General features: G+C 34.7%; 2 protein-coding genes and 3 pseudogenes across 2 annotated transcripts; 3 read left to right on the forward strand and 2 right to left on the reverse strand.

Moving 5' to 3' along the window:
• Positions 1 to 14,525: 14,525 nt before the first annotated feature.
• Positions 14,526 to 18,661, forward strand: LOC123819371 (annotated as a pseudogene).
• Positions 18,662 to 18,924: 263 nt separating this feature from the next.
• LOC123819372 (NKG2-A/NKG2-B type II integral membrane protein-like) lies at positions 18,925 to 24,045 on the reverse strand. Its single transcript, XM_045839695.1, has 4 exons — positions 23,859 to 24,045; positions 23,391 to 23,486; positions 21,430 to 21,581; positions 18,925 to 18,930 (listed from the first exon to the last, which is right to left on the reverse strand). The coding sequence occupies exons 1-4, from the start codon at positions 24,043 to 24,045 to the stop codon at positions 18,925 to 18,927; spliced, it is 441 nt and encodes a 146-aa protein (XP_045695651.1).
• A 4,916-nt stretch (positions 24,046 to 28,961) lies between these two features.
• On the forward strand, positions 28,962 to 50,824 carry LOC123819373 (annotated as a pseudogene).
• Positions 50,825 to 52,310: 1,486 nt separating this feature from the next.
• LOC123819374 lies at positions 52,311 to 53,008 on the forward strand (annotated as a pseudogene).
• Positions 53,009 to 54,930: 1,922 nt separating this feature from the next.
• Positions 54,931 to 59,860, reverse strand: LOC123819375 (NKG2-A/NKG2-B type II integral membrane protein-like). The gene is made up of 4 exons (XM_045839696.1): positions 59,674 to 59,860; positions 59,208 to 59,300; positions 57,249 to 57,400; positions 54,931 to 54,984 (listed from the first exon to the last, which is right to left on the reverse strand). The coding sequence occupies exons 1-4, from the start codon at positions 59,858 to 59,860 to the stop codon at positions 54,931 to 54,933; spliced, it is 486 nt and encodes a 161-aa protein (XP_045695652.1).
• Between the last annotated feature and the right edge of the window lie 12,229 nt (positions 59,861 to 72,089).

Raw genomic sequence — 72,089 nt, forward strand, 5'->3', positions numbered from 1 at the left:
CCACCAATAAAGAAAAGTGATAAATCATAAGGAGTAATGCAGTAGATTATCTCCATGAACACTGACTAACTTGTGAAATATGTCCAAAATAATCACCAACACCCAAATCAAGTTATTGGACCATGGTAACTTTGATAAGTTCTGGTCACTACAAGACTCCAATATGAGAAGAAAATGCAATTAAAGTCATGAAAGCCATTTGTATCTTACACATTGAAAAGAGAGTTATATCAAGACTATAACTACTTCTAAGAAGGAAAATTACAGGTAACATACAGGAGAAGTGGTCAAGAGACATGAGTGGGCACTTCTCATTCTCACAGTACAGACATTCATAATGAATGGTGCTCTGAGAGATGTGTTCCATCTGTCAGCATGAGGAAAATACCTATCAATATCATAGCGATGCTTTTATATAATGATCAGAGCTGATGGAATTAAAATTCCTGGCAGTACTAAGTTTTCGATCATGAAACTATTGGATATAATGTGTATTTATACAACAAAATAGAAAGTGCAGGGATAATTTACATACACATATATTTTTGACCCGACAATTTCAATCTGATGCACAAAGGCAATACATTTTTTTTAAAGATTTTATTTATTTATTTATAGAGAGGGAAGGGAGGGAGGAGGGGAGAAAGAGAGAGAGAGAGAGAGAGAGAGAGAGAGAGAGAAACATCAATGTGCGGTTGCTGGGGGTTATGGCCTGCAACCCAGAAATGTACCCTGGCTGGGAATCGAACCTGGGACACTTTGGTTCCCAGCCCGCACTCAATCCACTAAGCTATGCCAGCCAGGGCTACAAAGGCAATACATTTTAATTATACACATATACCACAAGAACAACTACATTTATAAATTATTATATTATTATAAACATAATATGTATAATATATAAATTTATATATTTATTATTGTATATAAATTATTTTAAATGTGATACATTATTTGGGAAAAAAGACATACACAAGGATTTTTATTAAATAATTATTCTTAACAACCACATTTTTAAAATATCTCTATTTTGAATAGACTAGATTAAAGAATGCCAGATATGTACAATAGAGCAGTGAGAATAAACAAACTCCTGGTACACTCAATAATATGGTTTAATTGAAAACTATCATGTGGGAGTCAATGGAGACACATAAAATGCATAATGAATGATTCCCAGTACATAAAATTCAAAATCAAGAAAGATAATTTCTGATCTAAAATCTCAGAACAGTGGTTGAGTGAGGGGAGAGGTCAGGAGAGAGTGCACAGGAGTGGGCTGGCAACACCTACTTCATGACCAATTTCAGTCTGTGACACTCACAATCACATCTATATTCTCCATGATGCATGGCACAATGAAGTAGCAAAGTTTACTTTAGAAAAAAAGCATTTACAGAAGCATATTATCTATGAAAATCAAGAACTGAAAATTGTCAAATGAACATTAATGGCATAAAATATAAATCAAATGTTATAGAGTCAAACATTAAAATATTAACAATAGTTACAATTAATTACAGATACATACAAAATATAAGTGGATTCTATAGAAATATAAAATAAAATGCTCTTTTAAATAAAATATTGGAATCATTAAAAATCTTACCCTTTCTTCTTCATTATCTATATAGAGCAGGTTAGAGCTCTTAGAAGCACAGGCCATCAGACTCTCCTTCCATGTTTTTCCTTCAGTGCTGATGTAATAGCAGTTGTTGGAATACATTAACCACTCTGGTGGGCATCGTCCACAATGATATGCTGAGGTAAGATTATGTATTGTTATCCAAGAACAATACGAATTGTAAAATGAAAATTAATTTCAGTATTTGCAGAGGTAGAAACAAATTAGTGCACAGAATATGCATATACCCTCACAGACTGGCATATATAAAGCATAATGCACTCATACACACTCACACACACTCACAGAGAAGAGTCAGCCCCTCATTCCCTAATTTACGTGCCCATATTAAGCAAACACACAAAATGAAAATATCCACTATCTATGTATCCGGAATGTCAATGAAAGAAACCGTATTTTTAGAAACCAAAATTATCTTTCAGTCAATTAACAACAATGACTATAATGAATTAAATGGATATTTCTTCATTGTTTTGCATAAGAAATACACTCTTCTATACTCATTATATGCACGTTTATGCCCAGTATTTTAATTTATGTTTTCCCACAACAACAACAACAACAAAAAAAAACAAAAAAAACTTTTCACTGTGTTAGAGACAAGGTAGGAACTATATTGATATCAGAACATATAAAATAATTAGGTACCTTTTTGGTTTCCTGTTGTCTGATTCCCTGTCTTGTTCCCTGTCTGGCTCCCTGTTAAAATAATATATAACTTATATTATTTATAAGAAAGAAGATTTATTCTGCACTGGTATTACATTAGCCAGAAAAAGAATTAATTATTATAAAAAATTAACACTGATCTATGTAAATCATAATACTTTTATTTCTACATTGAAATGTGGTATATTACTAGGATTAAAATGACCTGGAATAAAACTGATTTTTTCAAGAAAAATGAATGAAGCTATGATAATCTGGGGGAAATATTTCAAAAGTCTTGAGAAGAAAACTTCACCATCTCTTACAGTTTTGGTGTAACCCATAAGAAGAAATTATTTGTATTTTTCAATGAAGTGTCCTAAAGAATGTCTTGAAACAAAATGTGTGTGTGTGTGTGTGTGTGTGTGTGTGTAGATATAGGTATATGGGATACATATGTATAGATATATATTTATGAATTACTCTCTAAAATTGATCTGATATTTATACCTTGGACAAATTTTGCAGAGTAAAAATTTTGCTCCTAGTCTATAGGCAAACTTTAAAATGACACTTTATTCTATAATATTTGAAGTGTTTAGAGGATCTGATAAACATAAAAATAATGAATTTTTTACGAACACAATTTGAATTAAAAAACAGAAATTATCCTACCTGTACTCATAGGTATATACGTATATCAGCACAATAACTGATACAGCACAATTACAGCACAATTACAGACTGATACATATAAAACAAAAACCATTCATATAGCCATCATGCAGAAAGGTCATCTCTCATCCCCTATTATTTGTGCCCACATTAAAAAATATATAAATAAATATATCCATTGTCTAATGTGTAGGACATCAATGAATGCGACCACTTCTTATGTAGCACAGCAGTATTATTTGTTCATCTTTTAGAGCCATAGGACATATAAGCCAATTGGTCTCAATGGGTAAGTGATTTTATTTCATTCATTTATTTTTTATTCTCACATGAGGATATGTTTATTGATTGTAAGGAGAGAGGAAGGCAGAGAAAGGGAGAGAGAAACAGTGATGTGAGAGAGAAGCTTTGATGAGTTGCCTTCCTCTGCTTGCCCTAACAGGGATTGAACACACAACCTGGTTATGAGCCTTGACCATGGGTCAAACCTACAATCTTCTGGTGTATGTGATGACATTCAAATCAGCTGAGCCACTGAGGCAGACATGGATATGGTGATTTTAAATATCCTACTTTATATTCCATGAGAAAAAATCACTCTCCTATAATCATCATTTATGAACATTTATTGCCACATTTTATAATTTATATTCTCCCTCACAAAGTATATTATATTTGTGCCTTCCCCAAAGCAGAGAAAATATAACCTGTACTAAAAACAGAACTTTCAAAATCATAATGTATCTTTTTCCATCTTTGCTGCTGTGGTCAAATTTCTCTTCTCCAGTTTTATGGTACCTAAAAAACATTACAGTGATTCTCAAAATAAAAATTATTACTGTTAATATTAAAATATCACAATTTTAGTTTCTTAGTATGAAATGTGGTGTGTTGTTTAGGAGCAGCAAAATCTGAAATAAAATTGATTTCACCAAGAAAAATTAATAACATAATAAACATCTAGGCAAAGAATATTTCAAGAACTGTAGGATCACACTTTACCATTTCTAAAAATATTGGTTTAACCAATCTCAAGCATTAATTTGACTTTATCAATCAGGTCTTTTAGATTTCTAATGCATATATTTGAATAATGAAATCAAAACATATAAATGGATGTGAAACTCTCTCTACAATCATTCCCTTATTTATGCACTTGACAAATTCAGATAAACATTCCACATTTATCTAAGTGCTTACTTTGAAATGAGAGCTCTATTGCATATTATATTAAAATGTTTAGAGGCACTAAGATTCATTAAAATGAGAAATTCTGTTAAAATATTTCAAAAACTTACAGAGAATCATTCTTACTAAAATGTACAAGATAAGGAAAATGACTCCCAGGATCCCAGCAATGAGCTTCTCTGGTGGTGATGGTGAATCTGCAGCGAGAGAAAAACAAATGGAGACATTGGTTGGGCAGATTTCAGAGAGAACCCAAATGAACAGGGAATCACAGAAATAAACTTGAACCACCCCCAAACCAAGTCTTCCACTGCAATCTTCCCCCCAGATTATAACATTGCATTGTCAGGAAATATAATCCTCCCTGAGTTGCTGATCAAAGACTAAACCTTACAACAATGTCTGAATAAATCAGTCCTTAGATTTCAAATTAAGACACTGTTTTACAGCTTTAAGCTCTTATCTTCACAAATGAAAAAATATCTCAGCTAATTCCCTACTCTTTACCCCACACTTCTTCGCCCCAACTGCACATCCCAGAACAGTTCTACTGTGTGTCTGTTAAATGTGTCACCTGTGTGATGGTCCTTGTCATTCCCTTGAAGATCTTGGAAAGCATTTTGAAACTGTATTTTCACAGAGGACATTTGCTGTTCGGTTTGCAAAATGGAATTTTTCATGCCCTTGCCTTTCCTTTGCTGTCTCCTGGAGTCCTCAGCCAGATGGAGTTCTGAGTCATTTTCTCTCTGGAGATCCATCTCTGCAGCTGAGTAACGTCAGGGATGGTGCTTGTGATAACAGTCCTTCAGTGTCAATACCTTGATGTGAATACCGACAAGATCCCCAGGAGAGTCAGTGTGGGTGGAGTGTGAGAGAAGAAACAGTGCTCACTTTGCTTTTGACAAACGAAAGCCTTGTTTTCATTTACTTAGGAATTTAAATAGGTGAATCTGAGAGAATAATGGTTTTTAAAATGATATTGTATGTTTGACATTATATTATTGGTTGAAGCAATGAAAAGTAACAAGTTAGCAAAGAATAAAGTAGTTCAGAATAATATATTTATAAAGTCAGATTCTACTAAAATATTTAACACTATTAGAATAACTACAAAAACTAAAATGCTGTATGAAAATAAAAATGCACCAATTTTAATGACAATTTCTAAATCCAATAATGTTTAAAGATTGAGTGTTCTAAAGTTGGAGGAATAGTACTGTTAGCATATATGGTAATTCAGTCACTTATAATTATTAAGTCAAAGGACAGAAGAGGTGCTATCAAATATCCTATTTTGAATAATTGTAGAGTTCTGAGATCATTTAAATTTTAATTAAATTTTTTATATGTTGAAAATGTTACATGACATACTAAAGTTACCCAAAACTCAATGAATAATAAATGAAATAAAATATTAAAGGACTATTTAACATGCTTCCCACCAGTAACTTGTAATTTTTTTAATGGTTAAGACATGAAAACACAATAAACGATAAATAAATGTGTTGTAGATCATTTATGGAGGAACACTGTTGCTGCAAATGTCCAGAAAAATCTCTCATCTGTCATGGTCTGTGAAGGTAGCTTTAGTGTGTAGTAAAATGTAGTAAATCAGAAAATGTAATTTAATAATTCAGTCATTGGACGCTGTAGTCAGTGACATTTGGAATACAGTCTGCCTTTGAAATTTATAATGTATGGCCTTTAGTAATTAGTAATTAGTGTCTAGCAATCTAGTCTGCTAGTTAAAGTGGGAATAAAAAATATGTGAGATGCAATGCATGTAAAACACTTAATGCTCAATCTGACATTTACAAGCTTTCTAAAGTTACTTAATTTAATTATTGTAACACAATTGCCATGTTACCCTTTTTACTTACTATATCAGACAGTGTAACAATTCCTGCCACAGGACCATCTTACTAATGTGGCATTTCTTGTTGCAATGTTTTGTTCCATTTCTAAAAATCTTTTGATTGTTTATAATTAAGGTTAAATAACCATTTTACAGAGAACACTAAATCTTGATTTTTACTGCAAGTCAAACAGCTTTTATTTAACTAAAATGCATTTTTGAAGAATTATGTTTGACCTTCATGATTTGATGAATTCATTTTAAGAATCTACTTTTATGGTCTGGATTAAATATGAAGTAATACAAATATATTATTATATCTATTAATTACAAAATCCAAAGTTAACTGCTCCTTATCAGGATGCTTACAGCTTTCCATTTAAGTTATGCTGATTTTCAAACTGAATTGTGCATGTGGTTGCTTCTTAGTAATTTTGCACAGGCAAAAATTAAATTTTTTTTTCATATTTTACTCTTTCCCCTAAAGTATACAGAAATGAATACCAGTGTTTTCTTTGATTTGATTGTGTATTAATTGTACTTTACTGTAATACATCTAGCATTTGCTATTTCTCCTTAAATGAATCCGGGCAGTAGAAAGACAAAAGAGTAGAGACACATACCTCTGGGAACCAGAAAGTCCTGCGTCCTTCACAGGAGACCTGCTGACTCCCGTCTACAAGCAGTGTCTGTGGTCCTCACAGACAGCCCCCTGAACACTGAGAGTGAGGCAAAATTAGAAAAAAGTAGATTTCTCATCACAGTGTCACTTAAAGTTTGAACAGGAAATTCTTACACTTGGGCAATTTTAAGATGGCTTATCTCATCACACACCTCCAGAATATAGGAGACTGTGAGCTTGTAGAGTGTCATTTAGTTTGTGCACTCGTAAGTGCCCCTGAGAAATCACTTGTTTATTCTCAAAGATTTTTGGGACAAAACATTTGCCCACGCTACTCTTAACTCACTTATATCTTAAAGCTTACACACACTGAAAATTTAGTCCTTGTTAAGAGTATCTTAGATGTTGCAATCCTACTCTTGGACAATGTTACTAAATACTGGCCTTACTTAAATTTATTTATATGCTCACTGTCTCTTAGTTATAATGGAAAAATAATATCATAAATCTATTAACAATAGGTACTCAATGATATTTTTCACTAATATTCTGAGGAATGACTGCAATATCCATGTAGGGTAACTGTCAAATATTAATGCCCAAACTTACCTCCTCAATTTCTCTGCCCTCGTTTTTTTTTTTAATGGCTGCATTGATTTTGTTATTTTTATACAAAGAATTTATATTTCCTTATGAAAATAAGTGTCTCTGAAGGAGAAAACGTTAAATAACATTGTACTATACTATAATGTAAGAGATTGAAATATGAAATTGCTACTCAGTATATTATTCATTAACTCATCCTCCAATCATAAATAGCTGTCTGTATTTTAATAGAAATATTTGTTGTAAATGACAAAAGCCAAAATATAACTGTGTAGGATGAAAAAAATTAATTTTTTAACATTTAAGCTAACCAAAATGTGGGAGGGCAGAGAAAGTACCTTTGAAAACACAAGTTAAATGACACATGAGTCTCAGAAGAAACAAAACACTAAATCTGAGTCAGCTAGTGTGTATTAAAATGAATTATTTTCATCCATCTCATATTGTATCAGGAAAAGAGAAAATATTTATCTCATCAATAGTGAATTATAATGGAAAGTACCATGTGGTCCAGCAATCCACTTCTGGGTATATATCCAAAAGGACACAATTATTATGAAGAAGCATTTGTATTCCCAGGTTCCTGGAAGCATTATTCACCTTAATTAAGGTATGAAAGCAACCTAAATGTGTTTACTGGATGAATGGATTTTAAAACGTTATATATACACACACACAATGAATTATTATTCATCCATGAGAAAAAGAAATTTTTCTCATTTATGACCAGGATGCACCTGAAGGCATTTTGCTGAGTGAAATAAGTGAGACAAAGAAAGACTAATGCTGCATGGTATCACTTACATGTGAAATTTAAAAATAACAAATTCATAGAACAGTGGATGTCAGGGGCTGGGAGTAAGAATTTAAGGAGAAGTTGGTAAAAGGGTTCAAACTTTCACTTTTAAGATGAAGAATCCTAAGGATCTAATGTATCACATGGTGGCTACAGTCAATAACACTGTATTGTATAATTGAAGTTCACTCAGACATGGATCTGAAATGTTCTTACCAAAGGGGAAAAAGGTAACAAATAAGCAAAGATTATAAACTTTCAAATGAATATGAGAAATTCTAAAAGGTAATTCTACAAATTGGTAGTTACAAAATTGTCATGAGGATGTAAAGATTAGGAAATATGGTCAATAATATTCAAATAATCACATAAAGGGCATGGTGGGGAGTAGACTTATTTGGGGATCACTTCACAAGTTATATTTCACTTCTGACCACTACGCTGTGCACCTGAAACTACTATACAATGATATTGGGTGTCAACTGTAATTGAAAAATAAAAAATAAAGTAAAATTGCATTTGCAAAATTAAAAAGACATTCTGTAATGTTTTTTGACCTCATTGTATAGGTGCAATTTTTTGAAAGCCCTGTGAACAGCATCCTTACTTATTTCCTGTTATATTCTGAAAATAATTGAGGTCTGAAAATCATAAGATGAGAAGTATGGTCTTTAAACCATGCAATTCATTAACACAAAAGAACAGAAAAGCCAACACACTTTTCCTAAGGCTGTGATATGCTTGTGCATTTGGTTTAAAAAAGGGGCAGCAGAAGTTTTTCTAGTTGGGGAGGACAAGGCAAAATTATTTAAACTTTTAAGCTTAATTTTTGAGAAATCTGTTTTTTAATTTGCTTAACAAAAATGAAGCAATCTGTTTATAGCATCAAAGTTTATTTACATTATAGCATTGGAGAGAGAAACCATCATCTGACTGATGGTTTTACTCTGTGAGCAATTGCCTTAGCATGTGAGTTAGTCCAAACTGAGTTATCTGGGAAATACCCACCCAAAAGGAAATTATGCAGTCTCAGTTATGACATATGTTGCTGTTCATTTTGTAATTATTTTTTCTCTGCTTTTCACTCTCTTCCTAAATTGTCAAAATTAATAAATGTTATAGGATAGTGAGAACATGGCCTTATACTCAGAAACATAAACAGGCAAAGAATCACCATTTGGTCTAGTCTCTCTAGTTCTTTTTTAAGATTTTATTTAATTATTTTTAGAGGAGGAGTAGGGAGGAAAAAAGATAGGGAAAGAAACATAATGTCTGGTTGCCTCCCACATGCCCCCTATTGGGAACCTGGCTATAACCCAGGCATACACCCTGATTGGGAATCAAACCGTCCACCATTTGGTTCACAGTCTGCCACTCAATCCACTGAACCAGACCAGCCAGGGAATTATCTCTCCACGTCTTATGTGGTTAGTACAAAAGTATGTTGTAAACAAATCCTATCATTGCCAGGTGCTGAATGTTAGGAAGGAACTATGGGAAGTATACCTGGTCATTGTAAGCACGTAATAAAACAGACACATTATAAACTATATGAATTGTCCATCTAAATCTTTGAAAATGAGGTATAGTAAACATATGATTTGCCTTCAAATCAAAATAAAATTTTGAAAATTTCTATTTTTATTGTCTGTAAGGGACTGGTTTGTTTCAGTTTGGCAAATGAGACTCAGCTCTGTATGGAAAATCTGCAGAATCCAGAAGCTGGGCAGGAGCCAGACCTTCAAACCGAGTTTTCCCGTGGGGATCAGGACTAGAAAATGCATACAGACTGTTATGGCTTGCTCTTGCTAAAACTCCATCACCTGGTCTCAAACAGTAAATGTGCATTGTCTGTCTTCAAAGTAATTTCCAATGCCTGTGTAAATTTTCCCAAAGATGGAGCTAATCATCTTACCACCTTTTTCTTCTGCATGTGTTATTTTCATTTCCTTGATTGTACCTAAAGTGTAGGCAATAATATTCTATGTAATAGATAATAAATCCTTCTTTAATGCAAGACCTGAGAAAAAAAATAAAAGCTTGTCTAGGCAAGGGTTGGGATGCTGTCTTCTTGAGAGAGTGGCTGTGTCGTCCACTTTCTTTCCACAGGATTGCTGTAGCCTGTGCATCTATTCTTGTTTTCAGTTACAACAGGCAGACTTTGTTGGCCACAGTATGCAACATTTGTCCAATTACAGTTGTCCCAGTCCCTGCCCCCCCGACCCGCACACACTTCTTCTCTCCTGAACCACTTACTCCTGTTTTCACAGTCAATTCCCACCCTGTTGTCCTTGCCCATGGGTCCTTCATACTTGTTTCTCCTCTAGACCCTTTCGCTTTTTCCCCCATTATCTTCTCCTCTCATCCCCTCTGATCACTGTCAGTTTTTTTCATTATTTCCATGTCCCTGGTTCTGTTTTGTTTGTTTTGTTGTTAAGGTTCCACTTATAGGTGAGATCATATGGTATTTGCCTTTCCCCATCTGGCTTATTTCATGTAGTATAATATTCTCCAGTTCCATCCTAGCTGTCATGAAGGGTAGGAGTTCCTTCCTTCTTTCTGCTGTGTAGTACTCCATTGTGTAAATGTACCACAATTTTTTGATCCACTCATGCACTGATGGGCACTTCCTCTGTTTCCACCTCTTGTCTATTGTAAATAGTGTCGTTACGAACATAGGGGTGCATTAGGTTTTTTTGAATAATTGACTTAGTATTCTTAAGGTATATTCCCAGCAGTGAAATTGCTGGGTGAAAGGAAGTTCCATTTTTAGTTTGTAACAGCCATTAATATTTCAAAAGGGGGCAACAGCATACAATGGAGTAGACAGCCTCATCAATAAATGGTGCTGGGAGAAAAAGACTGGTACACATAAGAAAATGAAACTAAACCACAAACTTAGACCATATACAAGAATAAACTCAAAATGGATAAAAGACAAATATAAGTAGTGACACCATAAAAGTCCTAGAGGAAATCAGATGCAGGAAAATTTCAAATATCCCATGTAGCAATACTTTTGCCAATGTACCTCCTAGTGCAAGGGAAATTAAGTAAAAATAAGCACATCAGACTGCATCAAACTAAAAAGCTTCTGCTAAAGCTATGGCTAAAGAAACCATAATCAAAATGGAAAGGGAACTGACTTTGTAGGAGAACACATTTTCCAATGACACATCAGAGAAGGGTTTGATCTCCAAAGTATATAAATAACTCATATGAATCAAAACCAGGAAAACAAACTACTCAGTTAAAAAACAGACAAAATAGCTGAATAAAGACTTCTCCAAGGAGGATACAGATGGCCCATAGACACATGAAAAAAAAATGCTCAATATCACTAGCCTTGAGACAGACACAAATTTAAACCACATTGAAATGGCACCTCACAACGGTCATATGGCCATCGGCAATAAATCAGCAAACAACAAGTCCTGGTGAAGATATGGAGAAAAAGGAGCCTTGTGCACTATTGGTGGGAATGCAGATTGGTGCACTCACTGTGGAAATCAGTGCAAAATTTTCTTAAAAACACTAAACATGTTTGTTGTATTTTAAAGTGTCAAGAATGTTGAAAGACTTGAAATGTCATGGAGACATGGATTCTCAGTGGACTGTTGCTTCTGATTTTATGACAGGACAGTTTCCCCCTCTCTTCTGAGAGCCTTCACATCAGACCCCCAACGTTTAACAAGCAAATTATTGGAACTGAGTTTTTAGAGACACCAAACCAGATACTGTTACCAGTTACAATGATACACAAACAAAATATTTAGACATCAGCCCTGGCTAGTGTTGCTAGTGTCACTCAGTAGAGTGACAAACTAGTGAACCAGAGGGTTTCTGGTTCAATTCCCAGTAAGGGTACATGCCTGGGTTGCAAGGCCAGACCCTAGTAGGGGGTTTATGAGAGGCAGCCACACATGGATGTTTCTCTTCCTCTCCTTTTCTCCCTTCCCCCTCTCTCTAAATATAAATACATAAAATAAAAAAGATTTAGACATTAACCTGCTTATTTTAGTTATTTTTACTGTCTCCACCCCACACTCACCCAAACCCTGAATTAGTGTCTGCAACAGGCCTTTGCAAATGTAAATAAATTAAGATAAGGTGGTACAGGTATAGGATGGCCTTAATTAATGCATATGATATCCTATAAGAAGAAGGACATTTGGACACAGAGACTGACACACAGGATGAGAACAATGAGATGACAGAGGCAGAGACGGGAGTAAGATGTCTGGAAGCCAAGGGATGCCAAGGACTGAGGGCTCCACCCAATAGTAACAGAAATGCATGGTCCAGAGTCTCCCCTGGATCTTCACAGAGAAGACAGTCCTGCTGATCCCTTGATCTCAGAGGTTAACCCTCCAACTGTGACAGATGAAATATTGTTGGTGCAAGCCAGAAAACATTAAAATTCATGAGTATAAGACTCATGGGTAAGGACAATGGGGTGGGGAATAGACTTCAGATGGGTGGGCAGGGCAGGGGAGTGCAATGGGGAAAATGGTGGGACAACTGCAATTGAACAATGATAAAAAATAAAAATAATAAAAAATGAAATGAAAATAAAATGTATCATGTTTAGAGGTATAAGGGTTGCATGAAAACAATTTGAAGAAAGCTAGAATAACTGGGAATGCCACCTAGGAGAAAACTGCAATATCATCCACTGGGGACATAATATTCAGATGAAGACATGAAGTTGGTGTCAAAACCAGCAACTGTGATGAATTTGATGCTAATCATTACAGTATGTAAGTGATAAGGGCAAGTACATTCTCCAATCTCATAACTGGGCATTTACACTGAACATCTGTCAGGACAGAGCATTTCAGACAGACTCTGCAATCTCTATGATGCTGCTGTCAGAGTCACTTTATGTCAGAGAAGCAGCTGTTGAGATCAATGGGGCTTTACCCATATACATAAAGTCACCATATTCCCAAGATCATCCAAAGAAGTCTGACCACTTTTGTTTTTAATATTGGTTTTGATCAACTAATTTCCTATTGAGAGTTATTCTCCTGATGATTTCATTTGGTGATTTCTCCTCAAAAGTTTAATGATTTCTATTTGTTTCCCTATATTGACTCAAGGTAGTTTGAGTTTCAGAAATTATTTCTATCATTAAATGATGACTCTAGTGATGTGTAAATTAATTACGTTAACACAAAGACACATACCTGGCAGTATTGAAGTGATGTGAGGACCAATGTGGCTCTGCAATGCGTGTGGATTTGTCATACTCTGCCCTCTGGGATTTCCATAACCCCCAAAGGGGTCATCACTGCTGAGACACTAGTCCCTTCTGCAACTTCTTCTATGGCTGTTATTATAGATTACATTATTTTTCATTATTTTTCATTTTTCATTTTACATTTCTTTCTCTGACCATATGAGAAGGGAATACTGTGCAGGAAATTAACAAGGTTGACCACGTGACTGGTTTGGTTAATATAATGATTGTGAAAGTAACCATTGGTGAGTTCAGAGCACAGGTATTGAGAGCACATTTCTGCTAGTTCTGTCCAGAGTGGCTAATCCCTGCTCTGAGAAGGTCACATGTCAGGTAGCCCACTGGTCAGAGAATAAAAGATATAAAGATCTTTTTTATAAAGATCTGAACTGAATCTGTGGTCTGGAGCTAAGCCCATACATGCTCAGCCTATATCACCTGAAAGCCAGCCAAACCACATATGGGAAACAAAAAAATTGAGTAAAATTAATGTTGTGTGTAAATGCCAGTACAACTGGGTTGTTTGTAACACAACTTCAGCTATTAGATACAACTCAATACACATATCACATGAAATTAATTGTGAATAGTCACATATATATATGAACATAATGAATAAATACAGAGAACATAAACAAGATATATTTAAACAGATGAATGTATAGGAATTACTAATTCATTTTGCACATGATAAACAAATATAGGACATCTCCCATTCGTAATTGAATTATAGTGAAACTACTACTTAATGATGTCAAATTAATATATTTTTTCCCACATTCTGTCAATGACTAATGTTTAATTCACATGGACATGTTATGTTTTTAGTTTTCATATTCTTATTTTTAACATTGTATCTTTTCTATCAATGTAGGTTTCTAAGCGTAGTAATTAATAATGTCAAAAGGGAAAGACAAGGAATTTAATACAACAAGGTGCCTTCAAAAATAACTAAAATCCAGTACAGAAAAAAAACAGATATATAAGAGATATCAAAGGTCACTAATTATTACCCAATGAAACTACTAGTCTCCACCAAAAAAAAAAAAAAAACCTACAATAATTGATAATGACACACTAAATAGATGCAGAAGATATTTGTGTTGGTTCTGTTGTCCTAGCAAGTAGAATATAGTCACATGGCTTTTGTTATAGAAACCGGAGGGTTATTACATAGTAACAGTGATTGCCAAATAGAAATTTAGTTCTATCTGCTCCAAACCAATACATATTGCCCTTTCTGCAGTAATGCCAGCAGGTTCTACATCCTCTTCTCCAGTAAGTTCATTTGACATTTTGTTAGTGAAGGGCACTGAGAGAAAGGACTCCTCTCCCTGGTTTCATGCTGTTTTCTCTCCTGTGGCCCCAGTGCTGTGGCTGACATCTGCATGCATGCAGGAAGTTCTGGTGGTATTCACCCTCCAACAAGTTTCTGGGACTAGTCACAGCCATAGCTCCCCTTCTCCAGCCTAGATGTTAACACTTTGGCAGAGAGGCCTTCCTAGTTGCCAGTCACACTGTGACTCACTCATATCAGCCTGCAGACTGAGAACTGCTCTCTCCTAGAGCCATCCAGTGAACGTGTCTGCCATAGAGTTTTCTGTAGTGGCATGAGTCTGAAACCCATTGCTGAAAAGATTGCCTTGGGTCCTATATGATTCTCCCTCTTGGTAATCTTTTTTAATTAACCCTTTGGTCCATTTTGTAATTTTCTTCTACCCCTCTCTGTAGGGTATCCCCCTAAAATACTTAATAATTCTTTAAATCATTCCCAGTTTCTCTCTCCTGACTCCACTTCCTTACACACCTTTGATATCCTGATATGTTCAGTCCTCATTTTCAACATTCAAAGGCTGGGGAAAATTATATTCAAGATGTGTCTACAATTATTCATGTTAATTTAGACTTAGAAGTAACAATATTTGATATTACAATTCATAATTTATACTTGATTTATTTTAATAACAATATTTTAAAATGTTTAATATGCACTTGGATATACATTTTTAAAAGTTAACATAAATGTAGATATCAAAACAATTCTATAATACCAAGGATGAAGTGTCACATAAAGTATGAACTTTAAGTGACCATGATGTGTCAGTACAGACTCACTCTCAGTAACAAACATCGCACTCTCCTGAGTGATGCTGATAATGGGAATGCTCTGCATGCAAGGGAACATGGGAAATGTCAGTAAGTTCCTTTTATTTTTGTGGTGAAACTAAAGCTGGTCTCAAAATAATTCTTAGAGCTTAATTTCCCAAAAATAATTGCAGCATTCTTCAAGAAACTAGAAATGTGTTCTTTAGGGATGGTGAGAGGAACATTATACCAAACTTAGGAGAGCTAATGTGACTGGTGCTTACAAATATATATTCTGTTTTCTACACAGGACTCCGAATAGAAGTTGTGTGATTGAAAATTCCAATATACACAATTCTTGTCCAACTCTGAAGTTTTTGCAAATCTGAAATGCATAGAAAATCAATAATTTAATCTGATGATATATAACTTAATATTTAAACAAACAAATATGTACAGTAATATTTACACAGTAAATCTGAATATTTCTTAAAATGTTTCTAAAAAAACTTAAATATTTCCTCACATACTTGTTTACCCATTGCCTTTTGTTTCTAAGATTAATTCCTGATTTGAAAGCATGAAGGAATAAATATGTGAGTTCTAAAGAAACTTACAGATCAGAAGAGAGAGTTGTGCCAATTGTCCACACCCAAGAATTAGTATTATTTCTCTGGGACAGTCCAGTCCATGGATGTATTTTGAAAATGTTCAAAAAATTCTATGAGGAAACAAATATTATGAGAAATTAAATAAAATTAATTTGTATTTGTAAAAACAAAAAAAGTTGGCTCCCAGTTAGAGGGGGAGGTGACAGCTAAATAAACTACACAGCCCACCAACATCTGATGACATTAGTGAATAAGCAATAAACCACATTCTGCCACCCAGGAATTCTTGGTCACCCCACCTAGCTGGCTGAGCACATCCAACACCCAAAGATCACACGACCTTGTGTGAAAAAATTAAGGACCCTGTCTCGACATGGAACACCTCAAGATTCACCTGATTTGAGGCAACAGCTCCAGCAGAACCAACAATATTCTAAACAACTGGCCAAAGAAACAGGTAAGTCCATGAAACTGTCCATATCTCCTCCTACCACCCTCAGTGAACAGCATGGAAGGAAAATACATGTTATTTCTTAAAGGCTGAATTCACAACATCACTGACCAGCTCTCCAAAGGCCAGCAGCTGAGAAAGGCAAAGAGTGTTTTGCATGAGTTGAGGGCCTGTGCCAAAGCATCTGGTGGAATTCCTGAGGAGAGCTCAAAGAAAGGAATCTTGTGTTCTAGAAAAGCCAAACTCACCCGCAAGGTCAGGTGCAGGATGAAGGAATTACAGAAGGTGACCCCCAACTTATTCATGAAAGAGTCTTCTCTTAGACAACTGTAAGCTGATATTATGGATATTATATACTTTTCAAATATTTGGGAATGATAATTCATGACCAAAGAGGTGTGATGGCATTGAGCCAAAGCTGGAAATGCAGGGGTGCATGTGCAACAAGCCAACCAGCAACCATCAAGGGCCGCAGAATATCAGAAAGAGAACCCTTCATGTTGCTATAAGATATGCAAGACTTTTAAGAAAACTACAAATCTACAACTGCGCTACAATGGGAGAATAAAACAAAAGTGTACACCTTTATTTTTTATTTTATTTATATATTAATGATTCAATTTATTTATTTTCAGAGAGAGAGGAAGAGAGGGAGAAAGACAGGGAAACATCAATTGGTTGCCTCTCCTATTCTGGATCCCGGACTCATTCAGCAACACAGGCACCTGCCCTGACTGGGAATTGAACCAGTGACATTTCCCTTTATGGAATGATGTCCAACCTATGGATCAACCTACCCACACCAGTCAGGGCAGCCTTTACATTTTAAATGACTCTATTATAATTCTTTTACCTCTGGTTTTATTCCTATGTTGAGAATTTGAATGCAGGTTTTGTTAATATTAAACAATGAGAATGATTTTGTACACTAATAAATTGGCCATATAAAAGTGGGACAATGATATTTTCAGAGAACTTATTTTGAAAAGCAACTTTAAAAATGTTTTTTCTTTACTGTTCACATTCAATATTTTTGGACCTGTGTATGCCTTGAAAGGTGATCACCCCAATGGATCTGGGGCCCATCTGACACCATGAATAATTTTTAGAATATTCTTGACTATATTCTCCATGTTGTGCTTTGCAATGTTTTAACTGGTTTTATAAGAGGAAATTTACAAAAGAACTTTTTGATAAAAGCTTCAAAATGTATAAGCTATTAAGCTACTCTTAATTTTCATACATAAGTAACCATTTTTCACCATTCTTTATTTAAAATAATAGATGTATGTCAATTAACTCACTTTTCTTTTTAAATCAATGTTATTTTTTTATTCATTACTTTATTTCTATTGATATGAGAGAGAGAGAGAGAAAGAGAGAGAGAGAGAGAGAGAGAGAGAGAACAATCATTTAGTCCACTTAGTGTGGCATTCCTTGGGAGCTTCTTGTGTTTGCATGATGGGGCATCAACCAGCAATTGGCCTGTAGTCTGATGATGCTCTAAACAGTGGACCTACTGTAACTGAGCCTATACCAATGTAGTTTTAACATTCCAATCAGAATAGAGAAAGAGAATTATATAGGTTATAGTTTGTATTTTATAGTGTTCTTATATACCAGTTTGAAAAAGGCAATGTTGTATATGGCAATCTATGAGACTTCACATGGAATTAAATAAAATATTAAGTAACTAAATTGTATATTTGCAACATAAATAAAGATGTTTTTAAAAATGAAAAGCCAAATACAGTTATTTTTCTAGGTTAGAGTGATTCAATTTATAATATACTTTTATATGTTGGACACATCAAGAAAATGCACTAGCATAATTAGGTGAAGGGACAGATATAACAATTTCATACCTCTGAAATTTGAGCAAAGAGTAAAAATAACATGAGCATTTATTATTGGAAAAAGCAGCTAGAAATTCCAGTAAAAATAGAGTAAATTTGTAGTCTTCATGTCTAAGACTGCTCCCGAGTCTCCATCTCAGTTCCTGAGTAAGAAGTGTAATTCTTACTGTTTGGGGAATGCTGAAACATCACTGGTATTGCCACAGGGGATGTCTGATTACCTTGGAACTAGTGGTTAAACTGCCCACTCTTTTTTCAGGTCAAAGTGCTGAATTCACTAAGTTAAAAGTGAGGAAGACCATCCTTTTTCTGGTCTGTGTCAGCACAGTGCCAGCTACAAACAGGAAGGTACTCAATGTGAGAGCACAGTACAAGAGGTGATATTAACTCTCTATACCTACTTGGTTGGTGGGGAAAAAATATTTGCACTGTGTAAAAGAAACAAAGATAATCTGGTAAAAAATAGGTCAAAGTATATTCAAGAACTGATTTTAAAATTGTGAGTACTCCCTTACAAACACACACACAGGCAAGTACATGAAGTAGCAGAGGGTGGAGCCATAGTGGCTTGAGGTGTTTGAATAAATTTTAAAAAATCTTTGGTTGTCAAGTAAGCTATGCAGGCCCAAGAGGAATTACAGTAATTAAGCCTAAAAATAAAATAATGACAAGAATTTTACTTTTTTATTTTATAAGGTTTTATTTTTTAACATTTTTCTATTTTAATTGTTGCTCAAGTACAGTGTTGTTTTTTAAGATTTTATTTATTTATTTTTAGAAAGGGAAGCGGGCGAGATAGAGAGAGAGAGAAACATCAATGTGTGGTTGCTGGGAGTCATGGCCTGCAACCCAGGCAAGTACCCTGACTGGGAATTGAACCTGTGACACTTTGGTTCTCAGCCCATGCTCAGTCCACTGAGCTAAGCCAGCCAGGACCACAGTGTTTTTTAAAAACTGAGTAAGCACACTTCAAAAGAGATGATTCTACAGTAAAAGTTTACTGAAGTTACAAAAGTATAAATCAAATAAGCATGTAGGAGGATCCATGTTTATTATAATATATTATTAAAAATGTAGACTTAGCTAAATTTTAACCATGCAAAGAAACTAAAAAATATCTTCCATACTCAGGGGTATAAATCAGTCATACAAAATAACTTTCACTGGGATAAGATGCTGGATTTTTTATACAAATATTTAATGCTAGTTATTACAAATATATATATACATAAAATATATTTTTAAAACTATGGTCAAGTAACTCTATGGAAATATGATGGCAGTGACAGAACAATTAATAAAATAAAAACTCTATGAATGAATTAAATAAAATTATCAGTTGAAAAATCATTATCTACAATACAAAATTCAATACATTTACATAAATGTTGAGATATAGAAGAAAGAATTCATGAAATAAAGATGGAGTGACAGAAATAATTAATTCCTGAAGGTAGAGAGAAAGAGATAGAAAAACTAGTGGAGCCTCAGAGACCTTCACAGAACTTTATCAGTAACACGGACTTAGGTGTAATTATTGCCCATGAACAAAAAGAAAGAGAAAAGAAGAGAGAAAAACAATTTTTGAGACACAATGAATGATCATCTTCTTAAATTTTATGTTAAAATATATAGACTCGTGTATAAAGTTCTTTATGTAGAAAAAAATCATTTGCTATAAATTATGCTGTATCAACTAGGTAATGATGTAGAAAAGTGTGAACTTGACCTCTACACACAGCATCATAAATACAGTATCAAAAAAATATAAATTCTCAAAATATTTAAACCTAAAACTAAAAGTTCATCAATAAAGAAAAAAGATAAACCATAAAGAGTAATTCAGTAGATTATCTTCATGAACTTTGACCAACTTGTGAAATATGTCCAAAATAACCACCAATACCCAAAATGAGATATTGGACTATGGTAAGTTTGATATCCTGGCCATTAAAAAACTCCAATATGAGAAGAAAAATGTAATTAACAGTCAAGAAAGACATTTTCATCTCACAAATTCAAAAAGGAGTCATATCCAAAATATAACTACTTCTAAGAATGAAAATTACAGGTAACATACAGGAGAAATGGTCAAGAGTCATGAGTGGGCACATCTCATTCTCACAGTACAGAAATTCATAATGAATGGTGCTCTGAGAGATGTGTTCAGTTGATCAGTATGAGGAAAATACCCATCAGTGTCATAATGATGCTTTTATATAATGATCAGAACTGATGGCAGTAAAATTTCTGGCAGTACTAAGCTTTGGATTATGAAACTATTGGATATAATGTGTATTATTACAACACACTAAAAATAGAAATAATTTACATACACATATATTTTTGATCCTGCAATTTCAATCCGATGCAAAACAGCAATACATTTCAATTATACACAAATACCATTATAACTATACTTACAAATTATGCAGCTAATCATTTTATATGTTATATGTATTATTGTGTATCAATTATTTTAAATATATATTATTTGGAAAAAAGAAATACACAAGAATTTTTATGAAATAATTATTCTTAACAACCACATGTTAAAACCATCTCTATTCTGAGTACAATAGATAAAGAATGCCTGGGATATACAATACAGCAGTGAAAATTAACAAACTTCAGGTACATTCAATAATGTGGATTAATTGAAAACTATCATGAGTGAATTAACGGAGACATGTAAAATACATAATGAATAATTCTCATTACATAAAATTCAAAATTAAGAAAGATAATTTGTGATACAAAATCTCAGAATAGTGCTTAAGTGAGAAGAGAGGAGAAGTTGTGAAAGAGTGCACAGGAGCGGGCTGTCAGCACATATTTCCTGGCCAATTTCAGTCTATAACACGCACAATCATGTCTATAGTCTCCATGACACATGGTACAATGAAGTAGCAAAGTTTAGAGAAGAAGCACTTATAGAAACCTTATTGTCTATGAAAATCAAGAACAGCAAATTATCAAATGTACATTAGTGGTATAAAATATAAATCAAATATTATAGAGTCAAATAATAAAATACTAACAATCTTTAAAATAAATTACAGATATATACAAAAGTATGAATGAATTCTATAAAAATATAAAAGAAAATACTCTTTTAAATAAAATGTTGGAAACATTAAACATCTTACCATTTCTTCTTCATTATCTATGTAGAGCAGGCTAGAATTCCTAGAAGCACAGGCCTTTAAACTCTCATTCCATGTTTTTTTTTCAATGCTGATGTAATAGCAGTTGTTGGAGTACATTAACCACTCTGGTGGACATCGACCACAATGATATGCTGAGGAAAGATTATGTATTGTTATCCAAGAACAATATGAATTTTAAAATGAAAATTAATTTCAGTATTTGCATAGGTAGAGACAAATTAGTGCACAGTATATGTATATACCCTCACAGACTGGCATATATAAAGCATAATACACTCATACACACTCACACACACACACAGAAGTGAGTTCTCTGTGATTCCCTCATTCCCTAATTTATATGCCCATATTAAGCAAACACACAGACAAAAATATCCACTTTCTAATGTCCTGAATGTCAATGAATGAAACCACATTTTTAGAAACCAAAATTATCTTTTAAACAATTGGCAACAATGAGTATGATAAATTAAATGAATATTTCTTCATATTTTTGCATTAAGAACTATACTCTTCTATACTCATTATTTATATATATTTATGTCTGGTATCATAATTTATGTTCCTCCCCACCAAAAGAAACTATAAATTTTGACTGCATTAGAGACAAGGTAGGAACTGTATTGATATGGGAACATAGAAAATAATTAGGTACCTTTCTGGTTCCCTGTTGTACGGTTCCCTGTCCAGTTCTCTGCTGTAACTGTCTGGCTCCCTGTGAAAATAATATATAATTTATATTATGTACATGAAAGAAGAATTATTCTGCACCAGTATTACATTAGCTAGAAAAAGATGTAATTATAAAAAAGTAATGCTGATCTACATAAATCACAATACTTTTGTTTTTTACTTCCAAATGTGGTATATTGTCCAGGATTAAAATGACTTGGAATAAAATTGATTTATCAAGAAAAATTAATGAAGCCATAATAATTTGGGAAAAAACATTTCAAAACCTTTGAGAAACAAACTTCACCAATTCTTACACTATTTGGACTAATCAATATGATTTGTATTTGTCAATAAGGTGTCCTAAAGCATGTTTTGAATTATAACACAAGAACATCTATGGATATATGGGATATATAAGTATATATATATAAACTACTTTTTTAAAATTTCTATTTATTATTTATTTATTGACTGTTGTTTAAGTACCATTCTCTCCATTTTCACCCCACCTAGGCCACCCATCTCACCCATTCTCACCTCCCACCTTCAAACTTACCCCTTTGGCTTTGTCCATGTGCCCTTTATACCTGTTCCTTGATGGCCTTCCCCTATTCTCCACCATTATCCCTCTCCCCTCCAGTTACTGTCAGTTTCTTCTTCAGTTCAATGTTTCTGGTTATATTTTACTTGCTTGTTTGTTTTATCCATTAGGTCTACTTGTAGATGAGATCATATGGTATTTGTCTTTCACATCCTGGCTTTTTTCACTTAGCATAATGCTCTCCAGTTCCATCCATGCTGTCACAAATGGTAAGAGTTCCTTCTTTCTTTCTGCTGCATAGTATTCCATTGTGTAAATATACTACATTTTCTTTATCACCTCATTTGCTGGTGGCCTTAAGTTAGTTCCAGAACTTGGCTATTGTAAATTGTGTTGCTATGAACATTTGGGAAACTATCTTTGCCAAAGTTATCTTGGACAAAGGTTTGACCTCCAAAGTATATAGAGAATTCACACAACACCACTCCAGTACAACACACAACCCAATTGAAAAATAGGCAAAGGACTTAAATATGCTACTTTTCTAAATAATGCAGTTACTTATAACTTGGACAAATCAGAATAACATTTTTTCACTTACTCTAAAGGCGTACTTTAAAATGAGAGTTGGATTTTCTAATACTATGAAATGTTTGGAGGCACTGATGGAGGCAGTGATGTTAACAGTGAAGCATTTCGTATAATCTTACAATAATTTACTTACATTGATTAACAGCTCTTGTTACCACAGTGGTCATCAGGACAAGGCAGATGACCCCTAGGATCCCAGCAATGAGCTTCTCTGGAAGTGAAGGGGATGCTGCAGGGAGGGAAATGGAAACACTGAGAAAGGAGGGATGGGGACAATTGTTTGGACAGTTTACACACAGGGAATCATGTACATAAACTTGGACCCCAAACCCATATCTACCACTATAATCTTCCTCTCAGAATATACCACTGCATTTTCTCTAAACATAATGCTCTTCAGTTACTTGTCAAAGACTACAACTTACAACAAGGTCGGAATAAAATTATTTCTCAGCTTTTATCTGAGAATACCATATTCCAACTTCAAGTCCTGATCCTTCAGATGAAAAAAATGTGTAAACTTATCCCCTTCTATTACACACACCTCTGCACCCAGCTGCACATCCAAGAATAGTTATACTGTGTCTACTGAATGCTTTACCTCTGCAGTGGCCATTCTTGTCACTCCCTTGAAGATCCTGAGAAACATTTTGAAGATTTAAATCAGCATAGGTTAGTTCCTGCTCAGTTCCTGGAATGGAGCCTTTAGTGCCCTTAGGTTTTATGTGCTGTCTCTTCGGGTTGTTAGCCAGATTCAGTTCTGCATAGGTTACTCTCTGGTCACTCATCTCTGCAGCTGAGTGGTGGCCGAGACTGTGCTCTGCAACATGTGTGCTTACGTACAAGTGACACATACACTGAAGAGATCCCTCACAGTGACACTGGGTGGGGTACAGGGTGAGTTTCAGACTCATTTCCCAGTTAAGAACCTGATGTTGTGCTTATAATTTTTTACATCTTTAACCAATGCCTCATAGTAGATACAATATTTAAGATATTCTATATTTGACAATATATTGTTTGTTTGAGCAATAAAAAGTTATTTGGAAGTGATGAATAAAATCATTTAATAAATAACATCCTGTTTATTTAGTGTCCAATTCCACACAAATATTTTAACACCATTAGAATGCTAATATGAAAAATAAAATGCAATATTAGAAAAAAGAGATACAATATTTATGACAAATTGGAAGTTGAATAATCATTATAGACTGAGTGCCCTGAAAATGAGGCACTAATCATGTTGGCATATCTAGTAATTTTCTGAACTAAATTTTTATTTAGTGACATACATTTATTCATTAAAGAGGATGAGCTGTTATCAAATGATCTATTATGAATAAAAATGTTTCATATGTTAAAAAATCTTTGTCATGTTAAACTTACTCAAGACCTAAACATATTGACAACAAAGTGAAAAATTTTAAACACTTACATTACACAAGAAATTGGTCATTGAGTTAAGGGCAAAGATATAAAAGCATAAAATGTGAAATAAATGTGTAGATCATTTATATTACAATACTGTCATTTCCAACTTCCAGACAGTTCCCATGCATGTTAAACTCAGGGCACCTTTAATTGTGTGAGCCACAGTAATGAATCAGATGGTGTAATTTATTAATTGAGTCAATGTGCTCTGTAGCCAGTGAGTTCCAGAATATATTCTGGCTTTGAAATTGGCAATGTATGACCTTTACAAAGCTACTTAGTGTCTACCAACATAGTTTACTAATATAAAGTGGGAATAAAAACATGTAGACATAATTCATGTAAAATATTTAGTATTTCATCTTTTTTAAGCTCTCCAAAATATTTTAGTTATACAACTATAATTTGAACACATTTTTAATCTTATTTCTGATTCATACCACTTGAATGCTGTAGCTCAATTCTTTAGGCAAAGTGTCTATCAGTGTGGTACCCCCTCTAGCAATGGTGGTTCAATTTTTAAATAGTCTTTTGATTGTTTATAAATAAGATTCAATTAGAATTTTATGAGTGTACTTCATCCTGATTTTTATTGAAAGTCAAATGTATTTATTTAATCTAATTAAGTGCATAAAATGTTATGCTTGACCTCCATAACTAATATAATTTATTTTAAAAATCTCTTTTCAGAAATGGGATAAGTATAAAATAATAAATAATTATACCTATATTGATTATAATAAAAAATAGCTGTTCCTTTTCATATTCTTATACGATTTTTACTTTAAATTATTTTGATTGACACACTCAATTATTCTTGTGTATATACACTTGAGTAATTCTCCACAGGCAAGAATTTGAATAGTTCAAGATATCCTTCAACATATTTCATATTTTATTCTTGACTTTTTACTCTAAATTATTTAAATAAAATACCAACACTCTCTTTGATTTGATTGTATATTAATCATAACTCACTGATATCACATCTTATGTTGTAATCTCCCCCTGCAGGAGATGTGCTAAGACAGAGACAGAAGAGGAGAAACACACACATACCTTCTGAAGGCCAGAAAGTCCTGCATCCTTTAGTGGGAGACCAGCTACCTCTTGTAAACAAACAATCTCTGTGGTCTTCACAGACTGACCTGTGGAGGCTCAGAGTGAGGCATGAGTGGAACAAGCAGATTTGTCAATAATGTGTCACCTAACGTTTGAAGAGGAAATTCTTACACTGGGGCTATTTTGAACAGTGTGTATCTCATCACACACCTCCAGAATCTTGGGCTGTTAGTGTGCATTCAGTTTGTTTTTTTGCCAAATGTATCTGAAATTGTTTTCTGAATCTGAAAGTTATTAGGGGATAAACACTGGACCAATTATGCTATGAACTTACTTCCATCTTCATCACAAACTCTGAAATCTTAGGCCTTGTTAAGAATATCTTGTATGTGTAAATTGTACTCCTAGACAGGGTTATTTAATTTTGGCTTTACATATTTCTCTTCCTTCCTCTTCTGTCTCATTATGGCTTTTCTATTACAATGGAAACAATTTTAAAATCATAATTCCAAAAACAATAGATATTTGATGATACTTGTCAACAATATTCTGAAAAATCACTACATTTTCATTGTTATGGTAACTGTCACAATCACTAATCCCATACTTTTTCTCAATTTCTTGCCTCAGTTCTTAAGATTCCTTCATTCATTTTATTGTTATTAAATGTTATTTAGATTTCCCCTGGTAAAGATAATATCCCTGTGAAAGATAAAACATTAAACAATATTGAACTATATCACCATGGCAGAGATTAAATTGTTTCTTAACTACAAATTATATTTTTGTTGATTCATTTTCAAATCACTACTGATTGTCTATAATTTAATAGGAATATTTGTTTTAAGTGACAAAAGCACAAATCTAACTATGTATGGGGGAAATAAGCTAATTTAATGTTTTTCCTTATTAAAAATGGGAAGAACAGAAAAAGTAGACTTCTGAAAGACAATTTAAATGACACATGAACATCAAAAGAAGCAAAATTTAGCATATTTTTTGATTTGCATATATTGCAAAATGATTATTAGAATAGGTTCAGCCAATATCCACTTTCTCATAGAGTAAGAATTAAAAGAAATAAAGAATACACAGGATATTCAAAGTGTTTGTGTTACCCAACTATTAATTACATAACAGCTGTCTGTGTCAATGGACCAGTGATTTTCAACCTTTCACCTGTCATGGCACAATTAACTAATTACTAAAATTCTGTGGCACACCAAAAAATATTTTTTGCTGATGTGAAAAAATACAGATATAATTCTAATTGACTTATGAAAAATAATAATACTATTACCTACTCTTTTTACTTTAACATGACTTTTTAAAATATCAGGTGCCCATACTTGCATATGATGAGATCTGTTTGAAAAAAGTCCAGCCATTGTTAATGTAATGAGAACGGTGTGCATGACATTGTTGTAACATGGCAGCCAAGCACAGTGGACTGGAATGCACATGTGTGAACAATGACAACTTCACTGTACTATTAAGTGGGGGCAGCAGACTCCACTGATTGAGCATGTATATTATGTGGCTGTCACATTCAAAATGACTGAGGAAGTATAGAGCAATTAACCTACACTAAATTTTGTGATAAGCTTAAATATTCCTCCATGTAAACTACTTGGATGATTCAGAAAGCTTTCAAAGATGATGTAATGTGTACAGTGCAAGCAATCAAGTGTGGCAGAAATGCTTAAATGGAGGTTGAGAGTCTGGTAAAAGTAACCCATGCCCTAGAAAGTCTACAACCAATAAAACACCTGAGAATGTTGAGCATGTAAGGTCTGCAATCAACGAAGATGGGGGACTGACAATGTATGAACAAGCAGCTGATCTGGGGATTCCAAAAACTACTGTGTTTTAGGGTTTTTTTAATTTTAATTGTTGTTCAAGTACAGTTTTCTGTTTTTTACTCCCATCTGAGCCCACCCCCTCATCCCTCCCCACCTCCCTCCCATTTGTACGCCACCCCTAGTTTTTGTCCCTCTGTCCTTTATACTTGTTTCTGTAAACCCTTCCCCTGTTCCTCTGAAATTCCCTCCCCTCTCCCCTCTGGTCTCTGTCAGCCTGTTCTCTATTTCAGTGTGTTTGGTGATATTTTGCTTGTTTGTTTTGTTGTTTAGGTTTCTGTTAAAGGTGAGATCATATGGTATTTGTCTTTCTCCCTTCCTGATCAGCACTCAGTCAGCCTCAGGTATACTCTCCCCAGGGCTAGCCTGGGGCCTCTCCCTGGGCCCTTGGTGTGGGATCCAGGTCTTCCTCAGAGCACACTCTCCCAGGGTTACAAATGTGGGCTCCTGGACCTCTACAGAGCCCACTCTCCCTGGTTTGTGGGCACTTGCACTTGGAAAGGTGGCCTCTGGTCCCACAGGTTCTGGTGCACACTCCTCCCAGTGCTACCGGAATGCATGCATCAGCTTCGGAACTGCCTGACTGGGTGTGGAGGAGGTCTAGCAACTGCTGCAAGAGAATTCCTCAAAGTGTGTCTCTTTTTCACTTTTGTTTTTTGAGAAAATCCTCCTACTCAAGCCTGCCATGCCATACAGTGGTCTGGCCTCTTGGACAGCCAAATTCTCCAGCCAGACTGGGGACTATCTAGTCATGGTCACTTAAGGTCTAACTCTCAACTCTCCCCAGTGGGCATCCACAGTCTCCATGGGTGCTCACAGACCCTGTGTGTTTCCCACTTAGTCCATATTCCCCTCTCTGCAACTTCAAGCAACCAGGTCTCTCCAGGTGTTGCTCAAACCTTGTTTGGCTGGGGAGGGAGTCCTTGACCTAGCTCTGTCCCAAGAACCCTGTGGCAGACCCTGGGGGTGCTGGGCCTGGGGATGCAGCCACCATTGTCACCGCACTGGTCCCTGGGACATTGTTTTCCTGAAGTACTCTCCTTACCATCTGGTTTTTCAACATCCTCTACAATTTTTGGTCTCCTATTTTCATATATGCTGGGGTACTGCTGGCAGTTTGCTCTCTTCCTCTGTAGATCAGCTAGGATTTTCTCCCATATGTACGGAGAAGTGGAATCTGCTCCCTCTTACCTCACTGCCATCTTCCTCCTCTGTGTCTTAGATTTTGATGCAGGATCTTAGCATGGGAAAATCCCTTCAGGGGTCTCTGCTACCTGAGCAGGAAGAATATTGTGCTGTACTTGCTAATGATTGATTCAAACTGCTACCAATGAACCAGATTTCTCAAGATGGTCAAAACTGGAGATGAAATCTCGGTCTGTGGCTATGATCCAGAAATGCAGGCCCAGTTGTCACTATGGAAGTCACCTGTTTCTCCAAGCCTGAAGAAGGCACAGCAAAGCTGCAAGAAGGTCAAGACCACATTAACTGTGTTTTTTCATTGGGAAGTTGCTGTCCATCATGAGTATACCCTCGAGGCTAAGCAATTAATAAGGAGTACTGCCTCAATGTCCTTTGTCACTTGAGGGATGCAATAGGACAAAAACAGCAACAGCTATGGACTTCTGGTGGTTGGCAGCTTCATCACAACAACATGCCTGCTCATGCATCACATCTCGTGCAGAGTTTTTTTGGTGAAACAAATCACCCTGGTGACGCAGTACCCTTACAGCCCAGATTTGGCACCCTGTGACTTCTGAATATTCCAAAAATTAAAATCACCTTTGAAAGGGAAGAGATTTCAGACCATTGATTAGATTCAGGAAAACAGAACAGCACATTTGATGAAAAATCAAAGAAAGGATTTTGCAGAGTATTTGGAACAGTGGAAGAGATGCTGGAAGAACTGTGTGAGGTCCCAATGGGCCTGCTTTGAAGGAGACTGAGACGTCATTGTCCTTTGTACAAGATTTCTTATATCTAGTATCTTCCTTAATAAGTGTCTCTATTTTTCATATTACATGGCTGGATACTTTCTGGATTTCTGTACCTAGAGTTAACCAATGAGACACAAGCTCATTATGTGGCATGATCAAGAAGATAAAACTCTATTAATGACCTGTATATTTATTGTTGAAGGAGGTGCATTCACACAGGATGGATATTGTTGTGTTGGTTGTTGTCATTTTTTACTTTGACAATCTAAGGGAAAAGAGGTCAGTGTCCCTGACTAAACAGTCAGGTATTGCATGTTTTATAGATTCTTGCAGCATTTCTGTTCAAAATCCCTAATAAAGGCTGTTGTGGTATCACAGGGCTTGTTTTCAACTCTCCTTTATTCATGAACCTCCTGGAATTAAACCATTGGGTGGAATGCAGCATTAAAGTTACCCATATGATCACCTAAGGATTACACCCTTTGCAGCATTGTGTTCATGAAATGAAAAGAAAGACACAGCAACCTCCAATTATAGTGTCCTACCAAAACTATTCAACAAAAACCCCTTTAACTCTCTACCTCTAACCACTGACATGGTCTGTTCCTGACACCCTACAATCAACATTGTCATGACTCGATAGTCTAACATCATCAAAAACTAATAACCCTCTATCTGTGGTATTCAGACAAGGTCACCACCAAGCTAATTCTATGTCCCAATCCCTTTGTTATGCAACTCAAATCATATCATCAGGTAGGCATTTTATCATCTCACATCATCACATGGAAAAGGAGGGCAAGTACAGCCCAGTAAGATATTTTGAGAGAGAGAGAGAGAAAGAGAGCACATTAACAAAACTTGTGTTACTTTATATTGCTACAATTGTTCTATTATTGATTATTATTGTTAATCTCTTCATGTGCCTAATTTATAAATTACACTTTATCGTAGGTGTGTAAGTGTAGAAAAAATATAGTACACAACTGGGTTCAGTACTTTTCATGGATTCAGGCATCTCCTGGGAGTCTTGTAATGTACACCCTGCAGACACTGGGGAAACTACTGCATATCTCACAGCAGGGTTAGCCATAGTTGTGTTGTACTTACATCATTATACTTATTTAATTTAGAGCTGAACTTTGACTTTTTGTCCACCTTCTTTTAATCCATTGTCTGCCCAAATTCCCAGCTTTGGAACCACTAGTCTGATCTCTTTTCATATGACCTGTTTTTGTTGTCAGTTTTGATTTTACATATGAGATCATACAGGATTTTGAGACTATAGCTTTATAGTATAGCTTGAAATCAGGAAGTGTGATACCCCTGCTTTGTTCTTTTTTCCTCAGATGTATTTGTCTATTCATAGCCTTTTGTAGTTTCATATATGTAGGAGTGGTTTTTTCCCACTTCTCTTAAATATGTCTGTGGATCTTGATAGGGATTGCATTGAACCTATAGATGAATTTTGGGAGTATTGGCAATTTAACACTATTAATTCTTCCAATACATGAACATGGAATACCTTTGATTTATCTGTGTCTTCAATTTCTTTCATCAATATCTTATCATTTTCTGCATAGAGATCTGTCATCTCCTTACTTAAATGCATTCCCAGTATATTACTGTTCCTGAGTCTATTGTAAATGGAATTGATTGCATTACCTCTCTGTCAGAAATTTTGGCATTAATTTATACAATACTGCTGTTTTTGTTGCAATATGTACCTTCTAGGCCCAATATTTTGAGTTTTTATCATGGTAAATGTTGAATTTTGTCAAATGCTTTTCTGCATTTATGGTGATAAGCATATAATTCTTTTCTTTCATTCTGTTAATGTGATGTATCACATTAATTAATTTGTGTTAAACCATCTTTGCAATCCAGGCATAATTCCCATTAGATCATGGTGAATGATCTATTAATGTGCTGCTAACTTTGTTAGCATTTGAATGAGAATTTTTGCTTTTAAATTTATCAGGGATATTATCTTGTAGTTTTCTATTCAAGTAATGCCCTTCTGTGGTTTTGGTCACTGGGAGAAAGGACTCCTCTTCCTGGCTTCATGCTGTTTTCTCTCCTTTGGTTCCTCTGGTTTGGCTGACATCTGCATGCATGCAGGAAGTTCTTGCGGCATTCACCCTTCAGCAAGTTTCTGGGACTAGTCACAGCCAGAGCTCCCCTTCTCCAGCCTGGGCCTGCTGACACATTGTCAGAGTGGTTATCCTACTTGACAGTCACACTGTGAGATCCATCCTCACCCACACCAGCCTGCAGACTGGGAACTGCTCTCTCCTGGAGCCATCCAGTGAACGTGTCTGCCATAGAGTTTTCTGTAGCGACATGAGTCTGCAACCCATTGCTGAGGAGATAGCCTTGGGTCATATATGATTCTTCCTTTTGGTAATCTTCTTTAATTAACCCTTTGGTACATTTTGTAATTTTCTTCTACCCATCTCTGTAGGCTATCCCCCTAAAACACTTAATAATTCCTTAAATCATCCCTGATTTCTCTGTCCTGACTCAACTGTCTTACTCGCCTGTTATCCTGATATGTTCAGTCCAAATTTTCAACATTGAAAGGCTGGGGAAAATTATATTCAAGATGTGTCTACAATTATTCATGTTTTTTTAGACTTAGAAATAACAGTGCTTGATATTACAATCCATAATTTATACTTGATGCATTTTAATTAATAAAAGATTTAAAAATGTTTAATATGCTGGATATACATTTTTTAAGTCAAACATATAGATATTAAAACAATTGTATAATAACAAGGATGAAGCATCAGATAAAGTATGGACTTGAAATGACTACCATGTGTCAGTACAGACTCACTCTCAGTAACAAACGTCCCACTCTGCTGAATGATGCTGAGAATGGGGATGCTCTGCATGCAGGGGAACATGGGAAATCTCAGTACCTCCTCTTATTTTTGTGGTGAAACTAAAACTGGTCTCAAAATAATTCTTAAAACTTAGTTTTACAAAAATAATTGCAGTATTCTTGAAGAAACTAGAAATGTGTTCTTTAAGGATGGTGAGAGGAACATGATACCAAATTTATGTGAGCTAATGTGACTGGTGCTTACAAATATATGCTCTCTTTTCTGGACAGGATTCAGAATAGAAGTTGTGTGTGTCATAATTCCAATATACACAATTCTTTTCCAACTCTGAAGTTTTTGCAAATCTGAAATGCAGAGATAATAAATCATTAATCTGATGATTATAACTTAATATTTAAATAAATATTTACAGGAATATTTACACAGTAAATCTGAATATTTCTTAAAAAATTTATAAAAAATCCACTTAAATATTTCTTCACATACTTTTTTACCCATTGCCCTCTGTTTCTAATATTAATTCCTGATTTAAGAGCATGAGGGAATGACATATATGAGTTCAAAAGAAACTTACAGTTCGGAAGAGTTGTGCCAATTGTCCACCCCCAAGAATTAGTATTATTTCTCTGGGACAGTCCAACCCATGGATATATTTTGAAAATGTTCAAAAAATTCTATGAGAAAACAAATTTTATGAGAAATTAAGTAAAACTAATTTGCATTTGTAAATAAAATTAAAGTGGCTCCCAGTCAGAGGGGGTGGTGACAGCTAAGTAAACTGCACAGCCCACCAACATCTGATGACATTAGTGAATAAGCAAACAACCAGTTTTTGAGATCCAGGAATTGCTGGTCACCCCATCCAGCTGGCTGAGTATATCCAACATCCAAAGATCACACAACCTTGTGTGAAAAAATAAGGGACTGTGAATCAATGTGGAACACCTCAAGAATCACCTCATTTGAGGCAACAGGTGCAGCAGAACCAACAATATTCTAAATAACTGGATGAAGAAACAGGCAAGTCCATGAAACAGTCCATATCTCCTCTGCTTACCTTCAGTGAACAGTGTGAAAGGAAAATACAGGTTATTTCTTAGTTGCTGAATTCACAACATCACTGATCAACTCTCCAAAGTCCAGCAGGTGAGTAAGAGAACGAGTGTTTTGCACGAGTGGGGAGCCTGTGCCAGAGCATCTGGTGGAACTCCTGAGGAGAGCTCAAGAGAAAGAAATCTTGTGTTCTGGAAAAGCCAAACTTACCCTAAAGGTCAGGTGCAGGATGAGGGTATTACAGAGAATGACCTCCACCTTTTTCATGAAAGAGTCTTCTTTTAGGCAACTGGAAGCTGATATTATTGATATTAATAAGCTTTTCAAAGGTAAGGGAATGATAATTCATGAGCAAAGAGGTGTGATGGCATCAGAGCCACAGTTGAAAATCAGGGGTGCATGTGCAACAAGCCAACCATCAACCATGAAGGGCGGCAGAATATCAGAAAGAGAACCCGGCATGTTTCTGTAAGATGCACAAGACTTTTAAGAAAACTACAAATCTACAACTGCACTACAATGGGAGAATAAAACAAAAGTGTACACCTTTATATTTTATTTTATTTATATATTAATGATTCAATTTATTTATTTTCAGAGAGAGAGGAAGAGAGGGAGAAAGAGAGGATAACATCAATTCGTTACCTCTCCTATGCTGGATCCCAGACCAATACTGCAAAAACACAGGTGTGTGCCCTGACTGGGAATGGAATCAGTGACTTTTCCATTTACTCAACAGTGTCTAACCAACTGAGCCACACCAGTCAGGGAAAACTTTGTATTTTCAATGACTGTGTTATAATTCTCTTGCTTCTGGCTTTTATTTCTATGTTGAGAATTTTAATGCACATTTTGTTAATATTAAACACTGAGAAAGAATGATTTTGGACACTAATAAATTGGCCTTAGAAAAAATGTAACATTGATATTTGCAGAGAACTTATTTTGAAAAGCAACTACTAAAAATTGTTTTTTCATTACCATTCACAGTCAATATTGTTTTGGACCTGTGTATACCTTGAGAGGTGACTACACCCATGGATCTGGGGGCCATCTGACACCACAAATATTTATTAGAACATTGTTGACTGTATTCTACATGTTTGCTTTGCACTGTTGTAAATGTTTTTAAAACTGTCAATTAAAAAAACAACTTTTTGATAAAAGTTTCAAAATTCACAAGCTTTTAAGCTACTCTTAATTTTCATAAATAATCATTTTTATCATTCTTCATTTTAAAAAGAAATAGGTGTATGCAATTAACTCACTTCCATTTTTAAATTGATATTATTGTTTCTTTTGTATGTTAGTTTATTTGAATTGATTTGAGAGACAGAGAGAGGAAGGGAGAGAGAGAGAGAGCAATCACTTGGTCCACTCAGTTTGCCATTCCTTGGGAGCTTCTTGTATGTGTATGATGAGGCATCAATCAGCAACCTGCCTGTATTCTGATGATACTCTAACCACCTAACCTATCAGGACCTGACCTATATCATTGTTTGTTTCAATGTCCTAATCAGAATGCAGACAGAGAATTATATAGGTCATAGCTTGTATTTTATGGTGTTCTTATATAGCAGTTTGAAAAAGGCAATTTTTATATGGCAAGCTATGAAACTTCAAAAGGGATAAAAATATATTTAGTAACAAAATTGTATTTTTGCCACCTAAATAAAGATAATTTCAAAAATTAAAACCAAATACAGTTAATTTTTTGTAGGTCAGAGTGACTCAACTTATATCTTTAAATATTGAACGCATTAAGAAAATATATTAGCATGATTATGTTAACAGACAAACATTGCAATTTTACACCTCTGAAATTTGATCAAAGAGTAAAAATAATGTGAGTATTTATTACTGGAGAAAGCAGCTAGAGATTACAGTAAAAACAGAGAAAAACTGTAGTCTTCATGTTTAAGACTGCTCCCATATCTCCCCTGATCCCCATCTCAGTTCCTGAGTAAGAAATGCAGTTTTTACTATTTCAGGAATCCTAAAGAATCATTGGTGTCACCACAGGGGAAGTCTGATTTCTCTGGAAGTGGTGGTTAAACTGCGCACTCCTTTTTCAGGTCAAAGTGCTGAATTCACTAGGTTAAAAGTGAGGAAGACCAATCCTTTTCCTAGTCTGTGTCAGCACAGTGCCAGCTACAAATATAACAGGAAGGTACTCAATGTGATAGCACAGTACAAGAGGTGATATTAACTCTCTACACCTTCTTGGCTGGTGGGGAAAAATTTGCACTATGCAGAAGAAACAAAGATTATCCTGTAAAAAAATAAGCCAAAGATAATTGGAGAACTGATTTTAAAATTATGAGCACTCCCTTACAAACTCTCTCTCTCTCTCTCTCTCTTACACACACACACACACACACACACACATTCACACACACACATTCACACACACACACACACACACACACACAAATACATCAAGTAGCAGAAGGTGAAGCTATGCTGACTTGAGGTATTTGAATACAGTTTTAAATATCATTGGTTTTAAAGTAAGCTATGCATGTCCAAGGGGAATCCCAGTAATTGAGCCTAAAAGTAAAATACTAACAAGAATTTTCAAAAGGGAGTGAGGACACTTCCAATGAGATGATTCTACAGTAAAAGTTTGTATCTGAAGCTACAAAAATATAAATCTAATAAGCATGTAGGAGGATCCATGTTTATTATACTATGTTATTGAACATGTGGACTTACCCAAATTTTAAAGCCATGCAAAGAAACTAAAAAATATCATTCATACTCAAGGGGATCAGTCAGCCATACAATATAATTTTCAACTAGGAGAAGATTTTGGATTTTTTATAAAAATACTTAATATTAGTTATTACAAATATATATTTACCTAAAATGTATTTTAAAAACTATGTTCAAATAACCCTATGGAAATATGATGGCAGTGACAGAACGATTAGGGAAATAAAACTGTATGAATGAATCAAACAAAATTATCAGTTGAAAAATCATTATCTGCATTACAAGATTCAATACATTTACATAAATGTTGAGATGTAGAAGAAAGAATTGATGAAATAAAGATGGAGTGATAGAAGTGATTAATTCTTGAAAGTAGAAGAGAGAGAAAAATTGTGGGAGCCTCAGAGACCTTTAGAACTTTATTAGTAAAACCAATATCAGACTAATTATTGCCTTAGAATAAAGAGAGAAAGAAAAAGATCAAAATATAATTTTTGAGACACAATGAATAATCATCTTCTTAAATTTTATGTTAAAATATATAGACCCATGTATATAAAGTTGTTTATGTAGAAAAGATCATTTGCTATAAATTATGCCACATCAATATGAAGCATAAATGCAATAAGAGTTAATTGAAAAAAATATTAGGTGGGAGATACGTAAAATGCATAATGAATAATTCTCATTATATAAAATTCAAAATTAAGCAAAGATAATTCGCGATATAAAATATCAGAACAGTGGTTAAGTGAGGAGAGTGGAGAAGTCATGAGAGAGTGCACAGGAGTGGGACGGCAACACCTATTTCATGACTAATTTCAGTCTGTAACATGCACAGTAACATCTATAGTCTCCATGATGCATGCATGGTAAAATTCAGTAGCAAAGTTTACTTTAGTAAAAAAAGCATTTATAGAAGCCTCATTGTCTATGAAAATCAAGAGCTGAAAATTATCAAATGCACATTAATGGCATAAAATATAAATCAAATATTATAGAGTCAAATAATAAAATATTAACAATCTTTACAATAAATTACAGATATATACAAAAATATGAATGAATTCTATAGAAATATAAAACAAAATACTCTTTTAAATAAAATGTTGGAAACATTAAAAATCTTACCATTTCTTCCTCATTATCTATATAGAGCAGGTTAGAGCTCTTAGAAGCACAGGCCATCAAACTCTCATTCCATGTTTTTGATTCAGTGCTGATGTAATAGCAGTTGTTGGAATATGTAAACCACTCTGGTGGACATCGACCACAATGATATGCTGAGGAAAGATTATGTATTGTTATCCAAGAACAATATGAATTATAAAATTAAAATTAATTTCAGTATCCGCATAGGTAGAGACAAATTTATGAACAGTATATTAGATACCCTCACAGACTGGCATATTTAAAGCATAATACACTCATGCACACTCACAGAGAAGGGTCAGCCCCTCACTTCCTAATTTATATGCCCATATTAAGCAAATACACAAAACAAAAATATCCACTTTCTGTATGTCCTGATTGTCCATGAAAGAAACAACATTTATAAAGTACCAAAATTATCTTTTAACCAATTGGCAACAGTGAGTATGATGAATTCAAATGAATATTTCTTCATATTTTTGCATTAAAATATACTTTTTTATACTCATTTTATGTACATTTATTGCCCATCATTGTAATTTATTTTCCCTTTACCCTCTCCCCCGCGAAAGAAGCCCTATAAATTCTGACTGTGTTAGAGACAAGGCAGGAACTGTATTGAAATCAGAACATAGAAAATAATTAGGTACCTTTCTGATTCCCTGTTGTCTGGTTCCATGTCCAGTTCTCTGCTATAACTGTCTGTTTCGCTGTTAAAATAACATATAATTTACATTATGTACAAGAAAGAAGAATTATTCTGCACTGGTATTACATTAGCTAGAAAAATAAGTAATTATTATAAAAAAAGTAATGTTTATCCACATCAATCATAATACTTCTGTTTCTTACTTTGAAATGTGGTATATTGTCTAAGATTAAAATAACTTGAAATAAAATTGATTTTTTTCAGGAAAAATTAATGAAGCTATGATAATTTGGGGAAAAATATTTCAAAAGTCTTGAGAATGAAACTTCACCATCTCTTACAGTTTTGGTCTAATCAGTAAGAAGAGTTTATTTGTATTTCTCAGTAAAGTACCCTAAAGAATGACTTGAATTACAATATAAATATAAATATATATATATATATATATATATATATATATATACTGATATATGGGATATATACATATATATTTATAAATAACTTTATAAAATTGTTCTGATATTTATAGCTTGGACAAATCTTGTGCAGAATAACAATTTTGCTCTTACTCTACAGGCACACTTTAAAACAAGACTTTATTCTATAATATGAGGAGTTTAGAGTCTCTGATGAACATAAAAATAATGAATTTTTCACTGAACACAATTTAAATTAAAAAAAACAAAAATTAACCTACATATATGTATAGGTATATGCATATATCAGCACAATATCTATGTATACTTACAGGGTAAAAAATATAAAACAAAAAGCATTCATATACACATCATGCAGAAAGGTCATCTCTCATCCCCTATTGTTTGTGCCCACATTAGAAAACATATAAACAAATATATCCATTGTCTAATGCCTAGGACATCAATGAATGCAGCCACTTCTTATGTAGCATACTAATGTTATTTTTTCATCTTTTAGAGCAGTAGGATATATGAACCAATTCATCCCAGTGGGTAAGTGATTTTATTTTATTCATTTATTTTTTATCCTCACATGAGGATAAGCTTATTGATTTTAAGAAGAGAGAAAGAGCGAGAGAAACAGCGATGTGAGAGAGAAGCATTGATGAGTTGCCTCCTGTACATGCCCTGAGCAGGGATCAAACACGCAACCTGGGTGTGAGCCTTGACCAGGAACCAAACCTGCAATATTTGGTGTATGGGACGACATTCAAATCAGCTGAGCCACTGAGGCAGACAGGGATATAGAAATTTTAAATATACACTACTTTATATTCCATGAGAAAAAATCACTCTCCTATAATGGTTGTTTATAAACATTTATTGCCATATTTTATTGTTTATATTCTCCCTCACAAAGTATATTAATTTGTGCCTTCCCTTAAACAGAGAAAATGTAAACTGTGCTAAAAACAGAACTTTAAAAATCATAATGTATCTTTTTCAATCCTTGCTGCTGTGGACACATTGCTCCTCTCCAGTTTTAGAGTACCTAGAAAATGTTATAGTGACTCCCCCCAAAAAAACTAATACTGATAGAATTAAAACATCATAACTTTAGTTTCTTAGTTTGAAATTTGGTGTATTGTTTAGGAGCAGCCAAATCTGAAATAAAATTGATTTCATCAAGAAAAATTAATAACATAATAAAGATTTAGGTGAGGAATATTTCAAAAACTGTAGGATCACACTTTACCATTTCTAAAAATATTGGTTTATCTAATCTCAAGATTTAATTTGTATTTATCAATAAGGTTTTTTTTTATTATTTTATTGTTGTTCAATTAAGGTTGTCTATTTTCTCCCCATCCCTCCCTCCAACCACCTCCAAACCCACCTTCTTCCTTTGCTTCCACCCTCCCCCTTGCTTTTGTCCATGCAACCCTTATAGTAGCTCCTGAAAACCCTTCTTTGCTCTCGCCCCTCCCCGATACACTCTGGCTATTGTTAGATTGTTAGTATTTTCAATAACTCTGGTTATATTTTGCTTGCTTTTTTCTTTTGTTGATTATGTTCCACTTAAAGGTGAGATCATATGGTATCTGTCCCTCGCTGCCTGACTTAATTCACTTAACAGAATGCTCTCCAGTTCCATCCATGCTGTCTGGAAGTGTAGGCACTCCTTCTTTCTTTCTGCTGCATAGTATTTCATTGTGTAAATGTACCATAGTTTTTTGATCCACTCATTTGTTGATGGGCACTTGGGTTGCTTCCAGCACTTGGCTATTGTAAATTATGCTGCTGTGAACATTGGGGTACATAGGTTCTTTGGAACTGCTGTTTCAGAGCATAGTATAATCCCAACAGTGGGTTTTCCAGGTCAAAAGGCAGTTCTATTTTGAGTTTTCTGAGGAAATTCCATACTGTTCTCTACAGTGGCTACACTGGACTGCAATCCCACCAACAGTGTACTAGAGTTCCCTTTTCTCCACATCTTCAACACTAGTTTGTTGATTTGTTTATGGTTGCCATTCTGACCTGTGTGAGGTGGTATCTCATTGTAGTATTAATTTGCATCCCTGTGATGGCTGCAGAAGCTCAATGTCTTTTAATGTGCCTCTGGGCCTTCTGTACGGCCTACTTGGAGAAGTATCTTTTCAAGTCTTTTGCCCATTTTTAAATGTTTTTTTTTTGTCTTCCTGGAGTGGAGTCATGTGAGTTCTTTACATATTTTGGAGATCAGACCCTTGTCCGAGGTGTCATTGGCAAATATGTTTTCCCATATGGTAGGCTACTCATTATTTAAGAAATGAAATCAAAATATATAAATAGATGTAAAATCTCTCTACAATCATTATCTTTATGCACTTGACAAATTCAGAATGACATCCCACATTTATCTAAATGTTCACTTTAAAGTGAAAGCTCTATTCCATAATATATTAAAATGTTTAGAGGCACTGAGATTCATTAAAGTGAAAATTTCTCTTAAAATATTTCAAAAACTTACTTACAGAGAGCCATTCTTACTAAAATGTACAAGATAAGGCAGATGACTCCCAAAATCCTGGCACTGATCTTCTCTGGTGGTGATGGTGAATCTGCAGCAAGAGAAAAACAAATGGAGACCTTGGTTGGACAGTTTTTAGAGAGAACCCAAATGATCAGGGAAACACATAAATAAACTTGAACTATCCTTAAACCAAGTTTTCCACTGCAATCTCCCCCCTCAGATTATAGCATTGCATTGCCAAGCAATATAATCCTCCCTGAGTTGCTGGTCAAAGACTGCACCTTACGACAATGTTTGAATAAATCAGTCTTCAGATTTCATATTAAGACACTATTCTGCAACTTTAAGTTTTCATCTTCACAGATGAAAAAGTATGTCAGCTACTTCCCTACTCTTTCCCCCACACTTCTTCACACCAACTGTGCATCCCAAAACAGTTATACTGTGTGTCTGTTAAATGTGTTACCTGTAAAATATTCCTTGTCATTCCCTTGAAGATCTTGAGAAGCATTTTGATACTCTATTTCCACAGAGCACATTTGCTGTTCAATGTGCAAAATGGAACTTTTCATGCCTTTGCCTTTCCTTTGCTGTCTCCTGGAGTCCTTAGCCAGACTGAGTTCTGAGTCATATTCTCGCTGGAGATCCATCTCTGCAGCTGAGTAACATCAGGGATGGTGCTTGTAATGATAGTACTTCAGTGTTAATACGTGATGTGAACACTGACAAGAATCCTAGGACAGTCAGTGTGGGTGGAGTGTGAGAGAAGAAACAGTACTCACTTTTCACTTGATCAATGTGAAGTCTTCTTCTAATTGACTTAGAGATTTAAATACGTGTTTCTGAGAAAATAATGGTTTTAAAATGATGTTCTATGTTTGACATGCTATTATTCATTGAAGCAATGAAAAGTAATGTTAGCAAAGAATAAAGTAGTTTAGAATAATATCTTTATAAAGTCAGATTCCACTGAAACATTTTAACACTGTTAGAATAACTGTGGAAACTAAAATGCTGTATGAAAAAAAAATGGACCAATTTTAATTACAATTTCTAAATCCACTGATGTTTAAAGATTGAGTTTTCTAAAGTTGGAGGAATAGTACTGTTAATGCTTATGGTAATTAATTGAAATAAATTAGTGTAATTTAGTCACTTACAAATATTGGGCCAAAGGACAGAAGAGGTGCTGTCAAATATTTTATTTTGAATAATTTTAGAGTTCTGAGAGATAAGTTAAATTTTAGAGAAATTTTTTATATATTAAAAACATTACAGGACACACTAAAGTTACCCAAAGCTCAATAAATAATAAAAGCAATAAAGCATCAAAGGATTATTTAACACACTTTACACCAGTAACTTATAGTTTATTTAATTGTTAAGATATGAAAACACACGAAATAATAAATAAATGTGTTGTAGATCATTTGTGGAGGAACACTGTAACTGCAAATGTCCAGAAAAAGCCCTTGGCTATCAAATTCTGTGAAGGTAGCTTTAGTGTGTGGTAAAATGTAATAAATCACACAATGTAATTTAATAATTCATCATTGGACACTGCAGTCAGTGAGATTTTGAATACATTCTGGCTTTGAAATTCACAATGTTTGACCTTTAGTAATTAGTATCTAACAACCTAGTTTGCTAATTAAAATGGGAATGAAAATATGTGACATACAATGCATGTAAAACATTTAATACTCAATGTGACATTTACAAGCTTTCCAAAGTTACTTAATTTAATTACTGTAACACCATTGCCCTGTTACTCTTCACTTATATCAGGCAGTGTAACAATTCCTGCCACAGGAGCATCTTACCAATGTGGCATTTCTTGTTGCAATGTTCTGTTGCATTTCTAAAAATCTTTTGATTGTTTATAATTAAGGTTAAATTAACATTTTACACAGAACAATAAACCCTGATTTTTACTTCAAGTCAAACAGCTTTTATTTAACAGAAATGCATTTTTGAAGGATTATGTTTGCACTTCATGATTTGATGAATTTATTTTAACAAGCTACTTTTGTGGTCTGGATTAAATATGAAGTAATACACATATTATTATATCTGTTTATTATAAAATCCAAAGTTAACTGCTCCTTGTCATGATGCTTATAGTTTTTCATTTAAGATATCATGATTTTCAAACTGAAATATCCATGTGGTATGTTTGCTAGTAATTTTGAACAAAGATTTGAATTTTTCTCAAATTTTTCTCTTTACCCTAAAATATACAGAAATGAATACCAATGTTTTCTTTCATTTTATTCTGTATTAAGTGTACTTCATTTGTAAGACATCTAGCATTTGTAATTTCCCATTAAATGACTACAGTCAGTAGAGACACAGGAGAGGAGAGACACATACCTCTGGGAGCCAGAAAGCCGTGCATCCTTCACAGGAGACCTGCTGACTCCCGTCTACAAGCAGTGTCTGTGGTCCTCACAGACTGCCCCCTGAAGACAGAGAGTGAGGCAAAATTACAAAGAAAGTAGATTTCTCATCACTGTGTCACTTAAAGTTTGAACAGGAAATTCTTACACTTGGGCAAATTTAAGATAGCTTATCTCATCACACACCTCCAGAATATAGGAGACTGTGAGCTTGCAGAGTGTCATTTAGTTTGTGCATTCATAAGTGCCCCTGAGAAATCACTTGCGAATTCCCAAAGATTTCTGGAACAAAAACTTGTCCACCCTACTCTTAATTTAACTCCATCTTGAGCTTTAAAAACACTGAAAATTTAGGCCTTCTTAAGAGTATCTTAGATGTGGCAATCCTACTCTTGGACAACATCGCTAAATACTGTCATTACTTAATTATTTTAAATGCTCATTGTCTCTTAGTTATAATGGAAAAAAGATAAAAACATAATCCCATTAGCAATAGGTACTCAATAATATTTCTCACTACTATTCTGAGGAATGACTGCAGTTTCAATTAAGGATAAATGTCACATATATTAATGCTCCAACTTACCTCCTCAATTTCTCTGCCTTCCTTTTTTTAAAATGGCTGCATTAATTTTGCTATTTTTATATCAGGAATTTATACTTCCCTGATGAAAATAAGTATCTATTAAGGAGAAAGCATTAAACAACATTGTAGTATACTATAATGTAATATCAAAATATTAATAGCTACTCATTATAGTATTCATTAATTCATCCTCCAATCATAAAGAGCTATCTGTATTTTAATAGATATATTTGTTGTAAATGACAAAAGCCACAATATAACTATATAGGAAGAAAACAAATGCAATTTTTTAAAATTTAACCTAATCAAAATGGGGGAGGGCAGAAAAAGTAGTTTTGAAAACACAAGTTAAATGACACATGAGTTTTGGAAGAAATGAAACACTAAACCTGAATCATCTAGTGTGTATCAAATGGAATTATTTTCATCCATGTTATATTGTATCAAGGAAAGAGAAAATATTTATCTCTTATCAGTAGTGAGTTTTCATGGAAAATACCATGTGGTCCAGCAATCCCACTTCTGGGAATATATCCAAAGGGACACAATTATTATGAAGAAGTATCTGTATTCCCAGGTTCCTTGAAGCATTATTCACCTTAATGTATGAAAGCAACCTAAGTGTGTTTAATGGATGAATGGATGAATTATTATTCAGCCATGAGAAAAATAAATTTCTCTCATTGATGATCAGGATGAACCTGAAGTCATTTTCCTAAGTTAAATAAATGAGACAAAGAAAGACTAATGCTGCATGGTGTCATTTACAGGTGAAATTTAAAAATAACAAATTCAGAGAACAGTGGTTGTCAGGGGCTGGGAATAAGAATATAAGAAGTTGGTAAAAGGTTCAGACTTTCACTTGTAAGATGAAGAATTCTAAGGCTCTAATGTATCATGTGGTGGCTACAGTCGATAACACTCTATTGTGTAATTGAAGTTCATTCAGACATGGATCTGAAATGTTTTTACCAAAGGGGGAAAAGGTAAAAAATAAAGCAAAGATTGTAAAACTTTCAATTGATATGCAACCCAGCTGCATATGAGAAATTCTAAAAGGTAATTCTACAAATTGGTAGTTACAAAATTGTCATGAGGATGTAAAGATTGGGAAATATGGTCAATAATAATTAAATAATCACATAAAGTGCACGGTGGGGAGTAAACTTATTTGGGGATCACTTCACAAGTTATATAAGGGTCTGACCACTATGCTGTACACCTGAAACTATTCTACAATGATATTAGGGGTCAACTGTAATTGAAAACTAAACATTAAAGTAAAATTGCATTTTTAAAAATAAAAAGACATTCTGTAGTATGGTTTGATCTCATGGTAAAGGTGCAATTTTTTGAAAGCCCTGTGAACATCATTACTTACTACCTGTTATGTTCTGAAAATAATTGAGTTCAGAATATCATGGGATGAAAAGTATGATCTTTAAACCATGCAATTCATTAACAGAAAAGAACAGGAAGGCCAACACACTTTTCCTAAGGTATGATATACTTGTGCATTTGGGTAAAAAAAAATGAGGTCCCAGAAGTTTTTCTATTTTGAAAAACTTCAAAATAGAAAAATGAGGTCCCAGAAGTTTTTGGGAGGAGAAGGTAAAATTATTTAAACTTACTTAATAAATAAAATGAAGAAATGTGTTAATAGCATCAAAAAGTTTATTTACATTACAGCATTGTAGAGAGAAACCATCATCTGAGTGATATTTTTAGTCTGTAAGCAATTGGCTTAGCATGTGAATTAGTCCAAACTGAGTTATTTGGGAAATACCCACTCAAAAGAAAATTGTGCAGTCTCAGGATGACATATGTTGCCCCTCTTTTTGCAATTATTTTATCTCTACTTTTCACTCCCTTCCTAAATTGTCAAAATCAGTAAATGTTACAGGATAGTGAAAATATGGCCTTATACTCAGAAACATAAACAGGCAAAGAATCACTGTTTTCTCAGGTCTCTACACATATCTTCTAAGATATTATGTATTTATTTTTAGAGAAATGGGAGAGGAAGCAAATAGAGAAAGAAATGTAATGTCTGGTTACCTATCACACACGCCCTACTGGGGACCAGGCCTGCACCCAGGCATGTGGTCCTCATTGGGAATCAAACCAGGGACCCTTTTGTTTGCAGGGTGCCACTCAATCCACTGAGCCACTGAATTGTAGGTCCACTTCTTATGTGGTTAGTACAGAATTATCTTTTAAACAAATCATATCATTGCCAGGTGCTTATGAAGGAACTATGGAAAGTGTAGCTGGTCATCTTCAGCAGGTAATAAAACAGACACATTGTAAACTATACAAATGTAGCTCTCAGTCTTTGAAAATGAGGTATCTTAAACATAGGATGCACCTCAAATCAATTTAAATTTTGATAATTTCTGTTTTTCATTGTTGCCCAATTTCCCCCAACTATTTTCAATAGTTGTCCCCATTTCCCCCTGTTGCTCTCCCCTGCTCCACCTACCCCTGCTTCCACAGTCAATTCCCACCCTGCTGTCTGTGCCCCTGGGTCCTTCCCACACATTCCTTCACTAGACCCCGTTATGTCCATCTCGCATCCCCTCTGGTCAATGTCAGTTTGTTCGTTATTTCCATGTCTCTAGTACTATTCTGTTCATTTGTTTTGTCCACTAGGTTCCACTTATCAGTGAAATCCTATGGTATTTGTCTTTCACAGGCTGGCTTTTTTCACTTAGCGTACTCTTCTGCAGTTCCATCCATGCAGTCATGAAGGGTAGGGCTTCCTTCTTTTTCCTACAGTGTAGTATTCCATTGTGCAAATGTACCAGTTTTTTGATCCACTCATGTTGTCTGTTTCCAGCTCTTGCCTGTGGCAAATGGTACAGCTATGAACATAAGGGTGCATTAGTTCTTTTGAATAGGTGACTCGGGATTCCTACCATATATTCCCAGCAGTGGAATCCCTGGACCAGGGGCAGTTTCATGTTTAGTTATTTAGCAGCCATTAATATTTGAAAAGGGGGCAACAGAATACAATGTAGTACACAGCCTCATCAATAAATGAAGCTTGGAGAACAAGACTGGTACATGTTACTAGACCACAAACTTATACCACATGCAAGAAAAAACTAAAAGTGGATAAAAGTCAAATATAAGTTGTGACACCCTAAAAGGCCTAGAGGAAATCATATGCAGGAGAATTTCATGTATCCCATGTAGCAATGCTTTTGCCAATGTATCTCCTAGTGCAAGGAAAATTAAGTAAAAATAAACACACCAGACTGCATCAAACTACAAAGTTTCTGCATGGCAAAAGAAACCATCATCAAAGTGAAAAGGGAACTGACTTTGTAGTAGAACACATTTTCCAATAATACATCAAATAAGGGTTAGATCTCCAAAGTATATAAATAACACATATTAATCAAAATCATGAAGACAAACTATCCAGTTAAGAAATGGACAAAAGAGCTGAATAGATATTTCCCCAAGGAGGACACAGAGAGGGCCCATAGATGTATGAAAAAAATGTTCAGTATCACAGCCAAAAGAGAGATGAAAATTGAAACCACATTGAGGTGTCACCTCACAACTGTCATATGGCCATCAGTAGTAAATCAGCAAACAACAAGTCCTGGTGAGGATGTGGAGAAAGGGAGCCCTAGTGCAGTGTTAGTGGGAATGCTGGCTGGTGCACTCACTGTGGAAATCAGTGCAAAGTTTCCTTAAAAACACTAAACATGTTTGTTATATTTCAAAATGTTAAGAATGTTGAAGGACTTGAAATGTCATGGAGACATGGTTTCTCAGTGGACTGTTGCTTCTGATTTTATGACAGGACATTTTCCCTCTCTCTTCTGGGAGCCTTTACACCAGACTCCCCATGTTTAACAAGCAAATGGTTGGACCTGAGTTTTTAGAGACACCAAACCAAATACTGTTTCCAGTTACAATGATATTCAGACAAAAGATTTAGACATCAGCCCTAGCTAGTGTGGCTCAGTGGCTTGAGCACCAGGCTTGAGAACCAAAGGGTTGTTGGTTCAATTCCCAGTCAGGGCACATGCCTGGTTTGCAGAGCCAGATCCCCAGTAGAGGGTCTGTGAGAGGCAACCACACGTGGATGTTTCCCTCCCTTTCTTTCTCCCTACCTTCCCCTCTCTCTAAAAGTAATTAAAAATAAATGAAAAAAGATTTACACAGTAACCTGCTTATTTTAGTCATTATCTAGTGTTTCATCCCCACACTCACCCAATCCCTGAATTAATGTCTGCAACAGGCCAAGAATGTGACCTTATCCAATAGGGCCTCTGCAAATGTAAACAAATTAAGATAAGATCATGCTGGTGTAGGAAAGTCTTAATTAATACATATGATATTTTATAAGAAGAGGGACATTTGAACCCAGAGACAGACACACAGGATAAGAACAATGGGATGACAGAGGCAGAGATTGGAGTAAGATGTCTGGAAGCCATGGGATACCAAGGACTGAGGGCTCCACCCAATACTAAGAGAAATGCATGGTCCTGAGTCTCCCCTGCATCTTCACAAAGAAGACAGTCCTGTTGACCCCTTGATTTCAGAGGTTAACCCTCCAACTGTGACAGATGAAATATTGTTGGTGCAAGCTAGAAAACATTAAAATACATGAGGAGAAGACTTATGGGCAGGGAAAATGGGGTGGGGAATAGACTTATGGTGGGTGGGCAGGGCAGGAGAGGGCAATGGGGAAAAACTGCAATTGGTGAGACAACTGCAATTGAACACAATAAAAAATAAAAATTAAAAAATCAAATATATCATGTTTGGGGGTGTAAATGTTGCATGAAAGCATTTCAAACAAAGTTAGAATAACTGGGAGTTCAATGAGGGAAAAAACTGCAATATCATTGGGTTCCACTGGGAACATAATATTCAGATGAAGACATGAAGTTGGTGTAAAACCCAGCAACGTTCATAAATTTGATGCTAATCATCACAGTATGCAAGTGATATGGTCTCAAGGGCATTCTCCACTCTCATACCTTGTAATTTATTTCTCTTTTTGTTATTTACACTGAACACCTGTGAGGGCATAGCATTTCAGACAGACCCCTCAATCTCTGTGATGCTGCTGTCAGAGTCACTTTATGTCAGAGAAGCAGCTGTTGAGATGAATGGGGCTTTAACCATATACACAAAAGTCACCATTTTCCCAAGGTCATCCACAGAAGTCTGACCACCTTTTTTTTTTTTTTTTTAATATTGGCTTTGATCAACTAAATTCCTATTCAGAATTATTCTCCTGGTCATTTCATTTGGTGATTTCTTTTTAAAAGTTTAATGATTTCTATTTGTTTCCCTATATTGACAAGAGGTACTTAATATTTGAGAAATTATACTTATCGTTAAATTATAATTCTACTGATGTGTGAATTGATTGTGTTAAAATACAAGACACATACCTGGCAGTACTGAAGTGATGTGAGGACCAATGTGGCTCTGCAGTGCGTGTGGATATGTCATACTCTGACCTCTGGGATTCCCATAACCCCCACAGGGGTCATCATGGAGGGGACACTACCCCCTTCTGCATGATTTCTATGGCTGTTATTGAAGGTTACATTTTTTCAGTGAATCTGAATTTCTTTTCTCTGACAACTATGAGAAGAGTATACTTTGCAGAAAATTAACAAGGTTGACTACGTGAGTGGTTTGGTTAATATAAAGTTTGTGAAAGTAACAGTTTATGAGTTAAAAGCACAGGCATTAAGTAGCACATTTCTGCTAGTTTCATCTAGAGTGGCTAATCCCTGCTCTGAACAGGTCACATGTTAGGTAGCCCATTGTTCAGATAATAAAAGATATAAAAAAGATCTGAACTGAACCTGTGGTCTGGAGCTAAGCCCATACATGCTCAGCCTATATCACCTGAAAGCAAACCAAACCACACATGGGTAACAGAAAAATTGACTAAAATTAATGTTTGTTTCCAAATGCCAATGCAACTGAGTTGTTTGTAACACAATGTCAGCTATTAGATACAACTCAATACACATATCACATCAAATTAATTTTGAATAGTCACATATCATATATATATGAACACGATGAATAAATACAGAGAACATAAAGACGATACATTTAAATAGATGAATATATAGGAATTACTAATTCATTTTGTACATGATAAACAAATACAGGATCTCTCCCATTTCTAATTGAATTATAGTAAAACTACTACTTAATGATGTCAACTTAATAATTTACTTCCCACATTCTGTCAATAACTAATGTTTAATTCACATGGAAATGTTATTTTTTCACTTTTACATTCTTATTTTTATTTTTAACATTGTATTTTTTCTATCAATGTAGGTTCCTAAGCATAGTAATTAATAATGTCAAAAGGGAAAGACAAATAATTTAATAAAACAGGGTACCTTCAAAAATAACTAAAATCCAGTAGAGGAAAAAAAGAGGTATATAAGAGATGTCAAAGGACACAAATTATTGCCCAATGAAACTACCAGTCTCTACCAAAAAATCCCTACAATCATTAATAACGATGCAGTAAATAGATTCAGAAGATATTTGTGTTGGTTCTGTTGTCCTAGCAAGTAGAGTATATATCTATATACTCTATAGAGCACATGTCTATAGAAACTATGGGGTCATTGCATAGTAACAAGGAATGCCAATTAGAAATTTAGTTTTCTGCTCTAATCTATAAATATTGTTCTTTCTGAGATAACAGCAGCAGTTCCTACAACCACTTCTCCAGTCAGCTCACTTGACATTTTATTAGGAAAGGGCACTGGGAGAAAGGACTCCTCTTTCTGGTTTAATGGCATTTTCTCTCATTGGTTCCAGTGCTGTGGCTGACATCTGCAGGCATGCAGGAAGTTCTTGTGGTAGTCACCCTCCAGCAAGTTTCTGTGACTACTCACAGCCATAACTCTCTTACTCCAGCCTAGAATGCTGATACTTTGTCAGAGAGGTCATCCTAGTTGCCAGTCACACTGTGAGATTCATCCTCACCCACATCTTCCTGCAGACCGGGAACTGCTCTCTCCTAAGCCATCCAGTGAACCTGTCTGCCATAGAGTTCTCTGTAGTGACATGAGTCTAAACCCATTGCTGAGGAGATAGCCTTGGGTCATATATGATTTTTCCTTGTGGTAATCTTCTTTGATTAAACCTTTGGTACATTTTGCAATTTTCATCTACCCCTCTCTGCAGGCTATCCCTCTAAAATACTTAATAGTTCTTTATATCATCCCTGGTTTCTCTCTCCTGACTCAACTGCCTTACACACCTTGTTATCCTGATATGTTCAGTCCTCATATTCAACATTCAAAGGCTGGAGAAAATTATATTGAAGATGCATCTACAATTCATGTTATTTTAGAATTAGAACTAACAGTGCTTGGTATTACAATCCATAATTTATATTTGATGTATTTAAATTAATAAAATATTTAAAATTTTAATATGCACCTGGATATATATTTTTAAAGATGAACATATAGATATTTAAAAAAATCTATAATATCAAGGATGAAGCTTCAGGTAAAGTATGGAATTTAATTGACTAAGTGTGTCAGCACAGACTCACTCTCAGTAACAAACATCCCACTCTGCTGAGTGATGCTGATAAAGGGGATGCTCTGCATGCAGGGGAACATGGGAAATGTCAATACCTTCCTTTTATTTTTGTGGTGGAACTAAAACTGATCTCAAAATAATTCTAAAAACTTAGTTTTACAAAAATCATTGCAGCATTCTTGAAGAAACTAGAAATGTGTTCTTTAGGGATGATGACAGTAACATTAAACCAAATTTAGGTGAGCTAATGTGACTGGTGCTTACAAATATATCTTCTCTTTTCTAGACAAGATTCAGAATAGAAGTTGCGTGTGTCATAATTCCAATATACACAATTCTTGTCCAACTCTGATGTTTTTGCAAATCTGAAATGCAGAGATAATAAATCATTAATATGAAGATATATACCTTAATTTTTAATTAAACAAATATTTACAGTAATATTTACACAGTAAATCTGAATATTTCTTAAAATTGTTCTAAAAAACACTTAAATATATCTTCACAGATTTGTCTATCCATTGCCTTTTGTTTCTAAGATTAATTCCTGATTTGAAAGCATGAAGGAATAATATATATTAGCTCTAAAGGAACTTACAGTTCAGAAGAGAGAGTTGTGCCAATTGTCCACACTGAAAAATTAGTATTATTTCTGTGGGACAGTCCAGTCCATGAATGCATTTTGAAAATGTTCAAAAAATTCTATGAGAAAAAATTTTTTATGAGAAATTAGGTAAAATTAATTTGTATTTGTAAAATCATTTATAGAGGCTCACAGATAGAGTGGGAGGTGACAGCTAAGTAAACTGCAGAGCCCACCAACATCTGATGACATTAGTGAATAAGCAATCAACCATGTCCTGAGATCCAGGAATTCTTGGTCACCCCACCCAGCTGGTCTAGCATATCCAACATCCAGAAGATCACGTGATCTTGTGTGGATATATTAAGGACTCTGAATCAATGTGGAACACCTCAACAATCACCTGATTTGAGGCAACAGCTGCAGCAGAACCAAAAATATTCTAAACAACTGGCTGAAGAAACAGGTAAGTCCATGAAACTGTCTGTATCTCCTCCTGCCACCCTCAGTGAACAGTGTGAAAGGAAAATACAAGTTATTTCTTAGTGGCTGAATTCACAACATCACTGGCCAGCTCTCCAAAGGTGAGCAGCTGAGAAAGAGAGGGAGTGTTTGGAATTAGTGGGGAGCCTGAGACAGACCATCTGGTGGAACTCCTGAGGAGAGCTCAAAAGAAGGGAATCTTGTGTTCTGGAAAAGCACAACTCACCCTCAAGGTCAAGTGCAGGATGAGGGAATTACAAAGGATGATTTCCACCTTATTTATGAAAGAGTCTTCTCTTATGCAACTTGAAGCTGATATTATGGATATTGATAAACTTTTTAAAGATCTGGGAATGATAATTCATGAAAAAAGAGGTGGGATCACATTAGAAGCCAAGTTGAAAATGCAGAGGTGCATGTGCAAGAAGCCACCCAGCAACCATCAAGGGCGGCAGAATATCAGAAGGAGAACCCTGCGTGTTTGTGAGATGCAAGAGACTTTTAAGAAAACTACAAATCTACAACTGTGCTGTCATGGGAGAATAAACAAAAGTCTAAACCTTTATATTTTATTTTATTTATTTATTAAAGTTTCAATTTATTTATTTTTACAGAGAGAGGAAGAGAGGATGAAAGAAAGGGAATCATGGATAGGTTGCCTCTCCTATGCTGGATCCTAGACTGATCCTGCAGCAACACAGGCACATGCCCTGACTAGGAATCAAACCAGTGACATTTCCCTTTATGGAACAATGTCCAACCCACTGAGCCACACCAGTCAGGCAACCTTTATATTTTAAATAACTATGTTTTCATTCTTTTGTCTCTGGCTTTTATTTGTATATTGAGAATTTGAATGAAGGTTTTGTTAATATTAAACATTGACAATGATTTTAGATACTAATAAATTGGCCATAGAAAAAATGTGAAATGATATTTTCAGAGAACTTATTTTGAAAAGCAACTTTTAAAAATTGTTTTTTCTTTATTGTTCACATTCAATATTGTTTTGAACCTGTGTATACCTTGAGAGATGACCACCCCAATGGATCTGGGGCCCATCTGACACCATGCACATTTTTTTGAATATTCTTGACTATATTCTCCATGTTGTGCTTTGCATTGTCGTAACTGGTTTTATAAGTGGCAATTTACAAAAGAACTTTTTGATAAAAGTTTCAAAATGTATAAGCTATTAAGCTACTCTTAATTTTCATACATAGGTAACCATTTTTCACCATTTTTCATTAAAAAATAGATGTATGACAATTAATTCACTTTCCTTTTAAAATCAATGTTATTATTCATTTTATTCATTACTTTATTTTTATTGATGAAAGAGAGAGAGAGAGCAATCAGTTAGTCGGTCCACTCAGTTTGGCATTCTTTGGGAGCTTCTTGTGTGTGCGTGATGGGGCATCATCCTGCACCCTGCATGTATTCAGATGATGCTCTAATCAGTAGACCTACCAGGACTCGGCCTATATCAATGTTGTTTTAACATTCTAATCATAATATGGAAAGAGAATTGTATAGGTTATAGTTTGTATTTTATAGTGTTCTTATATAGCAGCTTGAAAAAGGCAATGTTGTATATAGCAAGCTGTGGGACTTCAAATGCAATCAAATAAAATATTAAGTACCTAAATTGTATATTTGCAACCTAAATAAAGATGATTTCAAAAATGAAAAATGAAATACAGTTAATTTTTTCTAGGTTAGAGTGATTCAATTTATAATACAGTTTTACATATGGATACATTAAGAAAATGTATTAGTGTAATTAGCTGAAGAGCAGCCATTGCTTTTCTACACCTCTGAAATTTGATCAGTAAAAATAATGTAAGTATTTATTATGGGAAAAAGCAGGTAGAGATTCCAGTAAAAATAGAGCAAATTTGTAGTCTTCATGTCTAAGACTGCCCCATGTCTCCCCCAATCCCCACCTCAGTTCATGAGTAAGAAGTGTAATTCTTACTGTTTGGGGAATGCTGAAACATCACTGGCGTCCCCACAGGGGAAGTCTGATTACTTTGGAAGTGGTGGTTAAACTGCCTACTTCTTTTTCAGGTGAAAGTGCTTTACTCAGTAGATTAAAAGTGAAGATGATCACCCTTTTTCAGGTCTGTGTCAGCACAGTGCCAGCTATAAACAAGAAGGTACTCAATATGAGAGCACAGTACAAGAGAAGATATTGACACTCTATACCTACTTGGTTGGTGAGAAAAATATTTGCACTGTGTAGAAGAAACAAAGAAAATCTGGTAAAAAAAATAAGCCAAAGTTGATTGGAGAACTGATTTTAAAATTGTGAGTACTCCCTTACAAACACACACAAACACACATGTACATCACGTAGCAGAGGGTGGAGCCATACTGAGTTGAAGTATTTGAATAAATTTTTAAAAATCATTGGTTGTCAAGTAAGCTATGCAGACCCAAGGGGAATCCCAGTAATGAATCCTAAAAATAAAGTAATCACAAGAATTTTAAAAATTGAGTAAGTGCACTCAAAAGAGATGATCCTACAGTAGTAGTTTACTGAAGTTACAAAAGTATAAATCTAGTAAGAATGTAGGAGGATCCATATTTATTATACTATGTTATTGAAAATGTGGACTTACCCAAATTTTAAAACCATGCAACGAAACTAAAAAGTATCTTCCATACTCGGGGGGATAAATCAGCCATACAAAATAACTTTCACTGGGATAAGATGTTGGATTTTCAATACAAATATTTAATACCAGTTAGTATAAATATATATATACCTAAAATGTATTTTAAAAATTATGTTCCAGTATCTCTATGCAAATAAGATGGCAGTGACAGAATAATAGGGAAATAAAAACTATGTCAATGAATCAAAATTATCAGTTGGAAAATCATTATCTACATTACAAAACTCAATACATTTACATAAATGTTGAAATGTAGAAGAGAGAATTGATGAAATACTGATGGAGTGACAGAAATAATTAATTCCTGAAGGTAGAGAGAAAGAGATAGAAAAACTAATGGAACCTCGAAGACCTTTATACAACTTTATCAGTAAAAATTACTTATGTGTAATTGTTGCCCATGAACAAAAAGAAAGACAAAAGAAGACAGAAAAACAATTTTTCAGACACAAAGAATGATCATCTTCTTAAATTTTATATTAAAATATATTGACCCACATACATAAAGTTGTTTATGTAGAAAAGATCATCTGATCTAAATTATACTGCAACAACTAGGTAATGATGCAGAAAAGTGTGAACTTGACCTCTACCAAACAGCATCACAAACACAGCATCACAAAAATATACATTCTCAAAGTATTATAAACTGAAAACTAAAAGTCCCTCAATAAAGAAAAAAGATAAACCATAAAGAGTAATGCAGTAGATTATTTCCATGAACTTGGACTAACTTGTGAAACATGTCCAAAATAATCACCAACATCCAAACAAGATATTGGACGATGGTAGCGTTAATAAATCCTGGTCACAAAAACACTCCAATATGAGATGGAAAAATGTAATTAACACTCAAGAAAGACATTTGTATCTCACAAGTTCAAAAAAGAGTCATATCCAAAATATAATTACTTCTAAAAATGAAAATAATAAGTAACATACAGGAGAAATGACCAAGAGACCTGAATGGGCACTTCTCATTCTCACAGTACAGAAATTCATCATGAATGGTACTCTGAGACATGTGTTCAATTGATCACTATGAGAAAAATACCCATTAAAGTGATAATGATGCGTTTACAGAATGATCAGAGCTGATGGCATTAAAATTTCTGAAAGTACTAAGCTTTGAATCATGAAACTATTGTATATGATGTGTGTTTATATAACCAACTAGACAGTGCAGGGATAATTTACGTACACATGTATTTTTGACCCAGCAATTTCATTCTAATGCAAAAAGGCAATACATTTTAACTACACACATACACCATTAGAAAAACTATATTTATAAATTATTACTATGCTATTATAAACATAACATTTATAGTATATCAATTTATATATTATATGAATATTGTGCATAAATTATTTTAAATATGCCATATTTGGAAAAAGACATACACAAAGATTTTTATTAAATATTCATTCATAGCAACCACACATTAAAAATCTCTATTCTGAGCAGAATAGGTTAAAGAATGAGTGATATATACAATGGAGCAGTGAGAATTAACAAACTTCAGATAATTAAATAATATGGGTTAATTGAAAAACTATTATGTGGGAGTTAACAGGGGCATGTAAAATACATAATGAATGATTCCCATTACATAAAATTCAAAATTAAGAAGGATAATTTGTGATATAAAATCTCAGAACAGTGTTTGAGTGAGGAGAGAGGAGAAGTCATGAGAGAGTGCACAGGAGCGGGCTGGCAACACCTACTTCATGACCAATTTCAGTCTGTAACACGCACAATCACATCTATAGTCTCCATGATGCATGGTACAATGAAGTAGCAAAGTTTACTTTAGGAAAAAAAGCATTTATAGAAGCATGACTGTCCTTGAAAATCAAGAACTGAAAATTATCAAATGTTCATTAATGGCATAAAATATAAATCAAATATTATAGAATTAAACAATAAAATGTTAACAATCTTTATAATAAATTACAGATATATGCAAAATATAAATGCATTCTATAGAAATATAAAATAAAATACTCTTTTAAATATAATGTTGGAAATATTAAAAATCTTACCATTTCTTCTTCATTATCTATATAGAGCAGGCTAGAGTTCCAAGAAGCACAGGCCATCAAACTCTCATTCCATGTTTTTACTTTAGTGAATATGTAATAGCAGTTGTTGGAATACATTAACCACTCTGGTGGACATCGACCACAATGGTATGCTGAAGAAAGATTATGTATTGTCATCAAAGAACGATATGAATTGTAAAATGAAAATTAATTTCTGTATTTGCACAGGTATAGACAAATTAGTGCACAGTATATATGCATACCTTTACAGACTGGCATATATAAATCATAATACTCTCATACACACTCATACACATTTGCAGAGAAGGGTCAGCCCCTCATTCCCTCATTTAAAGGCCCATAGTAAGCAAACACACAAACAAAAATATCCACTTTCTGTATGTGCTGAATGTCAAAGAAAGAAACAGTATTTTTAAAGACCAAAATTATCTTTGAACCAATTGGCAACAATGAGTATGATAAATTAAACGAATATTTATTCATATTTTTACATAAGAAATATAATCTTCTATATTCATTATTTATGTACATTTATACCTGGTATTATAGTTTGTTCCCCCCTCCAAAAAAAATAAAACCTATAAATTTTGACTGTGTTAGAGACAAGGTAGTAGCTGTATGTATTGATATTGGAACATAGAAAATAATTAGGTACCTTTCTGTTTCCCTGTTGATTGGTTCCCTGTCTCATTCCTTGTCTGCCTTGCTGTTAAAATAATATATAATTTATATTATGTACAAGAAAGAATAATTGTTCTACACCAGTATTACATTAGCTAGAAAAAGAAGTAATTATTATAAAAAAGTAATAGTGACCTACAGAAATCATAATAGTTTTGTTTTTTACTTTGAAATGTGGTATATTGTCCAGGATTATAATGGCCTGGAATAAAATTGATCTTCCCAAGAAAAATTAATAAAACTATGAGAATTTGGGAGGAAATATTTCAAAAGCCTTGAGAAGCAAACTTCACCAACTCTTACACTATTTAGATTAATCAATATGAAGAATTTATTTGTATTTCTCAATGAGGTGTCCTAAAGCATGCCTTGAATTATACCAAAGAATATCTATGGATATATGGGATATATAAGTATATATATAAACTACTTTTTTGAAGTTTTTATTTATTATTTATTTATTTACTGTTGTTCAAATACAATTGTCTCCATTTTCACCCCACCTAGGCCCCTCGCCCAACCATTCCACCTCCCATCCTCAAACTTACCCCCTTTGGCTTTGTCTATGTGTCATTTATACATGTTCCTTGATGGCCTTCCCCTATTCTCCCCCATTATCCCTCTCCTCTCTCTCCTCTGGTTACTGTCAGGTTGTTCTTCAATTCAGTGTTTCTGGTTATATTTTACTTGCTTGTTTGTTTTATCCATTAGATCCGCTTATAGATGAGATCATATGGTATTTGTCTTTGAAAACCTGGCTTATTTCACTTAGCATAATGCTCTGCAGTTTCATCCATGCTGTCACAAAAGGTAGGGGCTAATTTTTTCTCTCTGCTGCATAGTATTCCATCATGTGAATGTACCACAGTTTCTTTATCCACTCATTTACTGGTGGCCTTAGGTTAGTTCCAAAACTTGGCTATTGTAAATTGTATTGCTATGAACATTTGGGAAAAATATATTTGCCAATGTTATCTTGGACAAAGGTTTGATCTCCAAAGTATATAAAGAACTCACATGACTCCACTCCAGGAAACACACAAACCAATTAGAAAATGTGCAGAGGACTTAAATACACTACTTTTCTAAATAATGCAGTTATTTATACCTTGGAGAAATTCAGAATAACAACTTTTCACTTAGTCTAAAGGCATACTTTAAAATGAGAGTTCTATCCTGTCATAATATGAAGTGTTTGGAGGCACTGATGAACATAAAAGTGAAGATTTTTATATAATCTTACTAATATTTACTTACAGTGTATAACAGCCATTACCACAGTGCACATCAGGACAAGGCAGATGAACCCTAGGATCCCAGCAATGAGCTTCTCTGGAGGTGATAGAGATGCTGCAGGGAGGGAAATGGAAACACTGAGAAAGGAGGGATGGAGACAATTGTGTGGATAGTTCACACACAGAGAATCATGTACATGAACTTGGACCCCAAACCCATATCTACCACTGTAATCTACCTCTCAGAATGTACCAGTGCATTTTCACTATATATAATGCTCTATGAGTTTCTGGTCAAAGACTACAACTTACAACAATGTCTGAATAAAATTAGTCCTCAGCTTCCATCTGAGAATACCACCTTCCAACTTCAAGTCCTGATCCTTAAGATGAAAAAAATATGTGAGCTTATCCCCTTCTCTTTCCCACACGTCTGCACCCAGCTGCACATCCTAGAACAGTTACACTGTGTCTGCTGAATGTGTTACCTCTGCAGTGGTCATTCTTGTCACTCCCTCGAAGACTCTGAGAAGCATTTTGAAGATTTAATTCTGCATAGGTTAGTTCCTGCTCAGTTCCTGGAATGGAGTCTTTAGTGCCCTTAGGTTTCATGTGCTGTCTCTTTGCATCCTTAACCTGATTCAGTTCTGTGTAGGTTACTCTTTGGTCACTCATCTCTGCAGCTGAGCTGCTGGCAGAGACTGTCCTCTACAACATGTGTGCTTACGAATAAGTGACACACTCACTGAAGAGATCCCTCACAGTGACATTGGGCGGGGTATGGGGTGAGTATCGGGCTCATTTTCCAGTTGAAGAATCTAATGCTGTGCTGACAGATTTCTTAGATCTTTAAACAAGTGCCTCAAGGTAGATACAATATTTAAGATATTCTATATTTCACAATATATTATTTGTTTGAGCAATAAAAAGCAATATGTTAGTGATGAATAAATTAATTTCATAAATAACATCCTTGTTTATTTAGTGTTCAATTCCACAGAAATATTTTAACACCATTAGAATTCTAGTATGAAAAATAAAATGCAATATTACAAAAAAGAGATACAATATTTATGATAAATGGGAAGTTGAATAATGACTAAAGACTGAGTGTCCTTAAGATGGGTCACTAATCATGTTGGCATATCTAGTAATTGTATTAACTAAATTTTTATTTAGTGACATACATTTATTCATTAAAGACAATGAGTTGTTATCAAATAATCTTCTATTTATGAATAAAAATGTTTCACATGATAAAAAGTCTTTGTCACGCTAAGCTTACTCAAGACCTAAACATATTGACAACAAAGTGAAATTTTTTAAACACTTATGTTACACAAGAAATTAGCAACTAAGTTAAGGGCACAGATATAAAAATATAAAATGTAAAATAAATGTGTAGATCATTTATATTAGAACACTGTTGTTTCAAACTTCCAGACAGTTCCCATGCATGTTAAACTCAGGGCACCTTCAGTTGTGGGAGCCACAGTAATGAATCAGATGGTGTAATTTAATAATTCAGTCAATGGGCTCTGTGGCCAGTGAGTTTCAGAATTAATTCTGGCTTTGAAATTGGCAATGTATGACCTTTACAAAGCTACTTAGTGTCTAGCAACATAGTTTACTAATATAAAGTGGGAATAAAAACATGTATACATAATACATGTAAAACACTTTAATATTTCAACTTTTTTAAGCTCTCCAAAATATTTTAGTTATCCTAATATAAGTTGAACACAATTTTTATGTTATTTTCTGATTCATGCCAATTGAATGCTGCAGGTTAATTCATTAGGCAAAGTGTCCATCAGTGTGGTATATTTCCCAGCAATGGTTGCTCAATTTTTAAAAAGTATTCTCATGGTTTATTATTAAACTTCAATTAGAATTTTATGAGAGTACTTCATCCTGATATTTATTGAAAACCAAATGCATTTATTTAATCTAATTAAGTTCATAAAATATTATGTTTGACCTCTGTAATTAATATAATTTACTTTAAAAATGTCTTTTTAGAGGCTGGGATAAATTTAAAATAATATATAATTATATGTATATTCATTATAAAATCAAAAAATAGCTATTCCTTTACATAATTCTTACAGGATTTTTACTTTAAATTATTTTGATTAACACACTCAATTATTCTTGTGTATTTATACTTGAGTAATTGTCCACTATTTGAATAGTTCATGATATCCTCCAACATATTTCATATTTTTTTCTTGACTTTTTACTCTAATTTATTTTATAAAACACCAATATTTCTCTTTGGATTTTGATTGTATATTAATCATACCTCACTGATATCACATCTTATGTTGTAATCTCCCCCTGCATGAGATGGGCTAAGACAGAGACAGGAGAGGAGAGACACACACATACCTCTGGAAGCCAGAAAGTCCTGCATCCTTTAGTGAGAGACCAGCTTAGTCTTGTAGACAAACAATCTCTGTGGTCTTCACAGTCTGAACCGTGAAGGCTCAGAGTGAGGCATGAGTGGAAAATGTAGATTTCTTATTAATGTGTCACTTAAAGTTTGAACAGGAAATTCTTACACTTTGGCTATTTGTGAAGACTGTGTATCTCATCACACACCTCCAGAATCTAGGAGTCTTTGGGCTGTTAGTGTTCATTCAGGTTGTTTTTTGGCAAATGTATCTGGAAATTGTTTTCTTAATCTGAAAGGTATTAGGAGACAAAGACTGGACCACCCATGCTGTGAACTTATTTCCATCTTCATCACAGACTCTGAACTCTTAGGCCTTGTTAAGAATATCTTGTATGTGTAAACTCTATGCCTAGATAGGTTTATTTAATTTTGGCTTCACATATTTCTCTTCCTTATATTCTCATTATGACATTTCTATTGCAATGGAAACAATTTTAAAATTATAATTCCATAAACAATAGATATTTGATGATACTTGTTAGCATTATTCTGAAAAATCACTACATTTTCACTTTTATGGTAAATACCTCAATCACTAATCCCATGCTTTTTTCTCAATTTCTTGCCTTAGTTCTTAAAATTCCTTCATTCATTTTATTGTTATTAACTGTTACTTAGATTTCCCTTGATAAAGATAATATCTCTGTGGAAAATAAAACATTAAACAATATTGAACTGTATCACTATGACAGAGATTGAATTGTTATGTAACTACTAATTACATTTTTGTTGATTCATTCCCTAATCACTACTAATTGTCTGTAATTTAATTGGAATATTTGTTTAAAGTGACAAAAGCACAAATCTAACTATGTATGGTGAAAACAAAGGTAATTTAATTGTTTTTGCCTTATTAAAAAAATGGGAAGGTTAGAAAAAGAAGACCTCTGAAAGACAATTTAAATGACACATGAGCATCAAAAGAACAAAAAATTTACTGCATAATATTTGATTTGCATATATTACAAAATGATTATCACAATAGGATTAGCTAACACCCACCTTCTCATAGAGTAAGAATTTAAAGAAATAAAGAATACACAGGGTATTCACAGTGTTTGTGTTACCCAACTACTAATCATATAGTAGCTGTCTGTGTCATCAGACCAGCAATTTTCAACAATTCACATATCATGGCACAATTATCTAATTACTAAAACTATGTGGCACACTCAAAAAGTATTTTTGGCTGATGTGAAAAAACATGGGTATAATTTTGATTGACTTATGAAAAATAATAATACTATTACCTACTCTTTTTGCTTCAATGTGACTTTTTTAAAATATCAGGTGCCCATACTTGTATATGAAGAGATCTGTCTGAAAAATGTCCAGTTATTGCTAATGTAATGAGAATGGTTTGCATGACACTGTTGTAACATGGCACCCAAGGAGAGTGGACTGGAATGCACATGTATGAACAATGACAACTGAACTGTACTATTCAGTGGGGGCTGTAGATGCCACTGACTGAGCATGTGTACTGTGTGGCTGTCACATTCAGAATGACTGAGGAAGCATAGAGCAATGAACCTGCACCAAATTTTGTGATAAGCTTAAATATTCCTCCATGGAAACTACTTGGATGATTCAGAAAGCTTTCAAAGATGATGCAATGAGTGAAGAGCAAGCAATAAAGTGTGGCAGAAATGTTTCAAAGATGGTCAAGAATCTGCTAAAAGTAACCCATGTCCTGGAAGGTCTTCAGCCAACAAAACACCTGGGAATGTTGAGCATGTAAGGTCTGCAATCAACAAAGATGGGGGACTGACAATGCAAGAACTAGCAGCTGATCTGGGGATTCCAAAAACTATTGTGTCTTAGATTTTTTTTTATTTTAATTGTTCTTCAAGTACAGTTTTCTGTCTTTTACTCCCATCCCAGCCCATCACCCAAACCCTCCCCACCTCTCTGCCATTTGCACCCACCTTAGTTTTTGTCCCAGTGTCCTTTATACTTTTTCTTGTACACTCTTCCCCTTTTCCCCTGAAATTCCCTCCCCTCTCCCCTGTGGTCACTGTCAGCTTATTCTCTATTTCAGTGTGTTTGGTGATATTTTGCTTAATTGTTTGTTTTGCTGTTTAGGTTCCTGTTAAAGGTGAGGTCATATGGTATTTGTCTTTCTCCCATCCTGATCAGCACTGAGTCAGTCTCCCATGCACTCTCCCCAGGGCTAGCCTGGGGCCTTTCCCTGGGCTTTTGGTGTAGGATCCAGGCCTTCCTCAGAGCACACTCTCCCCAGAGTTACAAGTGTGGGCTCCTGGGCTCCTCTGCATGATTCACTCTCCCCAGTTTTCTGGCAAGAGCGCTTGGCAAGCTAGCCTACAGTCCCACAAGTTCCTGCACACACTCTTCCCAGGGCTACAGGAACACAGGAACAGGCTTCCACACTGCCCAGCTGGGTGGGGAGGAGGCTGGAGCAACTTTTGCAGGAGAATTCCCCAAACAGTGTCTCTTTTTTCACTTTTGCTTTTTGAGAAATTCTTCCTACTCAAGCCTGCTGTGCCATACAGCAGCCTGGCCTCTAGCACAGCCCAATTCTCTAGCCAGACTGGGGACTATCTGGATCAGGACCTGTTAAGGCCTAACTCTCAACTCTCCCCAGCGGGCATCCACAGACTCTGTGGGTGTTCACAGCCCCTGTATGTTGGCCTCTTAGTCCTTATTCCCCTCTCTGCAACTTCAAGCAACTAGGTGGCCTCCAGTGCTTCTCAAACCTCAATTGCCTGGGGAGGGAGCGGCCAACTCAGCTCTCTCCCAAGAACCCTGTGGTAGACCCAGGGGCATGGTGCCTGGGGCTGCAGTGGCCCTGGTCCCCAAGCTGGTCGCTAGGCCGTTAATTGTCCTGAAATACTCTCCTAATCATCTGCTCCTTCAACGTCTGCTGCTATTTTTGGTCTTCTACTTTCATATATGGCGGGGTACTGTTGGCTGCTCTGTTCCACTGTAGATCAGGTAGGTTTTTATTCCTTCTGAAGGGAAAACTGAAATCTGCTCCCTCCTACCTTGCTGCCATCTTCCTCCCCTGTGCCTTAGAATTTGATGCAGGATCTTAGCATGGGAAAATCCCTTCAGTGGCCTCTGCTACCTGAGCAGGAGGAATATTGTGCTGCACTTGCTAATGATTGATTCAAACTGCTAATCAACCAGATTTTCTCAAGATGGTCAAAATTGGAGATGAACTGTGGGTCTGTGGCTATGATCCTGAAATGAAGGCCCAGTTGTCACTATAGAAGTCACCTGGTTCTCCAAGCCTGAAGAAAGCACAGCAAAATTGCAGCAAAGTCAAGATCACATTAACTGTGTGTTTTCATTGGGAAGGTGTTGCCCATCTTGAGGCCAAACAATTCATAAGGAGTACTGCCTTAATGTCTTTTGTCATTCGAGGGATGCAATAGGACAAAAACAGCAGCAGCTATGGGCTTCTGGTGATTTCAGCTTCATCACAACAGCGTACCTGCTCATGCATTACATCTCCTGCAGAGTTTTTTTGGTGAAACAAATCACCCAGGTGACTCAGCACCCTTACAGCCCAGATTTGGCACCCTGCAACTTCTGAATATTCCAAAAACTAAAATCACCTTTGAAAGGGAATAGATTTCAGACCATTGATTAGATTCAGGAAAACGAATGGCACAGTTGATGAAAAATCAAAGAAAGGATTTTGCAGAGTATTTTGAACAGTGGAAGAGATGCTGGGAAAACTGTGTGAGGTCCCAGTATACCTGCTTTGAAAGAGACTGAGACATCATTGTCATTTGTACAATATTTCTTATATCTACTATTTTATTTAATAAGTGTCTCTATTTTTCATATTACATGGCTGGATACTTTCTGAATTTCTGTGCCAAAAATTAACCAATCAGGCACAAACTTATTATGTGACATGATCAAGAAGATTAAACTCTATTAATGACTTGTATATTTATTGTTGAAAGAAGTGCATTCACACAGGATGGGAATTGTTGTGTTGGCTATTGTCATTTTTTACTTTGACAGTCTAAGGGAAAAGAGGTCAGTGTCCCTGACTAAACTGTCAGGTATTGCATGTTTTAAAGATTCTTGCATAACTTCTGTTTGATATCTCTGAGAAAGGCTATTGTGGTATCACAGTGCTTTTTCAACTCTCCTTTAATCATTGAAGCTCCTGAAATTAAATCATTGGATGGAATGCAGCATTAAAGTTATCCATATGTCACTGAAGGATTACACCCTTTGCAGTATCATGTTCATCAAATGAAAAGAAAGACACAGCAACTTCCAATTACAGTGTCCTACCAAAAGTATTCAGCAAAAACCCCTTCAACTCTCTACCTCTAACCACTGACATGGTCTGCTCCTGATACCGTACCATCAACATTGTCATGACTCAATTATCTAACATCATCAAAAACTAATAACCCTCTATCTGACGTATTCACAGAAGGTCATCACCAACCTAGTGCTATGTCTCAATCCCTATGTCATTCAACTTAAATCATATCATCACATAGGCATTTTATCATCTCACATCATCAAGTGGAAAAGGCGGGTGAGTACAGCACAGTCAGATATTTTGAGAGAGAGAAGAAGAAACCACATTAACAAAACTTGTGTTACTCTATATTGTTATAATTATTCTGTGTTATTATTATTATTGTTAATCTCTTAATGTGCCTAATTTATAAATTATGCTTTATTGTAGGTGTATACATGTAGGAAAAATATAGTACACAATAGGGTTCAGTACTTTCCACGGATTCTGGCATCTCCTGGGAGTCTTATAATGTACACCCTGCACACACTGGGGAAACTACTGTGTATCTCACAGCAGAGTTAGCAATAGTCATGTTGTACTTATATCATTATACTTATTTAACTTAGAGCTGATCTTTGACATTTTGACCACCTTCTTTTAATCCATTGTCTTCCCAAATCCCCACGTTTGGATCCGCTAGTCTGATCTCTTTTCATATGTTTTTGTTGTCATTTTTGGATTTTACATATGAGATCATACAGGATTTTATGACCATAGCTTTATAGTATAGCTTGAAATCAGGAAGCGTGATATGCCTGCTTGGTTCTTTTTTCTCAGATGTATTTGTCTATTCAACGCCTTTTGTAGTTTCATATAATACGAGTGGTTTTTTTCCACTTCTCTAAAATCTGTCTGTGGAATCTTGATAGGGATTGCATTGGACATATAGGTTGATTTTGGTAGTATTGTCAATTTAAAACTATTAATTCTTCCAGTACATGAACATGGAATACCTTTGATTTATTTGTGTCTTCAATTTCTTTCATCAATAACTTGTCATTTTCTGCAGAGAGATCTTTCATCTCCTTAGTTAAATGCATTCCTAGTATTTTACTGTCCCTGAGTCTATTGTAAATGGAATTTCTTTATTTCTCTGTCAGAAATTTTGGCATTAATGTATACACTACTGCTGCTTTTGTCGCAATATGTACCTTCTAGGCCCAATATTTTGAGTTTTTATCATGGTAAATGTTAAATTTTGTCAAATGTTTTTCTGCATTAATGGTGATAATCACATAATTATTTTCTTTCATTCTGTTAATGTAATATCACATTAATTAATTTTCCTGTGTTAAACCATCCTTGCATCACAGGTGTAAATCTCATTAGATCATGGTGGACCATCTATTAATGTGCTGTGAAATTGGATTGTTAGCATTTTATTGAGAATTGTTGCTTTTAAATTTATAAGGGATATTATCTTGTAGTTTTCTATTCCAGTAGTGCCCTTCTACAGTTTTGGTTTCAGGATCATGCTGGCCTCATAAAAAGAGTTTGGGAGTGATCACTCCTATTTAATTTTTGGAAGAGCTTGTGAAGAATTAGTGTCAATTCTCTTTTACATGTTGGGTAAAATTTTGCAGAGAAGCCCTATGGTCTGGGTTTATCTTCATTGGGAATTTTTTATGACAGATTCAATCTCCTTACTAGTAATTGGTCTCCTTGAATTTCTATACATTCTTGATTTAGTCTTGAGAAGTGTATATTTCTAAAATTTCTCTACTTTTTCAAATTGTGCAGTTGTTGGCATACAATATTTCATAGTAATCTTTTATGACCCTTTTAATTTCTACAGTTTCTCTTGTAATGTCTTCTTGTCAATCATAATTTTGTCATCTTGGGTCCTATCTCTTTTTTATTTCATTAGTCTAGCTAAGGGTTTTTCAGTTTGGTTTATTTTTTCAAAGAAGCAACTCTCAGTTGGTTTAATCTCTATTGTTTTTCAGTTGTCAGTTCATTTATTTCTGATCTAATATTTATTTTCTGTCTTCTGGTGACTTGGTGCTTGGTTTGTTCTTTCTAGTTTCCTAAGGCATAGAGGTAGGTTGTATGACAGTAACTGGGTTAATTTTATAACCTTTCCTATAAAAGAATTCTTCAGTCTCTGTGGGCATTAGTACTAAAAAGTGCCATTAAAATATGATAGCATTGGAGCTTATTACCCTAAGTGAAATCAGAAAAAGACAAATACCATATGTGTGTCTGACAAAGACAAATACCATATGCTCTCACTTTTGTGTGGCATCTAAAGAACAAAATAAACTTATGAACAAAATAAAATATGGGCATTGATACATGGAGCAGTTGGACATCTGTCAGAGGGGAGGGGTGGTGGAGGGTACTGGATGGAAAAATGTGAGGAGATAAGCCAATGAACCTGTGTGCATAACCTTGAACACAGGGAACACAGTGATCAAGGTCAGAAGGAATGGGGGTGGGGGCTGGGTGAGGTGAATAAAGAGGGGAGAATTGGGGACATCTGTAATAGTGTAAAATTAAAAATATATTAAGAAGAGGGTAGAAACAGGGGCAGAAGGTGGAGAGGGCTAGGGTGGTAGGAAGGCATAGGGGGGAAAGGCAGAAAACTGTATTTGAGCAACAATAAAAAATGTTAAAAAATAGAGACAAATCAGAACTGTAAAAAAAAAGGTAAGAAGAAAATAATTAAAAGGATGAACTATATATATATATACACATATATATATGTATATATATAGTATATATGTATATATATGTATATATATACATATATATGTATATATATGTATATATAGTATATATATGTATATATATATGTATATATATAGTATATATAGAGTACATATATATATATGTATATATATAGTACTTTTATATAAAGTGTTCAAGGAAACAGAAAAAGAACAATGCTTTCCAATATATCTTTGATAATAAAAACTGCTGAATATTAACTGACCATAAAGACATGGGTTTATTTCTGGTTTCTCTATTCTGTTCCATTGACCTATATATCTCCTCTTATGCCAGCACCAGAATGTGTTGATTATAGTGGCCTTTTAATATACTTTGATATCAGGTATTGTGATTTCTTCTACTTAGTTCTTTCTCAAATATGCTGCAGCTAAGTGGGGCCATTTATCATTCCATATAAATTTTTCAAATGTTTGTTCCATGTCTTTGGAATATTCCATTGTATTTTAATGGAAATTGTGTTGAACAAAGGGGGCAAAAGCATAAAAGAAGTATAAAATGGCCTCTTCAACAAATGTTGGGAGATTTGGACAGTTATATGCAAAAAAAATGAAACTTCACCACCAACTTAAAACCATACACAAAAATAAGCTCAAGATAGATAAAACACTGAAATATAAGTTGTAACACCATAAAAGTCCTAGAGGAGAACATAGGAAGGAAAATCTCAGATATTCTATGCAGCAATATTTTCACCAATATGTTCCCTAGAGCAAGGGACATCAAGGAATGAATAAACAAATAGGACTTCATCAAAATAAAAAGCTTCTGCATGGCTAAAGGAAACATCAGCAAAATGAAAAGGGAACCAACCATAGGGGAAAATATATTTCCCATTGATACCTTGGACAAGAGTCTGACCTCCACAATATATAAAGACCTCAAAGGACTCCACTGCAGGAAGACAAACAACCCAGTCTAATAATGAGCAAAGGACTTGAAAAGACACTTATCCAAGAAGGACATACAGAGTGGGCAGACATATATGAAAGGATGCTCAGCATCACTAGCCCTTAGAAAGATGCAAATTGAAACCACAGTGAGATACCACTTCACACCATTCAGAGTGGCCATCATAAACAAATCAACAAACAACGAGTGCTGGCGAGGCTGTGGAGAAAAGGGAACCCTAGTACATTGTTGGTGGAAATTCAGACTGGCACAGCCACTGTGGAAAACAGTATAGAATTTCCTCAAAAAACTAAAAATGAAACTGCCTTCTGACATAACAACTCCACTGCTGGGATTATACACTAAGAATCCCAAAACACCAATTCCAAAGAACCTATGCACCCCAATGTTCATAGCAGCACAATTCACAGCAGTGCTGGAAGCAACCTAAGTGCCCACCAGTAAATGAGTGCATAAAAGAATCTAAAGAGACATTGAAATAAAGCACAAACTGACAATAACCAGAGGGGTGGGCATAGAGGGATAACAGGGGAAAGAAGGGGAAAGGTCATCAAGGAACATGTACAAAGGACCAATGGACAAAGCCAAAGGTGTGTAGGATTGACAGTGGGAGGTGGGTGGGATGGTGAAAGTGGTGGCAGGAAAAGGGAGACAACTGTACTTGAACAACAATAAAAAATAAATACATAAATAAAAACTGTCAAGTATATAACATAAATAAGAACTCATTCAGAACTCTTTAAGAACAATGATTATAAAAGCAACTTAATATAAATGTAATAGATGCACTGAAATTTAAAGAAGGACAAAACAAAATGATTATTGAGGCTTTAATTTAGAAATGCAAGATTGGTTTAATATTTGAATGAAATAAAGATAGTTTATTTCATAAACTTTATACACAGAAAACATTTATCATTCTGAATGGAATAATAATAAAAATGGAACAGCAATCCAATGTAGAAATTATTAGAAAATAGCAATATTATGGAATTGCTTTAATATATGAAAAGTATAAGGAAAATTTTAAAACAAAACTCAACTTTATGATGAAATATTTAAATATTTTTTGTAAAAGAGAGAAGAATCCATATAGAGCTTTTACTCTCCACACTATCCAACATTGGAAATAAAACCCCACTCTGTGGTAATAAGTCAAGGCAATGAAAAAATTGTACTAGGAAAAAAGAAATTAAACAAATGTTTACATAAAGTATTCAAAGGAATATATGTTTGAAATGATAAAACTAATACAACAAAATTAACACATAAACCTCAATTGTATATCTTTTTAAAGTAGCAAAATTTACTAAAGAAAAATTTTAAAGTATTCTATTTATATAATCCTGACTATGAAATACCAATATTGATATTTCTTTAAAACTTCAATGGGAAAATTAAGAATATACAGTAAAGAAATGAAAGAAAACCAAGTACACGGGAAAAGAAAGCATGATTTGACTGGAAGCGTCGATATTCTCAATTGCCTAATCTTTATAAATTGCATGCAGTGATTCCTTTAAAGTTTACATTCAACCCTGGCTGGTGTAGCTCAGTGGATTGAGAGTGGGCTGCGAACCAAATTGTCGCAGGTTTGATTCCCAGTCAGGGTACATGCCTGGGTTGCAGGCCATGACCCCCAGCAACCGCACATTGATGTTTCTCTCTCTCTCTTTATCTCCCTCCCCTCCCTCTCTAAAAAGAAATAAAAATAAAATGTTAAAAAAAAAGTTTACATTCAGTCCTAAACATAACCCCAAGTCTTAAAGCCTTACTGAGGTGTAATTACCAAGCATACAGCTCATGCATGTAGAGTTTGCATATCAGTGATTTTAAGTACATTCACAGAGCCTTGCAGCTATCACCACTCTCAGAATTTGGAAAGTTTGCAGCCCCCTAAAGAAGCAGTGAGCGAACTAATCAGTAGTCATTTCCTATTCCCACATACTCTCAGGCCTCTGCTGGTTTGCTGTTCTTAATATTTCACTTAAACTGACTCACACAACATGTGATCTTCTAGAAAAGTCGAATGTCACAAACATAATGTTGAACAAAATATGACAGACACTGAGAGAAAGTATATCTGTACTTTTGGATGTGTGTATTATTTTCCCGTGATGCTTATGGAATTTTTTTTCATTATTAGAATAATTCATTAGAAGACTTAAGTAATCATAACATTATTTCCATTTCATGAAAAAGACTCACCCAGGAGAATCCAAGTCTTAACACAGAAACCTATGCTTGCAAATATATACTTTTGAAGATTCACAACTCCCTGATGCGAGGCCATATCAGTGTAGCATCACACAGTTTCCGTTACCAGATGACGGTTCTCCGATCCTACAATGGAGAAAATGCACACTTTTGTTCTTATGTTGTATGAAGGAAATCCCTGAAACAACAAGTAGCGTCTTCTATGAGAGCATAATAGAAAATTTTACAAATGAGCAGTGATATTTTCCACGTAATACATTAAGAGTTGTGTTGGGAACCGCCCTGCCTGG

This window comes from Phyllostomus hastatus, unplaced genomic scaffold (assembly GCF_019186645.2).
Source record: "Phyllostomus hastatus isolate PE091 unplaced genomic scaffold, TTU_PhHast_1.1 phas_contig_308, whole genome shotgun sequence".
In the NCBI taxonomy this organism is placed as follows: domain Eukaryota; kingdom Metazoa; phylum Chordata; class Mammalia; order Chiroptera; family Phyllostomidae; genus Phyllostomus; species Phyllostomus hastatus.

Excerpts from the sequence above, each read along its gene's own strand:
- LOC123819375 (XM_045839696.1), bottom strand. The coding sequence starts at position 59,860 with ATGAGTGACCAAAGAGTAACCTACACAGAACTGAATCAGGTTAAGGAT. Across the intron at positions 59,301-59,673 it reads CAAGAATGACCACTGCAGAG|CATCTCTATCACCTCCAGAG; the intron begins GTAACACATTCA and ends CCCTCCCTGCAG. Across the intron at positions 54,985-57,248 it reads TAGATAATGAAGAAGAAATG|GATTCATTACTGGGATTCCC; the intron begins GTAAGATTTTTA and ends CTTTATTTTTAG.
- LOC123819372 (XM_045839695.1), bottom strand. The coding sequence starts at position 24,045 with ATGAGTGACCAGAGAGTAACCTATGCAGAACTGAATCTGGCTAACAAC. Across the intron at positions 23,487-23,858 it reads CAAGAATGGCCACTGCAGAG|CATCCCCTTCACTTCCAGAG; the intron begins GTAAAGCATTCA and ends CCCTCCCTGCAG. Across the intron at positions 21,582-23,390 it reads AACAAGAGCTGTTAATCAAT|CATATCATTGTGGTCGATGT; the intron begins GTAAGTAAATTA and ends ATCTTTCCTCAG.